This window comes from Bos indicus, chromosome 3, assembly GCF_029378745.1.
Source record: "Bos indicus isolate NIAB-ARS_2022 breed Sahiwal x Tharparkar chromosome 3, NIAB-ARS_B.indTharparkar_mat_pri_1.0, whole genome shotgun sequence".
Lineage (NCBI taxonomy): Eukaryota > Metazoa > Chordata > Mammalia > Artiodactyla > Bovidae > Bos > Bos indicus.
Window position 1 is genome coordinate 6,151,290 of NC_091762.1, and position 72,089 is coordinate 6,223,378.

The 72,089-nt window shown below is 39.3% G+C and overlaps 1 protein-coding gene and 1 non-coding gene across 2 annotated transcripts; both read left to right on the forward strand.

The window, feature by feature from the left end:
* Positions 1-1,489: 1,489 nt before the first annotated feature.
* RGS5 (regulator of G protein signaling 5) lies at positions 1,490-58,788 on the forward strand. Its single transcript, XM_019986812.2, has 5 exons — positions 1,490-1,637; positions 31,018-31,128; positions 38,414-38,475; positions 49,571-49,737; positions 53,554-58,788. Exons 1-5 carry the CDS (start codon positions 1,594-1,596, stop codon positions 53,713-53,715), a joined length of 546 nt encoding a protein of 181 aa, XP_019842371.1. The 5' UTR covers positions 1,490-1,593; the 3' UTR covers positions 53,716-58,788.
* Positions 46,288-46,360, forward strand: TRNAY-AUA (transfer RNA tyrosine (anticodon AUA)). Its single transcript has one exon. It is a non-coding gene; the product is annotated as a tRNA-Tyr (tRNA).
* Positions 58,789-72,089: the final 13,301 nt, after the last annotated feature.

Genomic DNA, 72,089 nt, shown 5'->3' on the forward strand with positions numbered 1-72,089 from the left:
CTATTCACACATACATATGGTTAATTAAAGCAAAAATTTCAGAAAACAGTGTCTTTTCTTCACACAATGCAGTTGAATATTTGTGTATTATATTCTATTTATTTGCTTTAAAGCATCAGGGTATAATATACTATATTAACTTTACAGGTTCTGATCAACAGTTAAAACAGTTTAAAACAATTTCAGATAATGTGGAATGTTATGAGAATCACCTTTAATTCCAAGTTTAGAGCTTTTCTTACAGATTATATGATGCTGCTTATTTTTACCTTAGACTGTTGCCAACCCCTTAGGCATCTGCATTTACATGCTAATGATAAATATCATTACATTAATGATATAATATGATATAATAAATATCATTACATACTAATGATAAATTCAGGGCTTCCCAGGTGGCGTTAGTAGCAAAAAAAAAAAAATTGCCTGCAAATGCAGGAGACATAAGAGACACAGTTTCAATCCCTGGGTTGAAATCATGAGGAGGTCATGATAACCCACTCCAGTATTCTTGCCTGGAAAATCCCATGAACAGAGGAGCCTGGCAGGCAACAATCCACAGGGTAGTAAAGAGTTGGACACGACTGAAGCAACTTAGCAGGCATGCACTTATTAATGTATTAGCCCCTTGAATCCTAACAGGACAAAACACAAAGAAAGTAAATTTTGGTGAAAATAATCCTTGAGTGATAGGAAACAGGAAAATGTTGAAGGGGAAAGCATGATAAACCCAGCCAAGGGTGAGTGGGTCCATGGGGGTGTTGCTCCAGAGAATAACCTAACCTAGTCATCAAAGTAAAAGGACAATCAGAAGACAATTTACAGAATTAGAACAGAGGATAAAATATAGTAGATAGAATCATGTAAGGTATTTTATCTCTTTCATCACTCAGCTCAGGTGTTATTTCCTCCAAAAAAAAAATCTTCTTTTCTGGTGCTTAAAAGCTCACAGCATTCTGGGCCTGCCTCCATCACTCACTTATACCATATTTATATGACGTTTGGGATCTTGAGAGCATAGAGTACCTTTTCACTTGAATTTCCAGCATCCAGCTCAGTGCCTGGCACGTCGTAGGGATTCACATATATGTCCCCCAGAGTTCTCTAAAACTGTTTCCTGTACTGTGGAACAAAGCTGGGCTACATGATCTGCGAGGGCCCTTGTAGTCCTAACAATCTTGTGACTGACACATCCGAAGTAGCCCAAAGCACTCTGCTTCATAACAAAAACCACATCTTTGCTGTGATGGGTTCAAATTTATGAGTTAAAGCATGAACAACCTGTGCACAGTTTAGGGCCTACCCCTGCTCTGGCAGCAGTGTTCTGATAAGAGCAGTTGAAAACCTAATGTGGCAGTGCCTGCCGCAGAGGAAAGATTCCAGCCTCCACCTCCCACACAAGCGCTGTTGCTCTCCAGCTTGCAATTTCTTCTAAGGCTCTGGATTGGTCCACAGAGTGACAGAGGGCTGGAAGAGAGCCTCTATATATTCCCCGGAGAAAAAGGCAGTCTCAGACGGTTTTGAAGTTTTCAAAGACTTGCTCTGCTGATAAGGACTTGTGTTCAAAGCTGAGGAGCTAAGCCACTTGCCAAAATGTGCAAAGGACTTGCAGCCTTGCCCCACTCATGCCTGGAAAGGTGAGAATGAGTTATTTTGGTTTAAGAGATGGAGATAAGGAGAATCTTCACTCAGGGGTCACTGTGGTTTGTGGCAAAACAGGTGGTTGATTGTAGACTGGGAATTGTCTCCTCTGTTAAATGACAAAGTTTTGAAAGATCTGAGCTAGGAGACTGATACAATATGAGATATGGCATACATCGTTTGTATCCAGAACATCACTTCCTCCAATGATTTCCTCCTATTTTATAGGTGCTTGTGCAGACTCAAAAGTGTATGGTTAAGAGCATGGATTCCAACATCAAACTGCTTGAGTTTGAATCCTGGTTCCATTACTTACTATTTGTGTGGTCTTGGGCAACTTATTTGAACTCTCTGTATCTCAGGGTCCCTACTGGTAAAATGGGTCTGTGTGTCTATCTTACTAGCTGGTTACGAGGGCTGAATGAATTACTGTGTGTGAAACTCTCAGAACACTGTCTGGCACATATCAGAACTGCATAAATGTTAACCTTTATTAATGTACATGAACTCAGAGAGGAACACTCAGCTTTGCAATGAAGCAGAGAGGACTTCTCACTGCTCTTTTTCTTCTGGCTGGATACCATCAGAAGAAGCTGGGTTGCTGGACAGAAGACAGTCCTTGGGATGTAGAGATTATTTATCAGCTAACATTGTGCCTTTTTTTTTTTTTTTTTTTTAGACATAGAGGAATGCCTTTGAGGCTCTGTGATTATCCTTAGACTGGACAATATTCTAGAGGGAATCCTAAGTATCTAGACTAAGTAAACTTAAGGAGAAGAAGCATCTGACTTGTTAGAGAATTTAACCCAACAGTCCTACCTGATGTAAAGAAGTAGGGTTCTCCTTTCTTAAGAATGAATTTGATTACATTTTGTTTGATCCTACATTATTTAAAGGAAATAAAGATGATCCTTGTACAGCCTAACTTCATTCCTAAAGGCAGTGGCAATGTTTGCCTAAGAAGGTTGTGCTGTTCAGTAGATCTATACTCTGTCTCTAATGAGCTCAGGTTTTCTTTTTGATGACTTCAACCTTAGAAATAATATCAAAATGATTTTAAAGAGGTAACATCCTAACAAAGTAATTTGTCTCCAACAATACTGATAAGTGACTGGGAATAAAGCCTACTCTCACTTTGTACTGTCAAAAGCACAGATTTTTTTTTTAAAGATGTATGTATGTGTGTATATATATATATATATATATATATATATATATATATTAAAAAAGAGAAGTAGGACTTCAGTAATTAGTAGTGAGATGGTAAGTAGGTGGGTGATATTGGCCTTTGGACCAAACCTGGGGAGGAAGACAGGTTTCATTGCTGGATACCATTTACTGATCTCAGACTACCTCTCCCTCTATAGAAAGCCCAAAACACAACACCGGGGTGAAAGACTCGTTCTGGAACATGACATGATGCATAATTCTTTCTTTTTCCATTTTTTCAACTCTGAGATTGCATATCTGACTTTTACCACAATTTTAATATATATCTTTAGCCCATTTATTGTTTGAAATCATGTACTTTCCTGTAATGGATAAATCTTACCTTATTAATTGATGGACTCTCTACTCAGAATGATTAAATCATTGATCTGCTGGTCACTGTGTGATCGTACCATCTACTGCTTGGCATTTAGTGAATACTCAATAAATTGTATTGAAAGTTTGGCAGTGTTACTAATATTTCCCTATTTGTTCTTATACATATGCATAATGTTTACTGAGACACATGGATTGAACATTTTTTAAATTGATTCCTATAACTGTTTCATATCTGATTCATTAATTTACTACCTACATTGTTATTGATTCACTTTACAATTTTTTTAAGTCACAGTAAATTCTCATGCTTCAGGATATAACTAATGTTCACATTGAATATTAAAGAGCAACCAAGGAGCAAGCTTTTTTTGCATAGATTACCTGAAACTTTTAAGGTATATGGTAGAATCCTGCAATTATGGTGTCATATTATGTATATTTTTTCATGATCTGTTACCATTGCAGTCATATTTCCAATTAAGTGCTACCTGTAATGAGTGATTTGGAGAAGTGGAATTGTGGAGATATTTCTACAAATACATCAAAGTGGACTCTGGCTTAATGCTTTCCTAAACATTGAGAAAGAACTATTTTCTAAAGCTTCCCTTCCATGAAGTAAATGTTACTTTCTTGTAAGTCCGAGTCTCGCTGAGTAGATCACTTCTGCCACAGCCATGATTTGGAGCTGTTAGGAAATATTTATGGAAAGATTGTTTATTCTAAGGGGAAAATGATACTTGAATAAATCCTTCCAAATCTGCTTTCCTTGGCTCTACTCATGGTGGAAAGGTTAGGGAGTAAGGAACAGACTTAGTTTTGTCATTAACTAATTTGGGTCCATGAGCAATTTATTTCACTTTCCTGGAATTTCTATTTTCTTTCTTAGTAAATGAACTTCGGATTAGGTGTTCTATAACTTAAATAAAGTGAGATACACCTGGTTTCAGTGACTAATGAGAGTTGCAATTAAAGGGAAGGTTTTCTTAATTTATTTCTTTCTGGAAGCTTAGAAGTCAATTAGTGAAAATCATCAAGAATTCAACCCTGTGTTGAAATCATGGCTGTGGCAGAAGTAATCTACTCAGTGAGACTCTGACTTACAAAAAAAGCAACATTTACTTCATGTAAGGGAAGCTTTAGAAAACAGTTCTTTCTCAATGTTTAAGAAAGCATTAAGCCAGAGTCAACTTTGATGTATTTGTAGAAACTATTCTTCTACTATTTATTTAGATTTTTAAGACTATTACTCATTAAAACTCAAAGTTGGCCTCAGATATTTTTATATATTTAAAAAGACCTACAATAAACATTTGAGAAATGAATGACCACCACCCCACAACTTTTACCTTCTGTTATACTGAAACCTAATGCTGTATGTGTGGGAATATTAGAAAGTCAATGGAAAAGGAAAGAGCTGAATCAATTGAAAGACTTATTTTTACCAGTGATATTCAACTATGACTTTTAGGCTTCTTTTAAAAATTCATTCATTTTAAGTTTCTTGAATGTCTCTGAACAAGTTTAATTTTTAAATATTGCTCTTCGGAAAACCATGAAAGTCTTCTGAAATAAAAAGTATTATTATGATTCCCAGAAGTTATTACCATTATATAAAGCAACCAATGTGGTTATTATTATTTTTGTCTGGTGGTGTTGATTACCCCTGATACCAAATCTACAATCTCTACTAAATAAAGGGGAGTAAAAGAGTAACGAAGACAGCAACTACTGACCAAGAATTTTCCCGAACTGTCAATAAAGTGTCACAAACTCTCCTCTATAGAAGAGTTTGACGTATTTGACATACATCTGATTTTTGTGGGTTGCTAATGACGAGTGTGTTTAATCCATGGCTCACACAGGTGCTTCTGGTCATCTCAAGTATATGACAATGCTGGGAATTTCAGCACTATAGAAAGTAAATGGGGGAAGTGATGCTTCATCTAGTTGTTTATTATCATTTTGCTAAACATCCAGTTTTCCCCCATCTTCTTTAATTATGTGGATCTAAGTATTGACAATTTAGAGGAGAAAGGTGCCTACTCAAGTAACTTTTAAGGTTTTCAAGCCACACAGAAGCAACAAATAGAATGGATCAAGACTCCTGGGTTCACAGAATTAAGTAAATACAGCTTTTTCCAGAGGCATGAGCAAATCCTTGGGCAAATTATAGAGAAAAGATAAAAGTACATAAAGAATTGAAAAGCCATAGCAATGAACTTGAATAAATGATAAATGAGTCAGAATGGACACAGGATCATCAAGGAAGCCTAAAGAGACAGTAGAGTTTGAGATCATGCTCTTTGGAAACAAGTGTGAATTTGAAGCTTGCTGTTGCTGATAGAGAGTTGTGTGACTTACTGGCAAATATTTCAGAGAAACTCTGTAATCTTAAGGAAGTGAATAAAGTATATAATAAAGTAAGGAGGAGGTGTCCCTAAGAAAAACTTTGTTTCAATTCTTACTGATTTTGACTGTTTCTCTGGATTGCTTTTCAAACCTCCATACTTGCCATAGGCATAAGGATAAAATATCTCTCTGGGAAATTGCAATTCAGGTAGGGAGATAAATCTGGGCTTCTCTAGTGGCTCAGGGGTAAAGAATCTGTCTGCCACTGCAGATGTGGGTTTGATCCTGATTCAGAAAGATCCTTTGGAGAAGGAAATGGCAATCCACTCCAGTATTCTTGCCTGGGAAATCCCATGTATGGAACAGCCTGGCAGGCTACAGTCCATGGGATCACAGAAGAGTCAGACACAACTTAGTGACAAAATAATAACAAGGGAAATGAATAAGAATAAAGTAACTCTCTGCTAAGACCAACTATGGAGGAATAAATGAATTGAGTGCCAAGAAGCATAAAAGTGGAGAAAGTGGGCAGGGAGCTAATAGAGCTTTGGGTAGTCATGCAAAACTGTAAGAAGTCTCAGGGGACTGATGCCTAAGGTTTGAGAGCTAAGCCTGAAAGGACCAAGGAGTTGGTTAGGTCCAGAGAGGAAGAAGAGAGAGAAGAAAGACATTCCAGGCTAAGGAACAGGTCTGCATGTGCAAAGGCAGGGGGTGAGAAGGTCCAGAGAGTCTTACTGATGTTGTAACATCTTTGTGCAATCCGTACTGTCTCTCCCAGGCAAGTAAGGAGACAATTTTGAATTTCCAATCACAGTTAACCTCCTGCGCAGCTTGTCCTTCATACTGTCTCCTTGGGACTCACCTAGTGCCCATCCACTCCGAATCTGAAGATTGAAAAGATCTGTTCATGAAAAAGATTTTCCCTTCCTTTGCCTAAAGACTTCAATTACTAAAAAGATAATCTGTATTTGGAAAGTAGTAGGCACTTAATAAATATTTTGTCAAAAGAATCCACATATAAATATACAGCAAGTAGAGAAAAACCTGCTTGCAGGCCATCTTGGTGCTTTCTCTGTTTCCAAAAGGAATGAGAAGGACAGTAGCAGTGACTTTTAGGCTGAAATAGGATAAAGAGAGTATCTTGTAAAATAAAGAGGGATTCCTGCTAAGGGGCACTGGATGAGATTGGACGTGGTGGGGGGAAAGCTTTTCTATAATTTCATCAGGAAAAACCTTGTTAAACAGGTGAATCTTTTTTTTGCTTCTAATGATAGCTTTTAGCTACTGGTAAACCTCATGAAATTGTATCACTGTTGTTTCTCATGCAGTTCCTGTCCCAGCTTCTTTAAGGAATTATAATCTGTATTCCAACTGTTGCCTCTTCTTAATATTTCTTTCATTTGGCCTGGGCTATGTTGAAACACCAATACACAACACTTTTAGACTCCAGAATCTTAAATTTAGAAGGATCCCTGAAAGATAATCTAATTTGTTTCTCCTTCTTTAGCAAAGACTGTTAGGGGATAGATGATATCTAGGGAATGAGTTTATATTTCTGGGGCCAGTGTTAATAGCTTTTGTCTGTCCTGCTGGCCGGAAAGGAAAGGAACTAAACTTTACTTAGTTCAGTCAGGATCAATCATTAGTAACAGGAACCAGAATGTGGCTGGAGGCCAGAAGATAACAGGTTCCTATATCTTTCTTCCTTTAAGTTCATTAGATAACATTAAACCTGCACTCCGTTTTAAAGGCTGAGTCACCCAGAGGATAAAGACCATGAAAGCCTAATTGTTTTTGACTGAGAAAATAGCTCCTAAGTATACACATTTCAGGGATATTAAAGAAAATCCAGCATAAGAAAGGATGTAAATTCACAGTCTATATTCCCTGCCTTAACATCAGCAATGTAGTGGAGTACAAAAAATGGACGTGGTAACTCCACCTCTATTACTTCCTTAGTTGTATAAACTTGAAAATCTAAGCCTCTCTGAGCTTCATATCCTTATCCATAAATGAGGATATTTATCTTGTTAAGGAGAGATGCCATATATAATAAATGAAATAATACAAGGTAACTAGGTTTTTGTAGGTGGATGACTATTAACTATCAAATTTCCTTCCATCCTTCTTGCTCTCTGTGTGTGTGTATATGTATGTGTATTAGTCTCTCAGTCGTGTTCATCTCAGATCCTATGGACTTTAGCTGCCAGGCTCCTCTGTCTATGGAGTTCTCTTGGCAAGAATATTGGAATAGGTTGTCATGCCCTCCTCCAGGGGATCTTCCTTACCCAGGGATCAAACCCTGGTTTTCTGCATTGCAGGCAGATTCTTTATGGTCTGAACCACCAGGGAAGCCCTTCCTTCTTTATGTGTAGTCAGAAAAAAAATCATAATCTCATTTTTAAAAACAATAACAATGAGTTTGCATAATAGTATACTATTTTTACCATTTCACCTATAATTCTTTCAGCAGGTATCCCTTTGCAGAGCTCTTAACAAAGCATTAAAAACCATGATTATACTGACAAATTAACAATTCTTTAATATCCTTACATATTCAGTAAGTATCCCAATATCCTCAATGATCTTTTGGTAGTTGGATTGTTTGACCCCTCAGAGTCTAAATGAGGGTCACACATTTTGGAGGGCTGCTATTAAATTTTATTATTAGACTGATAAACACTAGTAATCAATTTCATTCACTGAAAGAATGGAGTCTTAACCACAGGACTGCCAGGGAAGTCTCAGGCTAGTGTTCTTTCTACAGTTAACTGGGCTCTAACTGCAGAAAGGCACTTCTTGCAAATGTCCTTTAAGGACCTCTAGAAACTGCGAGACAAATGTCTTCTACCTGATGGGTGTGGGTTGCCATTTCCTCCTCCAGGGATCTTCCTGACCCAGGGATTAAATTCACGTTTCTTATGTCTCCTGCATTGGCAGGTGGGTTCTTGACCACTAGCAGCACCTGGAAGTCAGGGACACATTAGCTGTCTTAGTCTGGAGTGGTTTGATAGAGTGGCGTGCAGTGAGGCACCCACGGTTCTTAAGCAAGCCGACTTGAGGGGTTTGTCTCAGGTGCCCTTACACCCACCTCTCACATTCCATTAGTCATTGCAGGAAGCTTCTCTCTGGGCTCCCCATTGACTCTTCTACATCAAATCATGTTTATTAAGCTCCTACTGTGTGTAGCACACCACACCCAGGGCTGCAAGCCTGCTGGGGCACAAATCCTTTCTCCATTCTACTCCTGAACAGTGAGGAAACTAGCCCATCTTCCCTGAGGTACTGTTGAACTGAGGTTGAATCCTGAGGTTCAGACACAAGTCACCCTCCCCTCAAGACTGAATGAACAACCCCAAGTCACCACCCAGGCACCAATACCACAGAGACCCCAGGGTCACACACCGAGATTGATTCAGAGCCTCTTCAATCTCTCCTGATCAACTGGTTTCCTGCTTTTATTTCTCTTTTTACTTTCAATTAAATATAAAAGGCTATGTAGCATGTGGAAATGATACTGGGTGGGGAATTCAGGGATTCTGAGCTGTAAACTTAGGTTCTACTAAATAGCAGAGGGCAAGTCATGAATCAGTCCCTCCCTTCCTCCTCCTCATTATTGTATTTGTAAAAGACTGAGAAATCCAATTATATAGTCCTCTGCACTCCTTCCAGCTCCACTACTTCATTGTTCTTGATTTGGACACTGTATATTCTGAAGAAAGATTGTATTTTTATTCTAATTTTCTACACTTCTCAGGTCCTACAGAAAGGCCTGGGAACTAACTTCTCAATGTATTATAGGTTGAAAGCACCAATTAAAATTATGCATTTTTGTTCTAGTCACTTGGATCTCAATGGCTAAGTTCAGTACCCTATGTTTCTTAAAAAATATTTGTACCAAATTCAGAATAAACTCCTAGTTTATGAAAAACATATAAGTAGTGAAAAGTTACTTGGTCTTTATTTTGGTGAATTCCACGAAAGAAACAAATGGTTTCGGTTTCTTACACAATTCAAGGGTGAATTAGGATCAGAGATCATGGATTCTAACAATCTAAAATTCTTGTGCAGTTGACCCCTGAACTACTCGAGGGTTATGGGTACCAACCTCCTTGGAATGAAAAATCCACTGGCTCCTCTGGATCCATGGTTCTGCCTCTTTGCTGACTCAACCAAGTGCTGATGGTGCGGTTCTGTAGTATTTACTACTGAAAAAAATCCACGTCTAAGTGGACCTGTGCAGTTCAAATCCTTGTCGTTCAAGGGTATTTTGCTTACAGTTAATTTAGTTCTCTCTTATCTCTGGAGTACAAGTTCCTCAAGATCGGGGAGGAAAGTGAAATAAAGACACAAACACACCTCACCTTTGGTGCATGGTGCTCCTGACTGCCTTCACACTGTGTCACGTGTTTCTCCAGGGAGTGGAATTGGTGGCCCACTCAGGCTCTTCTGAAAGCTGCCCAGAAAGAGACTCATCCTTTGACTTAACAGTGAGTTTCCATCCTGAGGCTGCCATCAAGTGAAATTCAAGTGTTAATCAAGTGTTAGTTGCTCAGTTGTGTCCAACTCTTCGCAAACTCGTGGACTGTAGTCCAACAGGTTCCTCTGTCCATGGGGTTTTCCAGGCAAGAATACTGGTGTGGGTAGCCATTCTCTTCTCCAGGGGAACTTCCTGACCAGGGAATTGAACCTGGGTCTTCTGCATTGTATGTAGATTCTTTACCATGTGAGCCACTAGGAAGGCTGCAATAAGAAGGGTGAATCGGGGTTTCTTGGCTTTTATATAACAAGCCAGTTCTCATCTACCAGTTGAGTAGATCATGGAGTACAGGCAGTTCTCAAAGTGGCATGAATACTGCTTCTGACGGCATGAATCCAGGTCAGGCACATGAATGCACAGGGACTGCAATTTCTGACTAGAATGAGGACATATACCTTGCCTGTAGGCCAGGCATTAGAAAGTGGGCCTTTCTTGGAAAATATATAGATGAGGCCAGCTGAATCATAGCATGCATGCATCACCAACACAGCTAAGGCACATGTGACTTTGGGCTTAATCACCCCGACCATCGTTCTCTTGGAAAGTCCAGATGAAGTATTTCCTTGCAAAGCATACTATTCAGTTGGCATGCTGAGATAAAATACCTTGTCCGAACATTTCTTCTCTTTCAAAAAGGAAATATTGCAAGATTGAAAAGATTCAGCTAATGCTTTGGTCATAGATACCTGATAATCAGCAGGCTTTATAAACAGCAAATAAGGCTAAGACCATTATTCTATATTCTGCATGCTTTCCTTTCTCTTTTCCAACTGCTCCTCCAGACACTTCTCAAAACAATACCTAACCCTTTAGATAAAATAGTGTTCAGATTCTTAAACTCTACATTCTAGAAAGATGTTAGAACTATCATATTAGACTCAGAAGAAGAGAAGAGACAAAATATGATACTTGAAAAACGTGAAGTGATAGACTGCGTAAGTGCTCAGCATTGCTAGTGAACTGAGTGGAGTTGTTTTGTCAAGCTACTACTGTTTGACAAATTTTGTGAAGACCATATATTTCTTGATGAGGCACTTGTCTGTGAGAATTCAGGAAGTTTAGAAAGAATCAAGATGTTTCATTAACAAAGTAGTTTGTTATATTTGGCAACTTATTTTAAGTAATAGTTTTCAAGAGATATCTGGGTCGACAGGAGCATGGGACTGAATGAACTATGCACTTTGGGACAAGGTCAACAATGCGTCCCAAGACTTGCAGACTTTCCCAGAAGAGCCCACTGTCTAAGGTCTGGTGCTTTCTGATTACAAGTTTCCAGAGTCTTGGCCTTTGTTTCTGAATCCCCCAAGACCAAATAGTATATCACTTGGACACACACACGCATGCTTGTGCACATGTGAACACCCACACACACCTGATTTTTTTATGACTTGGAGAAAAGATAACTTGGTTGAAATCAGAGATCCATGTAGACAGTTTGAAAGTGTCTATATTGTCTAGGAGGAAGCAATTTTTTCTTTCATATGGATTCATTGTAGATCAATGGGGATTTTTTCTTCTCTTCACAGGTTGAATTTTACACTTTTTCCTTTAGCTGGCAACAGTGAAGAAAAACACTTTCTGTAACTTGGGATTGTCTTAAAATTCAAATTTGACCATTTGAAAAGCCTTAAATTACTTTTTTTCCAATTGCCTTCTAGTTTTTATCTTCCAGATCCTCTAAAAATAGCTTAACCTTTGCCTCCCTTCCTGGTTCAGACAGGGTCTTGTTGTTTGCAATTATGCTGACATGTGAGTGCAGATGGCTGGACTGCAGCTGAAGGAAAGGAATATGTAGCTTTCATTAGCTACTTAAGGAATATATTTTGTCAGATGGATACCAGCTTAAGAGAATGAAAAAGACAAGATGAGCAAAGACAACCAACAATTGTGACAGTTGTAGAATTGAGAATCTAGCACAATTTTGATTATATGTATACACATAATAAAGTCTGAGTGATCCAGATTCATAGATTCTGCCCCTTGAGATGCGATGTGATGTCACCAGACTTTTTGGTGACTTGTCCAAGACCACATAGCTAGTTACAGTTGCAGATACTTCAAGGTCTCTGGATTTACCTATCATCTTCATTTCATTTGGTCTGATGAACTTTAATTTATGAATTTTGTTTCTACACTTTAAAAATATCTATTCTTACACAAGCCATCATCTTTCAAAAGGGTGTTGATTAGGAAACAAACTGTAGTCTTTAAGAAAAAAAATGATTTAACAAAACTATGCCTATAGCTGCCAATGACAACATCTGAACTCATAAGAGAGGTGATATTGCATAGTAATTAAGAGCTCAGGAGTTGAAGTGAGATGGGTTTGACTCATTTACTGGGTGATTTTGGGGCAGATCATTTAATTTCTCTGTGACTCCGTTTTGTCAGTGCAAGATGGAAACAATATTTATACTTCCCTCAGGATTGTTATAAACACTAAATAGGGTTATATATTATATGGATTCAGTAAAACATTTAGTTACCTGGGGAACATGTGCTTTCTCTAAGTGTGTGATTTCTCTTAGTTATTTTTATGTTGAGAGACCCTTGCAGCCAAATCAGAAGAGTCTGCATCCACAAACTACCTTCATCTCCCTACAGAGTTAAACAAGAAGTATGGAAAAGGGACACAAATGGAAAGACACATTGCAAAAAAAAAAAAAAAAATTGACAGCAAATGAGACAGCAGGTAAGAGGGAGCAGGAGAGAAGGAGGATCACAGGTAACACCTCTGAGCCTGGGGTTGATGGAGCAAATGGACTACGGACAGAATATGTTTGCCTAGGGTAGGTAATGAGGTTATTCCTCTTTATCTGGTCTTACCTGGTCTTCTCCTTTGGGAAATCTCAGATGATGTCAAGTCAGAACACCTTATCCTGACTTTCCTGATAGTTTTATAGTTACCAAATTAATTTGATTAAAAAAAAAACTAACTGTAAATGCTATATGCAAGACTCTAGAGAAAAAAAAAAAAAAGACCCTAGATAATAACTCCTAGAGAGTTACACCATAATAATGAAGCCAACAGGACCCTATGTCTAGTTTGAGCTTTGGGGTCTAGGAGAGAAGGAGCAAGATCAGAGAAGAATAACTTGTCCAGGGAGGAAATTTAGATAACTAAATGTTGACATATAGACTTCTAACTTAGTAACTCCTAACTCAATAAACACACAGTTGGAGGAATCCCTATTCACCAAGTCACGATGCATGAATACCTTAGATCAGAATTCATTGCTCATTGGGAGAAAAATGAGGGAATGCTCTAAGGATGCTGGAAAGAAGTTTCCAAGATTATGCCCCTGTGATATATGCATGGACCTCAAAAGTTTCTTTGGAACATTTAGAAAATATATGAGGAAGATGGAGACTTCCATATTAAACTTTGGGAAGGATCTCTGGGGGACCTGGGAGAAGGACAGGGGAAGAGCACCTGCTTTGGGGATCCAAACAAATAACCTCTTCTCCCTGGTCACACAGGAGTCCAGCTAAATCATATGTCCTCAAACCTCAACCCTCTGAGAAGCCTTCTCTTTTCTCCCTCAAAGAGAAACTGATTCTCCATCCACTGAACTCTCAGAGCTTTTTCATCTTCCTTGTATTTTATATCACTTCCTAAGCAGTTTTCCTCAGATTCAAATTTGGTTGGGTATTTGACATGACCTAAATTAATTCTTATTCGAACCCTGCAAGGTAGATATTATCAACACCACTATTTTGCCAACAAAGAAACACAGATGAATTAAATGTTTGGCCCAAGGTCAGATGATACACTCCATACACTGATACACTGAGTTCTGGTGTGCCAGTTTCAAACCTGGGACCATTCCACCATGTCATGCTGCTACTGCTAAGTCGCTTCAGTCATGTCTGACTCTGTGCGACCCCAGAGACAGCAGCCCACCAGGCTCCCCCGTCCCTGGGATTCTCCAGGCAAGAACACTGGAGTGGGTTGCCATTTCCTTCTCCAATGCATGAAAGTGAAAAGTGAAAGTGAAGTTGCTCAGTCGTGTCCGACTAGTAGCGACCCCGTGGACTGCAGCCCACCAGGCTCCTCCGTCCATGGGATTTTCCAGGCAAGAGTACTGGAGTGGCTTGCCCTTACCTTCTCCGCACCATGTCATAGCTGCACCCAAATAAATCCATGTATATAGTTGGCCCATAGTCCCTGGAGCTTCTACAGATTCAACCAATCAGGGAATCAGACAGAGAAAGTAAGTCAGACAGAGAAAGTAATAAGTAAGTCAGACAAAGAAGGATAAATATCATTCGATATCACTTATATGTGGAATCAAAAAAAAAAAGTACAGATGAACCTATCTACAAAACAGAAATAGAGTTGCAGATGTAAGAAACAAAGTCATGGTTACTATGGCGAGGGATAAATTGGGAGATTGAGATTGACATAGACACAGTTATATATATAAAAGAGATAACTAGTAAGGACCTACTGTATAGCACAGGGAATTCTACTCAATACTTTGTAATGGCCTATATGGGAAAAGAATATTAAAAAGAGTGGATATGTGTATACATATCGCTGATTCACTTTGCTGTACAGCTGAAACTAACCCAACATTTTAAATCAACTGTACTCCAATAATTTTTTTTTAAGTATTTGAAAAAAATCCAGGAAGCTCTAAAAAGCAAAACTTGGATCTACTGCATGCTGGCAAACTGTTTTCGTAGAATTTCTATTGTATTCACAACTATTTACATGACATGTATTTTGTATTGGGTAATATAAGTAATCTAGAGATGATTTAAAGTATATAGGAGATTATGTATAGGTTATATGTGAGTACTACACCATTTTATATGAAACTTGAGCATTTGCAGATTTTGATATCCATGGGAAGTGGGGGTGGCCCTGGAACCAGTCTTCCATGCATACCAGGGGCAGCCATACACACCTCTTTGTAAAATGGGAACTGCTTAAGGTCTGGAACAATCTCTTATTAATTTTTTTTTCTTTCTTAATTTTATTTTATTTTTAAACTTTACATAATTGTATTAGTTTTGCCAAATATCAAAATGAATCCACCACAGGTATACATGTGTTCCCCATCCTGAACCCTCCTCCCTCCTCCCTCCCCATACCATCCCTCTGGGTCGTCCCAGTGCACCAGCCCCAAGCATCCAGTATCGTGCATTGAACCTGGACTGGCATCTCGTTTCATACATGATATTTTACAGGTTTCAATGCCATTCTCCCAAATCTTCCCACCCTCTCCCTCTCCCACAGAGTCCATAAGACTGTTCTATACGTCAGTGTCTCTTTTGCTGTCTCGTATACAGGGTTATCATTACCATCTTTCTAAATTCCATATATATGCGTTAGTATACTGTATTGGTGTTTTTCCTTCTGGCTTACTTCACTCTGTATAATAGGCTCCAGTTTCATCCACCTCATTAGAACTGATTCCTTATTAATTTTGTAAAGCGTTCTCCTTACTGTCTGGTATGGTGCCTGACACACAGTGGTTACTCTATTAGAGTATGATAAGTGAATGGATAAATGAATTTGTGAAGCAATAAATAGATAACTCTTAAAAATAGAAATCTTGAGATAATAGGGTATTATTATAATATATTGAGGGAAGGAGAGAAGAAATGGTCTGAAATGTACTTCTATACTTCAGACAAGTAACAGTCCTCTTACTCCTCATGGTTATGTCATTGCTATGCTGCACACATAATAATTTGGCAAAGACAAATGACCAAGTGTTCTTATAATCTGAGCTAATGAATTTGTGTCTATTGTATAAATTCATTACCAGAGGACACATTAATTCTGAGAATCATAGTTTTACTAAATGATGTTATTTATATGTTTATGTTCATTAAGTTTTAAGTAAATTTTACTTACTCCTCTTTCTTTCCCTTCTTTTCCAGTACCCCTTTTTGCCACCTTTATTTCCTGCTTTTGTAAGATATAAAACCACTAGAGTCCATGGACAGCTAGAAAATTTCATTCTAGAAAGTCCTTCTTTATAATTTAAAGCAGAATGAGATGGAGATGTTCAAAAGCCACGGTCACACCAGTGTTCAGAGAGGCTCTCGTGGGAATGGCTTCTGACCCCTCCACCTTTGGAACTCAAAATAAACCACAAATTTCTGTCTTCCTCAACTTGAAGACCATTTTCCCACTGTTTATTATCTGGCTTCCAAAATGAATTACAGAAAGTCCAGAAATCCTGCCAACAATATTTCGAATAAGACAGAAAATTGAAGGTCAAAGAGGGGGAAAAAAAGCCCTCTACTCTGTCTGTCTTGTCTCTCCACTATCTCATTACCCTTAATAACCTACTCTGAGCGATGACTATGTCAGAGACAGGCCATAAAACCATGGGAATTTCCTCAATTTCCATGGGAATCCTTGGGTAGGGTGTAACCAGTTCTTGGGAAAAACAATACTATTATTTTTTTCATTTTAAAATAGCAGCACAAGGCTGGTGATATTCTAATATAACTCTGAGCTGTGGGAGGCAGCAGCAAAGGCCTTCCAATTTGCTTTCTTTGTCTCTCTGTGGGATCGTTGCCCAGAAATGTATATTCTCTGTGCTTTCAGAATGAGTTGCATTATTTCAAGGTGGAAACCTTCTGAAAGGAGCATATCTTGTATGTCAGTCAAAAGGATCTTTGTTGAATTCTATTCTAGTCTATTTATTTAATAAGCATTTGTTTTCCAAAAGCCAGGTGCAAGTTTCTGTGATAGGATAGTAGAACAAACATGGTAGAACAGTAATAGTAATAAGAAATATTTAAGGAATATTTAATATGTGGTAAGAGCTCTCCTAGGTGCTCCCCAGTTGGCCCTAATGGTAAAGAACCCTCCTGCTGATGCAGGAGACGTCGGGAAGATCCCCTGGAGGAGGGCATGGCAACCTGCTCTTGCCTGGGGCATTCCACGGACAGAGGCTGGCGGCCTACATGTCCATAGAGTCACAAAGAGTCAGACATGACTGAAGCAACTTAGCACACAAATTTCTTTCCTAAACATGTTAATGCCTTGACATATTTAGCTCCATTATATACACACACACACACACATATATATATGTCTGTGTGTGTGTGTGTGTGTGTCTCTCTCTCTCTTTCTATATATATATATATGTATATATATATGATGCTTGGGAATGATATATATGATTGAGGGCTAGAGGAGAAGGGGGGGACAGAGGATGACATGGTTGGATGGCATCACCGACTCAACCGAGAGGACTTTGAACAAACTTCAGGAGATAGTGTAAAATACAAGCCTGGCATGCTGGAGTCTATGGGGTTGCAAGGAATAGGACACGACTCAGCAAATGATCAACATATATAGACATACGTATATACACATAAATGAGGTAGGAACTATATTATCACTATATTATATTATCAATATATTAATCAACTATATTATCAACTATATTATCAATTTTATGTAGAAAATTGGAAGCTTAGAATTTAAGTAACTTGCCCAAAGTCACTTAGCTAGTAAGTAAGATAATATAAACAAACTAGTATATACTTGTACTTTTATCCTGTACACCATCCTAGGAGTTAAAGCAACTTTAAAGTACTTAATTATTTTCAAGATGCTTTGGGAAACCAAGGAAGTAAAAAATGGCCCCCACCATCAATGAGCTTATTATCTCACTGGGAGTACATATACATGGAACTCTTAGATATGCATTGATGAGAAACTAGAGTAATTGGGTGAAAATGTTCTGTCCATAAGTTCAGCCGAAGAAAAGCATTCTATCCTTTGCTCCATAACTTACTGGAGATCTAAGGATAAGATCTTATACAAACCTTAGTTTTTTACTTTTAAAACAAGGGAAGAGCAAATTAAAAGCTCTGTAAGCTCCATCAAATATGCCTCTGTTTTGTGATCTGATGTTAGAGAAGAGATAAATCATTACAGACTGGAGTAGTTACAGAGGTTTCAGGATTTAAAAAATGAGAACGTTTTGGTCTTTGAGCATTAAAAGAGTTTTAATCATCATATGAGTGGAAGAAGGCAGAGATTGTGTGCTTGGGGGTTAAAGAGTTGGCCATTGGGATTAGGTACACAAGTAGTTTTGGGGAACTAAGGGAAAGAAGCTTAGAAAGTGATGTTTGAAATTGATACAGTTGATCAGAGATACTCCAAAGTGTGGTCCTGGGAGCAGAGAATTTATATATTTGGCCCCACTTCAGACCTCTTGAATGAGAAATTCTGGGATGAGTCTGAGAAATCTGTGTTTTAACCAGACATGCTGGTGACTGGGGTGCATATTCAAGTTTGAGAACCATTGTAAATACTAGAAAGCCATTACAAACAAGGAGAAAATTGTACTCTGGTAGTGAGTGTAGGATACATTCAAGTAGAAAGATGGAAATGATGAGGTAGGAATCCTAGTTCAGGCCTGGAGAAAGGTGCTAAATTTAGATATGGAGAAGAAAAGGCACACGTAAAAGAATTTTCTAGGAAGATTGAACAACATTTGTGACAGATTAGCTATTGGAAATGAGGAAGACAGTCAAATGTGAATCACAGATTTTGTAAATTATGAGAAGGAGAACATTCTAATTATAGATAAACATGGGATGTTGGGATAATATTCATTGGAAGGACTTATGCTGAAGCTGAAACTCCAATACTTTGGCCACGCAAAGAACTGACTCATTTGAAAAGACTTTGATGCTGGGAAAGATTGAAGGCAGGAGGAGAAGGGGATGACAGAGGATCAGATGGTTGGATGGCATCAGTGACTTGGTGGACATGAGTCTGAGTAAACTCTGGGAGCTGGTGATGGACAGGGAGGCCTGGTGCGCTGCAGTCTGTGGGGTGTCAAAGAGTCGGACACGACTGAGTGACTGAACTGAACTGAACTGATGAGATGTTGGGAAGGAGGATGGAAGAGAAAAGGAATCCATGGTACCATTCACAAGTCATTTCACATCTCAAGTCCTGGCTTTCTCATTTGTATTCTCAAGATGTTGAGTATGATAACCTTGAAGTCTTAGTTTATAATAGCTAAAGAAGATATTACAGGTTTTCTCACTAAACTTGTTTCCTTCCTCTCTCCTTATTTTTGACTGAAGACAAGAGAACCCAAATTTCTTAAGCTCACTCAGCAAATTAGTGACAGAGTTGAAAACAGGGTTTAGTCAATGGCAAATGTTACTGTTCACTCTTTCCTAAGTTTCCTTCCTACTGTTATATGTTGACAGTTGTCTTTTTTGTGTGTAAATAAGCTAGACATGTTCCTTCATTAGCACAGGAGTTAGTAAATAATAATAATAGTCCCTGTCATTTATGGATTCCATTGTCTGTGCTAGGCAATACTATAAGCATCTCATATAAAATAACTAATTTCTTCACCATGAAAAACTTTTGAGGTAGGTATCATTAGTATCTCTAGTTTATAGATGAGAAAACTGAAGCAAGGTAAGGTTTAGAAATCTGCCAAAAGTCATACACATAGTAAGATAAATCTGGTCAGTTTGACTTCAGCCTTCATTCCCTTAACCACTGTGCTATACTGGCTAATGCCTTTTAGGAAAAAAATTGCTTAATTTTGGCATTAGCCAGATTCTCCTGGGAAGAGTTTCACTTCACTTTCTCTCTCATAACAGCCTCTTTGACCTGTAGCCTACTTGCTTGGCAAATTCTTTCAGTTATATAACTTGAGATGGGAGTTTTGCCACAGTTAGGAGTTGGGTATTTTCTCTGCCAAGGGCAGGGGAAAGATTGAACACAATCCAACATGTTGCTTGTGACTGCAATAAGGAACTCGAGATCTGGAAAGTATCTTATGAAATCATCTGGACTGATCCAGATGTCATATGACTTAGAGCTTATCCACAACAGCTGGTTTTGTCTTTTCTTGGTGAATTTTCTTCAGCAATGGAAAGTTGGCCACATTTAGCTCAGTTTCCATGGTTTCATCAACCATATGGTTAGTAAGTTCTCTTGAATGCTTCCTGTTTTTTTTAAGGGTTTTTTTTTTTTCACACTTATAGAAGGATGACTTTTGAACAATTTTCAAAAGGCAGATATCATTATTTATGACTCAATGGACATGAATTTGAGCAAACTCCAGGAGACAGTGGAGGACAGAGGAGTCTGTCTGGCATGCTACAGTCCATAGGGTTGAAAAGAGTCAGACACAATTTAGTGGCTGAACAACAACAACATCGTTATTTATATCTTTTTTTTTTAATTTTATTTTATTTTTAAACTTTACATAATTGTATTAGTTTTGCCAAATATCAAAATGAATCTGCCACAGGTATACATGTGTTCCCCATCCTGAACCCTCCTCCCTCCTCCCTCCCCATACCATCCCTCTGGGTCGTCCCAGTGCACTAGCCCCAAGCATCCAGTATCGTGCATCGAACCTGGGCTGGCAACTTGTTTCTTACATGATATTTTACATGTTTCAATGTTCTTTTTTGAAGCATCATAATGCCTTGAAGTCATTCCAAGAACCTTGTTTGTGTCTGGGTATTAGCTTGAGTGAAGCAGGGAGCTCCAGGACTAAAAAGGTCATCTCATTATGAGCACCATATAGCTGTCCCTGTCTGTGATCCTGGCATTTCCCTGGAGTCCCACAAATGTGTGTGTGTGGCAGGGGAGAGTGGGGGTGTTGATCAGCTAAAGAACCCTAAACCAGAGTCCTGTAAACTTGTCTCAAAGATTCCGTCTTTTCCCCTCTGTTTCTCTGCCTCTTTCTTTATCACTCATCAAAAGCAACATTTCTCTTGAGGATCAAGCCTGTGTATCTCCCCAGCGAGTTTAGGGTCTTGGAAAACAAAAGCTAGAAATGAGATATTATCTTCAATCAATACCTGCTTTGGGCCTTACAGCACAATTCCTTCAGAAGTAAGAAAGCACAAATCCTTTCAAGAAGCACCTACCTTCTTGAAAGTCAGAAGAAAAACTATTAGTATAGAAAAGCATGAACTGACACCTCAATTCATTAACATTTTATATGTTATCACGATTATCTTTAAGAGTTGCTGCAGACCACTTGTTCTCTGCCTGCGTACCATGAGGAGGGAACTCTTGCCCACAGCTAGAGTCCTTGCACCTAGATTCAGGGATCATGTGATTAGAATGAAAGTCCAGTGACACGTGGAAATATCAGGGGTGTGGAGAGACAGAATGTGTTTCTCCCTCAAGTGACCGAGGAAGAGAACGCATCATCAGGCTCTATGGATCTTCCCATGCCCAGCCTGCATTTGACTGACAGGGAACAAACAAAGGAAGACTTTCCCCAACTGCCTCTAAGTGAGTGAGGGCCTCACTTTCTGTTTTCATCATTGCTTTGCAGCCCAAATATCTTCCTGGCTTTCAACGTGGAGCTTTCCTTCTATCTTCCCCAGTATAGAGTCACCAGAAATTGCTTCTGACTTTTCCCAGTTCTCAGGCTTTAGTATCTTTGTGATTTCACCAGGAAAGTAGTGTTTAGGGCATATAATTCACTCATCCCATGAAGAGAAAAGGAGCTTAATGAAATCAAATACTAATATCCCAGAAGTTAAAAGTAACTGCTATAAACTGTAATACTAGGCGAAACAAGATGGGTGTTAAATAAGTAGAGATAATGATGATGGTTGCCATGCATTGCATGCCATGTATGTGCTAGGCACTGAGCTAACTTTTGCATGCATCATCTCATACATACCACATGGAAACTTTTCACAGCACATACGTAGTAATGTTTTCCTCATTTTGCAGATGATGTAACTGAGGCCAAGAGACATTATATAACTTGCCTAAGGTGCCATAGATTCTAAGTGGCTGTTGAAAACTAGCCTAAATCAACTTATTCCTGTCACTCTTAGGTTCTTCTTGTAGATAACTGTAGCTAGCTATTACTGGTTAGTGGTGGATGATGCTTAGTTCTTTCTGCACAGCTTCACTACCAGCTTATAAAAGCAAGATCACCATATGTATAATGAAACCCAACGTTCCATACTTACTTAGGCATATAATTGTTAACATTGGTGCAAAATATGTACACAACTTGTTCTGTACTTTTAATAAAGGCTTATTCTTTGTGCTCTGACTATAACTTGCAGGAAAATTTCACCCTGACAATAAAATTCTGAGCTGGGATCCTTTTTTTTTTTGGCTGTGCTGGGCCTTCATTGCTGCAGGCTTTTCTTTAGTTTGGCACGTAGGCTTCTCATCGCAGTGGTTTCTCCTACTGTGGAGCATGGGCTCTGGGGTGCGCAGGCTTCAGTACTTGGGGCACAGGGGCTCCACGTCTCTAGAGCACAGGCTCAGTATTTGTAGCACATGGGCTTAGTTGCTCCTCAGCATATGGGATCTCCCAGACCAGGGATAGAACCTCTGTCTCCTGCATTGGCTGGTGTATTTTTTATCCCTGAGCTCCCAGGGAGGCCCCTGAGGTGGGATTCTAATACCTTTGTAGCTGGTATCAGTCAACAAGAAACCTCTGAATCAAGGGGATATAGGACTACTTAGGAATGAAGTCACAGCTGCCATCTATAAAAGGGAAGAGCTATTTACATCCTTATAACCTTTCTATGGGAGAAGGCAACGGCACCCCACTCCAGTACTCTTGCCTGGAAAATCCCATGGATGGAGGAGCCTGGTAGGCTGCAGTCCATGGGGTTGCTAAGAGTCGGCCACAACTGAGCAACTTCACTTTCAGTTTCATGCATGGAGAAGGAAATGGCAACCCACTCCAGTGCTCTTGCCTGGAGAATCCCAGGGACGGGGGAGCCTGGTGAGCTGCCGTCTATGGGGTCGTACAGAGTTGGACATGACTGAAGCGACTTAGCAGCAGCAGCAGCAGCCTTTCTATGAGGTGGATGTGAGTTTCCACAATAGTATCACCAGTACAAATGACTTGACTATCGTTGTGACTGTAGAGAGCCCATTCTCTAATGAACAAATCTACGAGTAAAAACTCACTTCTAACGTGCTCTGGTAATTGACAAGGCATCTGATGGGGCCTGCCCTCTGTAAGGACAACTAAGGCACCTACAGCAGCCACCCCGTGGGCTTTTTCAAAAGCCTGCTGACCACTGTGATTAGGACAAATAGTTGAAGCTAATGCTTACACAGTGTCACACGGTAGCAATTACAAGCAGCTGAAAGTTTTCATTTCACTGTTTGGATTCCTGATTTTGTGTTTGTCTCACCCCACCGAAACGTAAACTCTGTGAGAAGATCTTGTCTTTATGTTTCACAAGAATTTCAAAACCTGTAATAGTCTATGGCACATGGCGAGGATTTAATAAACATACTTTTAATTTGTTGAATAAATAAGTGAGCAAAAGGAGAAGCTACTAAGGCCAGTCTTTTCTATCTCAATGTGAATCTATGAAATAAAGTCAGTCAGCTTGTAGACGAGGTCCATAGTCTGTTACTGCAGTTGCCTGTCTAGGGCCCTGATGCTGAGTTAATCTGGGGCAGTTAAGAACTTGAGCATTAGAATGAAAGTAGCTGTTATTACGAGAACTTACTGAAAGTATGTGCGTGTGTGTGTGCTCAGTCATGTCCGACTCTTTGTGACCCCATGGACTGTAGCCCGCCAGGCTCCTCTGTCCCTGGGATTTTCCAGGCAACAGTTACTGGAGTGGATTGCTATTTCCTTCTCCAGGGGATCTTCCCCACCCAGGGATCGAACCAATGTCTTGGGTCCCCTGCATTAGCAGGTGGATTCTTTACCGCTTGAGCCACTTGGGAAGCCCAATGAAGAGATCAGAAAACATTAAATGTTGAGAGGTTACTATAGACAAATGTATTATGCATCCATTGAGCACAACTGACGTTGTCAATTCAATTTTTTTTAGCCATCTTATAGTGTGACAGTGCTGGCTATTTAACTGATTTAATATAAGTGAGAACTTAAAGCGCTACCAAGGATGATTCAATTGTGTCTGGAAACGGAGCTGTCACTTTGGAGTTATATCCTAATGCATAAGTAATAATAATACTGTGTATGCTTTAGCATTTTCTTCATCATTCTATCATTTGGACCACTAAGGAGTATTTCATATTAAGTAACCCAGAGTCATTTTCCACAATGTATCATATTAATAATATATGTCAGGTAAAAAAAAATGCATATTTTAACATGGTATCTCAGTGCATTAGTAAATTACTCTTCCACTTTCTGATGAGCAACGAGTGGATTTTCTTTAGTTCAGATAGAAGAAGGTTATTTCAGGAAAATGGTAGATGCCAAAATTATACATTCTCTTTCCACCAAAATGACCCTGGAGGGCCTTCTCCCTGGACGTGAGAATCAATCTTGATTTTAAGGGGGATCCTGTGGAGTTTGAGAATTGACCTGATTTTCCAGTGATATTTCCTTATGTTCTTCTGAGGTTTTTCAAGATCACCCTTGTCTCTCATGAGAGACAAACTCTACTGATAACAAGTTTTCAATGAACAGCTTGTTCATTGAAACCAGGGCTTGTCCAGTCTTGAACCAAATGAATCTCTCTGGGTGGGTTCAGCACAGTGAACACACACCCTGGGCCCCCTTCTCTCCATCAGCCTCTGCTGGGGTTCTGTCTACATGACTCGGATCTCGGCAGCAAGAACTCAGAGAGCTCCTTTATTCCTCTGCTTTCAGATCCGGTTGCCAGTACTCTCCAGCTGTGGTCTTATTGCAAATCAGTGCTTTAGGAACTTTTATTTATCTTTCATGGGTATTTATTACATTTCTTTTTGGAGCCAAGAAAGGTCATGTCCTTTTTGCCCCTGTAGAAACAAGGTTTGTAGTGTTTCTTCAGGAGGCAGCAGCAGGGAACAGATGTGCTTCACTAATGAGCTCACCTTCCTGTGTCCGGCAACACAGATATAAGTCTGCAACACAGATCTAAGTTGGATTGGCTTAAAATTGGATTGTCCTTGATAGGGGACAGGTTAGAACACTTCTTTTGGAAATGTATTGTAAAATCCTGTCCTATACTTCCTGATTTTCTTCCATCCTGTCTTCTTTCCTGGCTGTTTAAAACATACATCCAACCTCAGAACTAGTCCGTGCCTCGCGGCTACTTCTGTTTAAGTAAAACCTGATAAACTGTGGCCTCATAATGGATTCTAGTCAGACTGTTAATGACTGTAATTACTCTGCCTGCCTTTTCTACCTGGTGTGAGGGACTGAAGAGCAGACTCAGTTTGAGCCCTCACTTGTCTGTTTCCAACTTCTCAGACAGAAATTGAATTCAGTGAGAGTCCTTCTAGTCATTTAATGACTCTAACCTCTCCCCAGTTAACCAAAGCAGAAACAGCTTAGTCCTTGATGACTTCTTCTGTGCTTCATCCCAGGATTTCACCCACCCACTCCAAAATGCAGTTTTACTATAACCTAGCAATTTATTCATTCATTTACTGATTTCATCGCTTTACATAGTAAATCCTTATTACAGGCCTGTTAAGTGCCTGGCCCTGAGCTAAGTACTGAACCTGAAGTTGTGAACAAAACAGATATTAACCCTCTTGGGACCTGACATTCTAGTGGGAGAGGGACAGATGGTACTCAAATAAATATGCAGAGATATAATGTAAATTGACAAAGACCACAAATGAACAATACAGAGGGCTCTAGAGAATACAGTAGGAGCAGCTGTTGGAGCACGTGCCTGCCATTATATGGTTTTCACGTTATCACATTGGAGCTCCTTGAGGCTAGGGCCTACTTTTTTTTTTTTTTTAATATATCCCCTCCACTTTTATCCATGATTAGCAAAGTATGTAGCAAATAATTAACACGTATGTGTCTTACACTCACCTGTCCCACGTATCTCTTAGACAAGGGACGTCTTTGTAACCCTTGAAACACCCAGCACAGGACTTTATATATAGTTGGTTATTGACAAAGTTTATTTGAACATAATTAAAATATGCATTTTTATTCTGCTACATTTTTGTTTTAGTGATTGCTTGTACTGTTTTCCACACTTACTCACCTTTTAAGGTAACAGCTTTCCCTCAATTCACCAATTAGTCGGAAGGACTGAAGCGGCCCAGGGCCTTCTGAAAACATACCCACACAAGGGACGGATTTAAAATTTCACAACCATACAGTTATTCAAACTCTTTTCAGTTTGAAATCAGTAATGTGAGTAATCTAGGGAAAAGATTATCTTCCTCTGAACCCTTAATTAAAATTTTCACCCAGGCATTTCCAATGATTTTATTTCAAAACAAGTTTTTCTTTGTAAAACCGAAGATAGCAAGGTTGGGGGTGAGACAAGAGGCGATATGACTTGATTCCTGTTAACAAGCCTTAATGTAATGAAGCTAGGAAAACTGCCTGGTGGGCGGTCAGATAGAGCCAAGGACTGAGGTGAAGTCACATTAGAAAGTTTCCTCCTCTGGATGGAGTTGTTTTGACATTAAATGAATGTCAGATACATTCAAGCTTGCCTTTAAAGTGAAGTGAAAGTTGCTCAGTCGTGTCTGAATCTTTGCAAACCCATGAACTATCCAGTCTATGAATTCTCCAGGCCAGAATACTGGAGTGGGTAGCCTTTCCCTTCTCTAGGGGATCTTCCCAACCCAGGGATCCAACCCAGGTCTCCCACATTGCAGGCAGATTCAGCTGAGCCACAGGGAAGCCTTGTGTTTTAAAGGGGAAAATAAATAGAAAGGTTTGAGCTTTTCTTCTGCTTGATTTTCCAGTTGTTGTTGTTTCATTCCCATATCTGTGTGTGTCATTATGGTGGGGAGGAAGGGGTGAAAGTAATCCAGGAATCTTGAGAAAAACAAATGTAGTAACGCTGTTTATTCTTCCAAAAAGAGTAAGGTATTTCAAGTGGTTTATACCTCAGCATCAGTCGAACTGTTCAGCTTTTAAACTTTTATTGTTTTATAAGAAAAACAGTAATATTATTCACTCTCTGTATTCTCTCAAAACCCTAATTCAATCAAACAGACTTCTCAAGTGCGCTGACATTTTAACATCATACATTGGAACCTACACTAAACATAGAAAGAAGTATTTTCTGAAGCACTGCATCTCCTTTCTCCCTTACATCCCCAGGGCAAGTATGAGGAAAAGAGGAATCGTATGTTCTCGTGTGTTTCTCTACTTTGAGGAAGTGAAATATGATTTTCTATAGGCAATATTATAAATTGCAGTTGATTTCCAGACTATCTTTCAAAAAGACAAGTTTAAATAATGATATAGATAAAATTGTACAAGGGTTCTGATTCACTCTGGTTTTAAAAGGCTTTTGTAGGATGTCTTGGAGAATTTAACCACTGTTTATAGACAGTATTTTTAAATGAGTAAATGCATCTGAAAGAGTTAGCAAAGAAAAATTTGAAACAGGTTTATAAGATAGGATGCCACCTCTTTGAAGGCAACTTTCAATAATTTTACCTCTTTTCGGTCTCTCATACAGAATTTGCTGAAGGCTGCATACTATACAGAGGTTCCTCTCTCATCCATCCTTCTATCAGGAAGGGGAGACAGAGTGAACAGACTTCATCAATATTGCTTTCTGCTCTCTCCAATTACTTTACACTCAGGCAATGGAGAAGCACTTTTGCATACCTTCAAATGGACTTCCCTAGTGGCTCGGTACAGAATCGGCCTGCAACGTGGGAGAGTCAGGCTCAGTCCCTGGGTCAGGAAGATCCCCTGGAGAAGGGAATGGCAACCCACTCCAGTATTCTTGCCTGGAGAATTCCATGGACAGAGCAGCCTGGAGGGCTACAGTTCATGGGGTCACAAAGAGTCGAACACGACTGAGCGACTAATGCTTTCAAATGATATGAACATTCTCTTCTTACCCCGGAAGTCCCAGCCTTTTCTCGCCCACCTTGCTGACTGCTATTCCACCCTTGCCTTTTCTGAGAAGCCCTCCTGGCTCCTCCTCCTGAGCGCTGGGCTCCTCCACCATGCTCTGCTGCCTTCTTCTTGAACAGCCACTGTTCTTGTTCACAAGCTTGAGACGTCAATAGGCTGTCAGCACCTTGCAGGTAAAGGCAAAACTCTCTGAGTGTTTGTTTTCTGCATACTGATGCCACAGTAAACACGATCAAGGAGCAAAGTAGGAATGAATAAACGAAATCTGAAAATGTTCAACACCTTCATTCTAATAACCTCTTTGTGTCCAGCTTACTCTTTCACTAGGCAATCAAACACAAATATCTCTCTGCCTTTTTACAAATGCAAGTGGAGCAAAAGAGAAAAAGATATAGAAGTTGAGAGGGGGGAGAAAGCAAAACATGAGAACCATTCCCTGGTGGTTCAGATGGCAACGAAGCTGCCTGCAATGCAGGAGACCTTGGTTCGATTGGGAAGATCCCCTGGAGGAGGGCATGGCAACCCACTCCAGCATTCTTGCCTGGAGAATTCCCATGGACAGAGAAGCCTGGTTGGGCTGTAGTCCATGAGGTTGCAGAGAGTCGGACACAAATAAGCACAGCACAGATAATCTTTATCTAAATATTGGTGAGTGAACTATTGGGTCAAGTGAAACAATTGCTTCATGCCTTCTCCTATGGTCAGGAAGTGAGGGGCTTATGGGACCAGGAGGAGAGGTATCCTGGATGGAACTCTTCAAGGTCTAAGTAGGTTATCCTGTTTTGATGAAAAGGTGAGCCTAGTGTTTCTGGTTGTAGTTCTACACACTGGCCAGCAGAGGGCAGCCACACACACGGCCAGCATTTTCACAGCCAAATACTGTTTTCTTCCTTCAGATAAATATAAAATTGGCAGTTCTTGTCTCTAGAGGTAGAATATGGGAGGAAGTGGATGTATTAATTCTTAGTAACATGTGGGAAGTTTTTGAATATTTTACTTTGGTACTCAAAGCTAGGGAACATGGCTTGAATTTGGCTGGAAAAGAATGATTGTGTAGTTAGAACTAACTTTGAAGCAGCAGTATTACATGCCAAATGCTGCTCTAAGGGATTCACATGCATTAGTGTATTAAATCATCACAAAATTCTATGAGTATGTACTATTTTATTAGTCCCAGTTTCTAGGCAAAAAACTAAACATTAGATAATTTAAGCAACTTATAAAGTCTGGAATCAAACTGATGCTTATTCTTCTTCTCATGTTTTATATAAGCTCGCTTAGCAGAACATTCTCAGTTCAGCCATAATGTTGTACAAAGCTGAGTTCAGGCTGCTATAGTGTGGTACCTGAGTTGGTTTATGCCAGACAGTGGGTCCCAGGGAAAGAAGAGAAGCAGGAAGAACTGAAAAGGAAAAGACACTGTGAGAGTGACCAATAATTCCAAAATCACATTTACTGTACTAAAGGAACCTATGATATGATTGATTATCTATGATTTTATAAAGTTATACAGTATATTTCCTTTTTCTCCCTAGTGGCCATAATTGCTAATCTCATGTATTTTATATTTTTTAATTGCCTCAGTACCATCTTCACGTGAATGGATGAAGAAAGTGTGTTTATAGTAACACAATTCTATCAGACCACAACATGACTTCACAATCCCATTACAGCTCTCTGAGACTTTGATTATGATCAGCATTGACTGGGAGATAAATGTTAGCAGATTTGTAAGGAACAAAAATCAAGATATGTTTAGTTCACTTTGGCAAATATTTTTGAAAGTTGACTATGCTGCCAAGCTTCATGCTATACACTGGAGTTAAAAGGTATTTAAGACTCAATTCCCTCCTGCAAAGAGGTCTTATATCCAGCTTGGGAAACAGACACATAAGTCAGTAACCATAATGCAATATGATAATTGTTCAGTCGCTAAGTCACGCCTATCTCTTTGCAATCTCGTGTACTGTAGCCTGCCATGCTCCTCTTGTCCGTAGGATTTTCCCAGACAAGAATACTGAAGTGGCTTGCCATTTCCTTCTCCAGGGGATCTTCCCAGACAGAGATCAAGTCTGCATTTCCTATACCCGCAGGTAGATTCTTCACCGATGAGCCACCAGGAAGTCCTGCAATATGATAAACCATATCTTAAAAGCATGAGTGAAGTGCTAAGGTGGCAGTGAGAGGACAGCTTTTTGGGTCTCTCTCAATATACAATGGCTTGTCATATGGATTCATTTTTAAGATCTGCTTGGTGCTTTATAAATTCAGACTTGTGAGAAAATAATGAGTAATTTAGGAAGTTAGTTGTGAAACTGGGCATAAAAAGAGTTGTATCCTAGGATGGAGAAGTACCCAGACTTCGGACCACATGTATTCACTAAAATGTTGAAGACAGAAAGGAGTAGTATAATGCTGTTACAGTCAGTCCATTGATAATTAATACTCATCTACTGAAGGCTTTCTGCATAGACGATGCTGCTACAAGAGCCACTGTGGAACAATGGGCAAGGGGGTGCAGAAAATCAAATGCATATAAAAGAACATTTTATAGAGAATTAATCATAAAGCAGAATAATTTAACTTTATAGCTGGAAATGGCTAAAGGAAACATCTAGGTTAACTGTTATTTTACAGATGAGGGAACTGAGGTCTGGCAATAAAAAAAAAAAAAAAAATGATTACCTTTTTCCAAATGTTACGTGTCTAATTAGTGGCAGAGGTAGGACCAGAGCCCGGACCAGAGCCCTGGTAGGCAATACAGTGAGTTGCACTTGTGAATTTAAAATCAGACAGCTTGGGGTGAGGTCCATTTCTATCACATACTGGCTGGGTTATCTTAAGTTATTTGAATTCTCTGTCATTAGTTTCTTCATCTGTAAAGTGGGAATACTATACTATCTGCTACATATGTGAAAAAATACATATGAAACAATTGAGATTAAAATGAGATAACACGTATTATCCAGGGATGTATTAAGAGCTTGATAAATGTTATTAGAATTTATGTAACCCAATTTCTATTTTAGTATTCTTTCCACCACCACAGTGAAATGGTTTTTTCTTCATTTTTGTTTCTCTGATATGCAAAGAAATCTTTTTTAGATCTCTATGCTGATGCAGCGTTCTTTTCCCCTCATATGTCTCATTTTTCAGGGCCAAGGAGATTAAGATCAAGTTGGGAATTCTCCTCCAAAAGCCGGAATCTGCCATTGACCTTGTCATTCCATATAATGAGAAGCCGGAGAAGCCAGCCAAGACCCAGAAGTGAGTCATGATTATGGATTCCACTCTCTACTTCTGGAGGATGGCTATTCTTCAAGTGGAGAGAACCATCCCTCTGTAGAACTACTCCCTTCAGTGACTCATCAAGAATTATAAGAGTCCTCAGAGAGTTGGTTTGTATTGATAAGCAGGATTTTTTTTTTTTTTACACTCTCCTGTATATGGAGCATAATATTGCTTACTGGCAGGATGCTTAAACAAAAACGATAAGACCTCATCTTGGGACATCGTAAGTATGTTTTAAAATACCTGTTCACTTGCTGTCCTTGGGTGAGGTAAGCATTCTTGATCCAATTAATTATGATGACCGGATGCTCACCTGCTCAGGAAAAATGCAAGACTGCTTCCTCAGCAGGGAGATACAAGTGGGAACAGTTCACTCAAGAAGAGGCTGGCATCAAGAGAAACAATTAAGTCTAATAGTTTCTTCTCCAACACATTGTCCCTTCAAGGTCCCACAGAGGAAACGAAGACTGTTGCTTGGTGCAGGAATGAATACTTGACCAGATGCTTCTATTTAAAGCACATCAAACAGCTTTTCCCTAGTCCATAAATTAATATTTCTATAGGACTTCTGCAGTCCTCCGCCACCACCCCCACATATTTAGGCATGGAGGGAAACTATAATTCCAAAGATTCAAGATGTTACAGCAGTGGACCTAATCCACAATTTCATTGATATTACTGTAACTTAACATCACTACTCCGGAGAAGGCAATGGCAACCCACTCCAGCACTCTTGCCTGGAAAATCCCATGGATGGAGGAGCCTGGTAGGCTGCAGTCCATGGGGTCGCTAAGAGTCGGGCACAACTGAGCGACTTCACTTTCACTTTTCCCTTTCATGCATTGGAGAAGGAAATGGCAACCCACTCCAGTGTTCTTGCCTGGAGAATCCCAGGGATGGGGGAGCCTGGTGGGCTGCTGTCTATGGGGTCGCACAGAGTCGGACACGACTGAAGTGACTTAGCAGCAGCAGCAGCAACATCACTACTCACAGAATTCTCGGTGTTTACTGTTGGCCCACTAAATACACAGCCGATGACTGACTAGACAAATGCACACCATCTTCTCTTTAAAACAATGACACCCCTAAAATCAAGAAAGGAAAGTGAGAAGAAGAGCTAAATGTATTCAAGACCATTCACTCTACTACCTAAAAGCTTTGCAGAGATCACAGAAGTGTGGTAAAAATAGAGGAATGCCTTTGAACCTCCATTTCTTTTAAAATTTAACATTTGTATAAATTGGACAATCTTTTCTCCAAATGACCTTTCCACTAATGTAGCTGGATTGGTTGGGAGCTAGAGAGATGGGTTATTCCTTTCAAAAAAAATTTTTTTTCATCAGTCTAAGTGGATATTTCCACTCTCCTCCTTTTATTACTTCAAAGTGATCCCAAACCGGAAGTGAGGCATAATTGAGTTTTTTGCATTTAGAAAAAGGGAAGTTAATTTAATGTAGAGAGCAGGAACCAAGCACCGGGAGAGAATAAGAACCATATTTCATTATAGCAGAAGATCAAAAAGTCTGTTTCAAAATAAACAGTGTGGAGGTTATTGATCTGTTGGAATTAACTTTTAAAAAATAAATATAGTGCTACATTTCCTGCTTTGATTCTCCGCTTTAATATCCCACATAGATACTTGAAATATTTGGCTGAACAGGGATTCAGGGAGAAGCAGTTTTGGAAGAAAACCTGAGGCTCACATTTACTGGATTATTTTCTTCTCTTGTCTTCCAGCCCCCTTTTTCTTCCAGAAGTTTGAATTGTTTTGGAAAAATCCTTCTTATCCTTAGAGAATATTTGTGTGTCTCTTACTGCATTTTTAACAGTGACCACTACAAAGCTTTCCCATCTTCTGCCAAACTCCTAAACCCCTTTCACCACCTTATATTTGGCACATTTCCATGCCTTTTTACTAGCAGGAGAAGACTGTGTTCTGCATGAGCTCAACTGATCTCTGTTCCCCTCACTTTCAAGATTCTCTGTATTTTTTTCCTTTTACCCACGTTGTTCTCAAGGAGAAGAAAATAAACCTCAGAGGAGAAAATAGACTTTCTCCGGATGGAAGGTATTTTTAACTCCTCTCATCTTTTAAAAAAAGCAATCCCTTTTAAAAAAGCATTTTCTCTATTTTAAATACAATTTCATTCCTCTCATTAGAAAAAAAAAATTGAACCATTGGAAAAAATAGAAAAAAAGTTGCCTATATCCCTCCTGCCCAAGGCCAGCTTCTGTTACCATTTTAGTGCTCTTGACTGCTTTTTTCCCCCTCTGGACTGTTTTCCAAAAAACAAACAAGTACCATGCTCCAGTCTGAAAAACGTGCACCCTGCCACCCCCAGCCACAAGCATGTCACCTCTTCTATTCTTATCCCTTCCTTTTGCTTTCATTGGATAACTCTAGGAATGGAAAATCACTGCTTTCCATTTCTTCTTTAACTCCCTTTATCAGGTCGAAACCTTACTACTTCACTGAAACTGTTATCATTAAGGGCTAACTCCTGACTTGTGGGCCGAATTTGACTCTGCTCACCAGTTGGCCGTCTTAAATCTCTCCTCCTTAACTTCTAACTTTAAATTCTCCCCCTGCCCTCTCTCTCTCTAAGGGCTCCCACTTTTGCCCTCCCTCTATATGTGAGCATTCCCTAAGACTCCACTACAGGTCCTCATAATGAACAATAAACATGTCATGAAACCATGAATATATAGCTTACAATAACTGTTATCATGGCTCATGAAATAATCAATTGCAAAATGCTCAGGAGATGATGTAGATATTTTTATAGTTTATTTTATATTCTAGATGTTCCTTTTCTCTCTGTCAAGGTCACTAATTTTTACCTACGTTTTTGTTATTGTTTTACCACTTTATAACTCTAGAATGACCTGTACATGTAAAAGTCCCTAGCCTGTGCATCAGTTCAGTTCAGTTCAGTGGCTCATTCGTGTCCGACTCTTTGCAACCCCATGAATCACAGCACACCAGGCCTCCCTGTCCATCACCAACTCCCGGAGTTCACTCAGACTCACGTCCATTGAGTCAGTGATGCCATCCAGCCATCTCATCCTCTGTTGTCCCCTTCTCCTCCTGCTCCCGATCCCTCCCAGCATCAGAGTCTTTTCCAATGAGTCAATGAGTCACCTCACCTTCGCATGAGGTAGCCAAAGTACTGGAGTTTCAGCTCTAGCATCATTCCTTCCAAAGAAATCCCAGGGCTGATCTTCTTCAGAATGGACTGATTGCATAGGACAGAACAATTAGAAAGTGGTGTCCTACACATACTCCAGCCTGGTAAACTGCAGAGTGAGCTTTGTTGTGAGGATTAAACATGGATGCACAATGTCTGACAAGAGAATAGACATCAAAAAGTGGCAGGTGTGTTTATATGTATCCCCATCCACGGTGCTCAGGTCACTGTTGGTCTTGGGGTGAAACCTCAATAAATGTCTATGAACTTGAGGCTGGACATGAGCAGACATATTGCAGGAAAGAAGGGAGAGCTGAACAGGCACTTAAATGCCAATAAATAACCTGGATTTCATTTTTCTTGTCAAGAGCGAGAACACCATAAAGCAACTTTAAATATGTGCCAGAGACTATGTAGTTTTTTTTTTTTTTTTTCTATGAAGAAAATAAAAAAGAAAACCACCAGTGCTTAGAGAGAATAAAATATTCTCCCATGGTTCTAGTTAAGGAAGTGCCAGAGTTGCTTATAACTATAGTCACAGTTCATGGGGCTAAAATATTTGTACTCTAAGTTTTTGGGTAATTTGTAGCTTTCATCAATTAGACTAAACTTGGGCAAACTGAACCATTATTAATTTATGCATTAATCTGACATGCATATTGCAGGGTAGATTAATACTGCAGGGAATGCACCATCAGCAAGTAGAATGGAAAAATCTCTCTGTGACTGACAGGCTATGGCATCTAGGCAGTGAGTATGCTCATCTAGGCAGTGAGTATCATTGCCTTGTAGAAGATTCAAAAAGTAAACGTGATAAGAGTTCAGTAGAGGAAGAGAGCTCTTCCAGTTGAGATCATCACTTCCTGGACCAAGTGGTATTTACACTGGCTATTATAAAACAGTTAAGCATCTCTATAAATGTTTATCTTGCCTTTCATTTGGACTGGTTTCCTCCTCTCCTCCAAATCCACAGACAGAAACTCCGTGCCCACTCTCTGTGGTCAGCAATGACCTTGTAAACCAGGATACTTACTGGTCATTTAGATCTGCACCTATCTCGTTTCAAAGAAGTCAGACTTAATGGCAAATTCTGAGAATCAGGACAGGATGAACCTGTGGCACCTCCTAGGCTGATAATCAGAGTACTGGGCTTCATGCTGTGGGGGATGTGTTCTGCTTGACTGTGTCCTTGAATCAATTTGGACTAATATTACCCCCAAGCAAGTTCTGCACACATCGTTTTCAGGAATTTAATCTTGGCTGTGATGTGCTGTTGATAGTGACCATTAGCCTCATTCTAGCAAGACCATTTGAGACAAATTGGATGTGGTAACGTGCCTGAGTTTGGTGCGCCTGCTCTTGCCATTTCTTCTCCCTGTGCCCCTCCACACTAGCCTGAGGAGACGGAGGACAGGAAGGCGACTTCATTTTACAAAGGTATTTATAAAATCAGAAGCCAGTTCAGTCTTTCCTTTGCTCTGTTTCTTTTGTTCAATTATTTAATGTCTTCTTGTTTCTGTCAGCAATCAATAAACACTTGGTGGGTGTCATATGCATAATACTAAACCCACTGTAGTGAAAAAATTAAGATGGATAAGGCCATTTGTGAAAAAGATGTAGGTACAAACTAGTATATGCAAAGGAAAAATTCTCAGTATGAGGTAATATAGAAGAGCCCAGAGGAGTTATTGACTTGTAGAAAATAGCTCCTTTTCTGGTTAGAAATAAAATGAGGCAGAAAAATATAGGGGCATGCTTGTAATTCCTTCCTCATGTCATTTCTCCTCTCTCCTCCCTGTGTTCCTTTATACTAATCAGAAGAAAAAGGGAGGTGAGAAGGTAGTTTCTTGTTAAATATAAATTTCCAAGGAATTCTTGTTGAGTTTTTGATTCATTACATCTGTGTTTCTAGTCAGGAAAATTAAACCACTAAAGATTACTTAATCAGATCTGTTACTCCCATTTTTGGCTTATTTTAACCGACCTCTTGAGAAACCTATATGCAGGTCAGGAAGCAACAGTTAGAACTGGACATGAAACAACAGACTGGTTCCAAATAGGAAAAGGAGTACTTCAAGGCTGTATATTGTCACCTTGCTTATTTAACTTATATGCAGAGGACATCTTGAGAAACGCTGGGCTGGAAGAAGCACAAGCTGGAATCAAGATTGCCAGGAGAAATATCAATAACCTCAGATATGCAGATTACACCAGCCTTATGGCAAAAAGTGAAGAGGAACTAACAAGCCTCTTGATGAAAGTGAAAGAGGAGAGTGAAAAAGTTGGCTTAAAGCTCAACATTCAGAAAACAAAGATCATGGCATCTGGTCCCATCACTTTTGGGGAAATAGATGGGGAAACAGTGGAAACAGTGTCAGACTTTATTTTTTGGGGCTCCGAAATCACTGCAAATGGTGACTGAACCCATGAAATTAAATGACGCTTACTCCTTGGAAGGAAAGTTACGACCAACCTAGATAGCATATTGAAAAGCAGAGACATTACTTTGCCAACAAAGGTCCGTCTAGTCAAGGCTATGGTTTTTCCTGTGGTCATGTATGGATGTGAGAGTTGGACTGTGAAGAAAGCTGAGCACTGAAGAATTGATGCTTTTGAACTGTGGTGTTGGAGAAGACTCTTGAGAGTCCCTTGGACTGCAAGGAGATCCAACCAGTCAATCCTAAAGGAAATCAATCCTCAACATTCACTGGAAGGACTGATACTGAAGCTGAAACTCCAGTACTTTGGCCACCTGATGCGAAGAGTTGACTCATTGGAAAAGACTCTGATGCTGGGAGGGATTGAGGGCAGGAGGAGAAGGGGACGACAGAGGATGAGATGGCTGGATGGCATCACCGATTCAATGGACATGAGTTTGGGTGGACTCTGGGAGTTATGATGGACAGGGAAGCCTGGTGTGCTGTGGTTCATGGGGTCACAAAGAGTTGGACACGACTGAGCAACTGAACTGAACTGATTCACAGTCTCACCACTTTTCAGAAAGAGTAAATCTTAAAAAAAAAAAAAAAATTATCCTGTTCTGTTTGGGCAGGAAAATGCACCTGCATTAAAAAAAAAAACTTTTTGGCCATGATATGCAGCATATGAGACCTTAGTAGGGATCGAACCACATCCCCGGGCTAGGGATCTAACCGCATTCCCTGCACTGGAAGCACGGGGTCTTAACCACTGGACCACCAGAGAAGTACCCCCCACATTTTTTTTTTGATTCCAGATTTTTTTCAGTGTAGACCTGCTATGGTAATATTTCCACCAGGAGGCAGCTTCACACCTTGCATCTTCCATCAGCCCCAGTGAGATGGCAATTGGCTGTCAATGTGAAAGAAATGCTCTTTGAGTGACCTCAGGCTAGGGCTGAGCCTCATGGGCCCCTGGTTATAAATGTGCAGTACAAACTTCTTCTTAAATGCATGCTTTAGTTTGTACCGATGATTTGTTTGTATTATTTGAGATTCAGTTTTATCTATTTTTTATTGGATTCTAAAATCTTGGTTGTCAGCATATAATCTCCCACTGGGAGTTCTGTAGCTTTAATAAGCAGATTTCCTTGTAAGCTAGGGAGAAAAGGCATGTTTAAAATGAATAAATCCTGCAAAGATCAGAAAAAAAATGCTCTCTGTGGATTAAATTGGTGTTTAAAGTGTAGCCCTGATGAAGCAGGGAACATGAGTTCAAGACCCATAGTAGGAAAATTGGATTTTACTCAGTTACATTTGGAAAGAAAAGACCACAATTGGAGACCCTGTCATGGGATACCCAAGAATATCAAGACACAGCTTCATGACAAATACACTCTGATTCTGAAAAGGGACAGCCCTAACCACATTGTTCAACAAAGATGAAAATATGCAACATAGATGTAGGAAATCAAACCCAGCTCATCAAACTCACTTGATCAGAATAAAACAACTGTAACTCTCTTTTTCTGAGAATGTCATTAACTATAACATTTCAAAGAAAAGCGGGTCCAAGTCATTGTTGGTGTATGTGGTTAACTTTCTTCTAATGCAGCTTTTTCTGTCTCCTTTTTTCTTTCCTAATGCTTAATTTAGACCCTCGCTGGACGAGGCCCTGCAGTGGCGTGATTCCCTGGACAAGCTCCTGCAGAACAATTGTAAGTTTGGGGAAAAAAGAACAACCGTAAATTTGAATTATTTTTATAAAGGTCAGGGGAAAGAGGCCAAAAAAATGGGCAGCTTTAGGTTGCCACTGCCTTCTTCTCAAATTATGATATTTCTTCAACTTTGGAAGGATGCCAAGGGAGTATGATTATCTAGCTCACCTTGGGAGAATGTGAAAATGAGTTGTCTGGAGGGCTCCTGAGTACAAGTTGTATTCCCATCTGTCCTGCTTACTTGAATGAGCAGAGCCAGTAGTTTGACCTCTGTTCGTCTTAAAATTTTCATCAGTAAAATAGAGACACTTCATCTTCCAGCTTGGGCTCAGAATGGCTTGATATGGATTGGGTGTATCAGTGTACATATCACTAAACTCTGAGGCATGGGTTGGGTGGTATTTCAAATTGCTATTAATTGCTTTTGGAACCAGCCACAGGTTGTTAACCTTTCTGAACCTTATTTTCCTCTTCTGGCAGCATGCCTTTTGTATCTTCATTCAAGACATGACAAAAGCGAAAGCAAGATCTCCTCTCCAAGCTAATACCAACACACCTGAGCACTATTTGCCTTTTCTCAATGCAAAATCCTTACTGACTCCCAAGGTCGGAAGTATCGAGTTTAAATTTCTAGTTCTTAGAATTCTCCATAGTAACTATTATTGCTGGTCTGCAGTCAAACTGCTCTGTTCTCCCCTCCATTTCTATGTGTCATCCCTTTGACGAGAAGATTTTGTATTCGTATCTCTATCAGTTGAAATTCTCCTCTCCCACTAGAGCGAATCTAAGTACTAAATGCCTAGTTTTCCTTGACCATCCAGAATGATTTATGCTCCCTCTGAGTTTGCAGCACAGTTAGTTTGCACATTTTTCCACTACTTGTTATTCACTGCATCGTGCTCTGATCACAGCATCTTCCTCCTATAACAGATTATAAACTCATTGACATCCAGGAGTTAGTCTTTTTCATCTGGATAATTTCACAACAGGAAGTGCACGGTAATACAAAAATCTTGAATCATTCTCCCTAAAACTAGTATTTATGTAAATTATCTAACTCACATTTTTCCATTCTCACTATAAAAATTGAATATGAAACTTTGTTCAATGCTTTGCGAAAATAAGGATTTAAAAAATATTTCCCACGGGACCATCAAGATTCATAGACATAGAATAGGTGGCAAAGAATGTATGAGGAAATGTACACAAACAACATTTTTTGTCTTGTTTTTGGCGAGGTCATCTTCTGCTTACCTGTGATAGAATCAATATCTAATATCTGGAGGCAGAGCACCAAAGTCATTAATTTGAAACTTTCTCAATATTATCAACTTCTGACTTTTAAAAAAATTTACATTATTGAAGTATAGTTCATTTATAATGTTGTGTTACTGCTGTACTACAAAGTGATTCAGTTCAGTTCAGTTCAGTCGCTCAGTCGTGTCCGACTCTTTGCAACCCCATGAATCGCAGCATGCCAGGCCTTCCTGTCAGTCACCAACTCCCGGAGTTCACTCAGACTCATGTCCATCGAGTCAGTGATGCCATCCAGTCATCAAATCCTCTGTCATCCCCTTCTCCTCCTGCCCCCAATCCCTCCCAGCATCAGAGTCTTTTCCAATGAGTCAACTCTTCGCATGAGGTGGACAAAGTACTGGAGTTTCAGCTTTAGCATCATTCCTTCCAAAGAAATCCTAGGGGTGATCTCCTTCAGAATGGACTGGTTGTATCTCCTTGCAGTCCAAGGGACTCTCAGGAGTCTTCTCCAACACCACAGTTCAAAAGCATCAATTCTTTGGTGCTCAGCCTTCTTCACAGTCCAACTCTCACATCCATACATGACCACAGGAAAAACCATAGCCTTGACTAGATGGACTTTTGTTGGCAAAGTACTGTCTCTGCTTTTCAATATGCTATCTAGGTTGGTCATAACTTTTCTTCCAAGGAGTAAGCATCTTTTAATTTCATGGCTGCAGTCACCAACTGTAGTGATTTTGGAGCCCCCAAAAATAAAGTCTGACACTGTTTCCACTGTTTCCCCATCTATTTCCCATGAAGTGATAGGACGGGATGCCATGATCTTAGTTTTCTGAATGTTGAGCTTTAAGCCAACTTTTTCACTCTCCTCTTTCACTTTCATCAAGAGGTTTTTGAGTTCCTCTTCTCTTTCTGCCATAAGGGTGGCGTCATCTGCATATCTGAGGTTATTGACATTTCTCCTGGCAATCTTGATTCCAGCTTGTGCTTCTTCCAGCCCAGCGTTTCTCATGATGTACTCTGCATATGAGTTAAATAAGCAGAGTGACAATATACAGTCTTGACATACTCCTTTTCCTATTTGGAACCAGTCTGTTGTTCCATGTTCAGTTCTAACTTTTGCCTCCTGACCTGCATATAGGTTTCTCAAGAGGCAAGTCAGGTGGTCTGGGATTCCCATCTCTTTCAGAATTTTCCACAGTTTATTGTGATCCACACAGTCAAAGGCTTTGACATAGTCAATAAAGCAGAAATAGATGTTTTTCTGGAACTCTCTTGCTTTTTCCATGATCCAGCAGATGTTGGCTATTTGATCTCTGGTTCCTCTGGCTTTTCTAAAACCAGCCTGAACATCTGGAAGTTCATGCTTCCTGCACTGCTGAAGCCTGGCTTGGAGAATTTTGAGCATTACTTTACTAGCGTGTGAGATGAGTGCAATTGTGCGGTAGTTTGAGCATTCTTTGGCATTGCCTTTCTTTGGGATTGGAATGAAAACTGACCTTTTCCAGTCCTATGGCCATTGCTGCATTTTCCAAATTTGCTGGCATATTGAGTGCAGCACTTTCACAGCATCATCTTTCAGGATTTGAAATAGCTCAACTGAAGTTCTATCACCTCCACTAGATTTGTTTGTAGTGATGCTTTCTAAGGCCCACTTGACTTCACATTCCATGATGTCTGGCTCTGGGTGAGTGATCACACCATCATGATTATCTGGGTCATTAAGCTATTTTTTGTACAGGTCTATGTATTCTTGCCACCTCTTCTTAATATCGTCTGCTTCTGTTAGATCCATACCATTTCTGTCCTTTATCGAGCCCATCTTTGCATGAAATGTTCCCTTGGTATCTCTAATTTTATTGAAGAGGTCTCTAGTCTTTCCCAATCTGTTGTTTTCCTCTATTTCTTTGCATTGATTGCTGGGGAAGGCTTTCTCATCTTCTTGCTATTCTTTGGAATCTGCATTCAGATGCTTATATCTTTCCTTTTCTCCTTTGTGCATATAAAGTGTTCAACAAACATTTATTGAATAACTGGGTTAATGTTGACTTCATTATCCTTCTGGCACACAGAAATTTCATGAAGTCAACTAGGAAAAAAATATTTATGTTTATCAGTTGACTTATTGTGTTACCTGTGGCTTTGGGCCAATACCTGACAAATGAATTATGCATACCCTGGGTACAGATATTTATTGCTACTATCAATAAACAAAATTAGAAGAACTGTTGTCATGTTTTTAAAGCTATTAAGGAGAAAGATATAAATTTATATGCCCATTCACAATCCTTTCAGCCACACTAATCCTTAGGGCCACATGTTTATATATTTCAGGCTTTTAGGAGATAGAGAACTAATAGAATAAGTTAAGCCAGAGGCACTTAGTGTTAACACCTAGCATTTTGGGACTGAAGTTTTTCAGCTTGCAAATAGTTGATTTCCATGGTGTGAGCTTGAGATCCGACATTCTTGCAGTAATGTTTTTTGCCTCTAAAGGGGAAATATGTATATGCATATATATGTGTGTGCAAATGTATATGTAATATTCACATTTTATTTAATTTGATATAATATTTTAAAATTATATATACTATGTATGTGTCTTGAGTATATATGTGTGTGTGTATAATCTTAAGTTCCACATCATTATCTTCTTAAGTAACTAATACTTTTAAGATTTGGACAATTTCCCCAAGTAATAATTGGGAAAACATCTGATAACTGTTCCAGTCGAAAGTCTTTCCTTGAAAGGGTATTTATTCATTCAAACCAGCACAAATAATAAAAAGTGTTTCTGGTGTGGATACAGAGGTCTCAGAGAAATGAAAAAGAGCCAGACCCTACAGGAGGTGGTGCCCTGGGCACGCAGGACAGCCTCTCCCTCCCTGCCTCCGTTTCTCTGTTACACGTTTCTGTCTCCCTCTTCCTTTCTGTCTTTCCCTTTTCCCATCGATCTCTGCTTCTATGACACTATCTCTCTTGCCCCTTTGTCTCTGCTTCTCTCTGTCTATTTCTAAAGAAGGACCAGTGAAATGATAGGCGTGCCCAAGTAATTCTACCCCAACACCATTAGACTAAAAGAGACAGTTTTTGACATATTTCCCCAGACACTAACTTTCATGCATTGTGAATAACTAAGCCAAACTTTGGCAATTCAGTTCTTATGAGATATTCTTTGCATCTGCAAAAACCAATGGTCTATAACCAGAACTATTATGGTTCTGACATTAGCTATGATTGATTCAGAGTAGGTAATAAAGAAAGATACATTTGAAAAACATGCACTAGAAACATGATTCTTTTTGCATGTTTGATAAATTAAATCATTTAACCTCAGAGAGTGTCATGTTTGTTGACTTATGAGGAACATTTGACATTCTCTTGTGCTGATATAGGATATTGATTCTCATCATTGATACAGTCCCTCAAGCCTTCCTTAAATCCATGTTTTACTAAAATTTTTTTGAGTGAAAATGAAATCAATTGGTACCAAACCTTTAAAAAAAGTAAGACCGTTAAGCTGCTACTCAATCTGTTCCACAAGATTATTTTTTTATTTAAGAAAATATTCTTTACTGATATATAATTGATTTACAATACTGTGTTGTGTACAGAATAATTATTTATTTTTTACTGATTATATTAAGCCTATTAAAACCTAATAGGCCTTACCTAATAACCTATTCAAAATCTTTTTTAATTGCCAAGTGTATTTGACTCTGTTCTGAGAAAACACCAATTTCTTATGTTTTCGTCTTCAGTTTTATATACAGAACCATCTGTTTTCTTTTTGAAGGTCCATGGGGCACATAACTGATGCACTGCTTTTTAAATACAAAAACAGATTGCATGTGGGAGTTTAAATGAGACAGTGACATTAAACTCTTCCATGTGACTATTTTTAAGAGCAGAGAAAGAATGAAACATAGCCCAGTAGCCACATAACTTTTATGTGAATCTCTTTGCCCCAGGAATTCCAAAAGGTCAGAACATTTTCTTGAAACATCTTTGAGATTTGGACTCTTGCATGGGGAATGGAATAGCCTGGATTTGGCTCCTCTTTTTGTTTCTGTCTTTGCATTCTCCTCTACTTCTCTTCTTTGATTTCCAATTTTCTCCCTTCTTTTGTCTGGCTGTTCTTTATCATCATCTTACTCACTAGTAGTCACAACTTTCTTTAAAGCAATAGTTATAAAAAAGCAATAGCTTACATTCATTATTCAGTCACTGTTCTATACATTGTGCATATACTAGGTTATCTAATGATTTCAATAATTTTAGCACTTAGATATGCAAACAATTTGTATTTTTCAGAAAAAGCAACCAAGACAGAAAGAGTTTAGGTAACTTGCCCATGAAATAAAATACTGCAGCAATAGCATAATCAGTAAATTTATTTTTCCTTAATGTTTGTGCTCTTCAGTTTTGAGACATAGGAGGAAATTTTTATCTCAGTGAGTCTTATTTTATTCAGTTTGAACCTTTATTAAATATTAGATCCACAGATTTACACTAAGAGGTGGGATACTTTTGAAAGAGGGGCAAAGATAAGTGAAACTCGAATCTTGAACTCAGATAATCAACAGCATTCTGGGAGAAAGAGTCATAGTAGCAAATAATCCCATGGGAAAACAAACAAAAAAAAGTGATCACTTCTCTTACGTGAATCCAGGAAATGTTATTTTCTGAGCTCATTCCCTGTCTAGGATGTCTTGGTAATGTGGTAAATGTTACTGTTGTGGCATCCTGGAATGTATCCTCAGGTCATAAATAACAATGTTTTGGAGGACTAGAATTTTAGCCCTACCTTTTTCAAAGATGTGGAAAGGGTGATTCAGAACGCCTGAATCACTATGTTATGGGGACATGAGGCTAATGAGAGTTAATTTGCCCTACACTTATTCTGTGAAGTTATTGCTTCCTCTGCAGTCTTAGACCTGATAGTGTGGGAGCTCATAAGACTTCATTCATATTGTCATTTCCCAGCAGCTGGAAAGTGCCTGGGAGTTTTCTCATTTAGGCAGAGACTAACTGACACCTTTTGTTCAAGGAACAATAAAAACTTTAAGGATGACAGAGAGAAAACTCAGTCTTTATTTCTTCTTTCAGCATGTACTATTGATTCCTGTGTCACTAAATGATAACACATCAGTTCAGTTCATTCAGTTCAGTCACTCAGTTGTGTCCGACTCTTTGTGACCCCATAGACTGCAGCACAACAGGCTTCCCTGCTCATCACCAACTCCTGGAGCTTGCTCAAACTCATGTCCATCGAGTTGGTGATGACATCCAACTATCTCATCCTCTGTTGTCCCCTCCTCATCCTGCCTTCAATCTTTCCCAGAATCAGGGTCTTTTCCAATGAGTTAGTTCTTTGTATCAGGTGGGCAAAGTATTGGAGTTTCAGCTTCAGCATCAATTCTTCCAGTGAATATTCAGGACTGATTTCCTTTAGTATGAACTGGTTGGATATCCTTGCAGTCCAAGGGACTCTCAAGAGTCTTCTCCAACACCACAGTTCAAGAGCATCAATTCTTCAGTGCTCAGCTTTCTTTAAGGTCCAACTTTCACATCCATACATGACCACTGGAAGAACCATAGCTTTGACTAGACGGACCTTTGCTGGAAAAGTAATGTCACTGCTTTTTAACATGCTGTCTAGGTTGGTCATAACTTTTCTTCCAAGGAGCAAACGTCTTTTAATTTCATGGCTGCAGTCACCATCTGCAGTGATTTTGGAGCCGCCAAAATAAAGTCTGTCACTATTTCCATTTCTTCCCCATCTATTTGCCATGAAGTGATGGGACCAGAAGCCATGATCTAGTTTTCTGATGTTGAGTTTTAAGCCAACTTTTTCACTCTCCTCTTTCACTTTCATCAAGAGGCTCTTTAGTTCTTCTTCACTTTCTGCCATAAGGTTGGTGTCATCTGCATATCTGAGGTTATTGATATTTCTCCCGGCAATCTTGATTCCAGCTTGTGCTTCATCCAGCCCAACGTTTCTCATGATGTACTCTGCATATAAGTTAAATAAGCAATAAACATACTCCTTTCCCGATTTGGAACCAGTCTGTTTTTCCATGTCCAGTTCTAACTGTTGCTTCTTGACCTGCACACAGATTTCTCAGGAGGCAGGTCAGGTGGTCTGGTATTCCCATCGCTTTCAGAATTTTCCACAGTTTGTTATTATCCACACAGTGAAAGGCTTTAATGTAGTCAATGAAGCAGAAGTAGATATATTTCTGAAACTCTCTTGCATTTTTGATGATCCAATGGATGTTGGCAATTGGATCACTGGTTCCTCTGCCTTTTCTAAATCTGAACATCTGGAAGTTCATGGTTCATGTACTGTTGAAGCCTGGTTTGGAGAATTTTGAGCATTACTTTCCTAGTGTGTGAGATGAGTGCAATTGTGTGGTAGTTTGAATATTCTTTGGCACTGCCTTTCTTTGGGATTAGAATGAAAACTGACTGTTTCCAGTCCTGTGGCCACTGCTGAGTTTTCCAAATTTGCTGGCATATTGAGTGCAGCAAATTATTGAGTGCATATGGACTTCCCTGGTGGCTCAGATGGTAAAGCATCTGCCTATAATGCAGGAGACCCAGGTTCGATCCCTGGGTCAGAAAGAAACCCTGGAGAAGGAAATGGCAACCCACTCCAGTATTCTTGCCTGGAAAATCCAATGGATGGAGGAGACTGGTGAGCTACAGTCCATGGGGTCGCAAAGAGTTGGACATGACTGAGCGACATCACTTTCACTTTCACTTTGAGTGCAGCACTTTCACAGCATCATCTTTTAGGATTTGAAATAGCTCAACTGGAATCCAGCACTTCCACTAGCTTTGTTCACAGTGATGCTTCCTAAGGCCCACTTGACTTCACATTCCAGGATGTCTGGCTCTAGGTGAGTGATCACACCATCGTGGTTATCTGGGTCATGAAGATCTTTTTTGTATAGGTTTTCTGTGTATTCTTGCCACCTTTTCTCAATATCTTCTGCTTCTGTTAGGTCCATACCATTTCTGTACTTTATTGAGCCCATCTTTGCATGAAATATTCCCTTGGTATTTCTAATTTTCTTGAGGATATCTCTACTCTTTCCCATTCTGTTGTTTTCTTCTATTTCTTTGCACTGATCACTGAGAAAAGCTTTCTTATCTCTCCTTGCTATTCTTTGGAACTCTGCATTCAAATGGGTATATCTTTCCTTTTCTCCTTTGCCTTTCCTTTCTTGTCTTTTCTCAGCTATTTGTAAGGCCTCCTTGGACAACCATTTTGCCTTTTTGCATTTCTTTTTCTTGGAGATGGTCTTGATCATTGCCTCCTGTACAATGTCACGAACCTCTGTCCATAGTTCTTCAGGCACTCTGTGTATCAGATCTGGTCCCTTGAATCTATTTGTCACTTCCACTGTATAGTTATAAGGGATTTGATTTAAGTCATACCTGAAAGGCTTATGAAATCACATAGTGCTGGAAATATGGGCAGGAGTGAGGGAAAATATATCTGATCTTATTCTGGTGAACATTATTAAGTGGTTTTAAAGCAATTCTTCTAGGTCAGTTATTAGAGAAAATTGTTTATCATACCTACCATCACTCCCCAGTGTATTTTTAGGTGTTGCTCAATTTAAAAAGAAATGTTTTTATATTAACTACAGGGAGAAGGGATTAAAATGCAAAGTTTCTTGTTTGGATCCAGAATTGTCAGTGACTCTAATCCAAGTTAATTATAATTCAGCAATTCTGTTTCTTTAAAACTGAGTGCAATTGCTGGGAACTGTGAGGGATATAAAGACAAAATGTATAGAAGGAAAATTGAAAACTGACAATGCTATATTTCTGGCTTAATCATGATATTTTTTGCATATTGTTTGAAATTGATGTATTGGGCAATGACTAATGAATGAAAGTTAGAATCTATAAAAAGAAGTAGGGAGAAATATTCAAGAAGAATGGAAATAGAAATTAGGTCAAAGGAAGTGAATTCAGTACATGACTATGTTCTCCAAGTAAAACTAATGAATTGTAGAAGTGTTTTCTGATGAGGGACAAGTTAGAGGAAATGTAGACCTTGAGGTTCCAGTCAGTCCAGCCTTCAGCCTGGGAGGCAAACGCCAGGCCAGGCGTGCCTGTAACTCTGATATAGTCTGTGGGGAGCTAAAATTTTCTCTCCTTCCTTTAGAAGTCCACTTACCTTACATAATAAATGTGTGTGGATTCTCTCTCAGTACATACAGATTTGTTAGAATTGGGGTTAAAAAAAGTATCTATCTATTTATCAATTACCTATTTATCTATATCTCTCTATCTAGCTACATATATATCTAACTATCTATCTATATGTCACCTTTAAAAGGAGGAAAATATTGAAGATATAAAATGATTTTTCCTTTGTTCATTTTCATTGCCTTCCTAATTCCTGACCTTGCCTTCAACTTATCTACCACTTTGGAGCTTAGAGCTGCAGAACAAGGTTGCTGCTGCTAAGTCGCTTCAGTCGTGTCCGACTCTGTGCGATCCCATAGATGGAAGCCCACCAGGCTCCCCCGCCCCTGGGATTCTCCAGGCAAGAACACTGGAGTGGGTTGCCATTTCCTTCTCCAATGCATGAAAGTGAAAAGTGAAAAGGAAGTTGCTCAGTTGTGTCCAACTCTTAGCGACCCCATGGACTACAGCCTACCAGGCTCCTCCATCCATAGGATTTTCCAGGCAAAAGTACTGGAGTGGGGTGCCATTGCCTTCTCCGGCAGAACAAGGTTAGAATAAAGAAAAAGAAAACAAAAGGATCAGACCCAAGAATCTCTAATATACATATTTGTATAATATATATATATATATATATATATATATATATATATATAGGCTTCCTTGGTGGCTCAGACAGTAAAGAATCTGCCCTCAATGCAGAGAGACCTGGGTTTACAAGCTGAAATATATTCTACATGAGCAACGGTACTCTGAAAACAGAACCACAACAGTCATACTTACACTTAATTTAATATGTGTTAAAGACTGATGTTTCACTGATGGGTGTAGTAACTGCTCTACATGTGGGCCCCCTTCATCAGGGCCCTACCACTCCTCCTTCAGGTCTCCTGTCTCACTTTCTCATATAGGCCTTCTCTAAATGTAAAATCAGGTTAGGACCCTTTTACTACTCTTACTATCTTTCATATTGCTTTCTTTTGTTGTGCACACATTTTTTGTATGTGTTTCATCATTTTCTTTTCTACCTCCCCAGAATCTTTCACTGGGGCAAGTAGCATGTCTATTTTACTTACCATAATTCCTGGAACATAGTATTTGTTCCAAAAATCAATTTTAGAAAGAAAAAAACTGAGTAGTTGATACATGAGAGTAAACATTAATATTCCTTACACTACCAAATCAAGTTTTCAGTGTATTTTTTTCTTTTTGGTAACTGGTTAGTATCCAGAATGGCATTAGTGCTCACAATGTTCCTCAATGCTATGTACAGTTAAACTTTCATCACCCAAATACAGACTGTCTGTATTTGAATCCCAGCTCTGCCACTTACCAGCTGGTTAACTAATAGAAAGTTACTTGATCTGTCTGACCTCATTTGTAAAATAGGATATAGCAGTCTCTGCCTCTTAGGTTTGTAATGGTTAACAAATGAGTTAACTTTAGTAAGGTTCTTACGCAAATAACAGAAATGTGTTACAAATAAACCTAGGCTACAACATTGCATATAGTGATAGACAGATGATAGATACAGATATACATATAGATATATACAGATATACAGATAGATACAGATATAGATACAGATCAGATAGAATACATTTCCTCAAATAACCTTTTTCCTTGCTAGATGGACTGGCCAGCTTCAAAAGTTTCCTGAAGTCTGAATTCAGTGAGGAGAATCTTGAGTTCTGGATGGCCTGTGAAGATTACAAGAAGATCAAGTCCCCTGTCAAGATGGCTGAGACAGCAAAGAAAATTTATGAAGAATTCATCCAAGTGGAGGCTCCTAAAGAGGTTGGTCCTGACTGGAAGGTGGGTGAGAGTGGTCAATGGGGGTCAGCTCAACCACTTCCCAGGAAGGATTTCCATCTACAATACATTGGGCAACTAAAGGTAATTCCTATTTGAAAGTGGGCCACCTTTCTTAAACACCTACTGAATGCAAAGGGAGAGCAATACAATCAAGCAGATGTGAACTTGAACTCTGTTTAGACCACTTTCTAAGCAGTATGGGTCTCTCTTAGTAGCATGTAATCACAAATGAGGATAATACAGGTTGTATGATCTTGGGTGAAGTACTCAGTCTCTCTGAACTTAGTTTCTTTCTTTGGGAGAATGAGGATAATGAAGACTATTTTGCAGGATTGTTGTGAGGATGAAATCAAACAGTGGATGTGAAAATACATATCTCAGCATTTGAACAAATTAATGTCTGATAAATGTTTCTATTACTTCACCTTTTCCCCTTTCTCCTTTTCTCCTTCCTTTTCTTTTTTGGTGAAAATTCTCTCTTTTCCATCCCCTTCTCCACCACCCCCTGGTCTCCCCTAGGGCTTTTTCATTTACTCTCTGATCTGGACAAGGTTTCTACTCATGAAAACCAAATGATCACATGGTAACAGTGCTACAGATGTTGGAGGACAATACAATATTAATTAACTCTTAAAGATGTGTGTTGATTTCAAAGAGGTTTTAGGGCAGTTTATCTGCCCTTTCCTATTTGTAAAACTGAATTGAAAAGATTTTTTGTGGAATTCAGGATGGCCTCAGCAAGACCCATTCATCGTGTTTTGGTCAGGTCACTGATTTCACATTGCACACTGTAATCCAATCTGGACATCAAACATTTCATCAAAATTTGGGGTCAGGTACAGAGGTAATCTGAGCAAACCCTTTAGGCAGGCAGTAATTAACTTAAGATGATTTGAGAGAGGGAAACCCTAATATCTTTTTTCTCTCACAGGTGTTCTAGACTCTTGAGGTTCTATCATTTGAGACGTATTCCTTTGGTAATGCATTACTCATCACTGATCCTTTTTAAAGGGCAACTTTATCTGAATGGATTATTATAATCTAATAATCAAATTAGATTATATACCTAATGCCAACAGATGAGCCACCTCCATGACATAGGAGGTGGAGGTGAGGAGCAGAGTATAGAGTACTACTGGTCAAGTTGAGAAAGTGAGAATCCTAGCATGCACCTGGGTTTAGTCTTACTGAGGGAATTTTGGAATCCTCCCTAGATCCCCTCTTCTACCCCTCAGTCTCACACCCCATGCATATGTATTGGCTTTCCCCTACTTCTAATGGCCTTTCTGCTGGCCTGTTCTGTCAGCATGGAACCTCTATTTGTGATGTTACCAAGGACATTAATGTACTGTTAGTATTAAATTTGACACAATTTCCTGACTTTGACTGATTTCCCATTTCCAACCTATCTTCTTACCACCTTCATTCCTCTTCACAGAAGTCTAGGATTTGAGTATATGCAAATGATGGAGATGCATCCAGGCTATTGCTAGCTGCTCTGAGCTCTAGGAAAACATTGTTCTCAAAGTTCCTTACTAGAACACTCATGGGTATCATGAGAATATGAGAAATTAAGAATGGAGTTTCAAAATAAATAAAACCCTTGCTGAGTTACTAGAACACACAAATGATGGCCTTCATTATAAGGACGTTGGGCTCTAATTAAAATAATTTTGGCCTCCATTCTCTGAGTTGAGCATCAGAGGGATGTAAATCCCACTCCTGTTACATAATAAATACTCTGTGAATGTTTGTGAGATGAATGGATGCAGATATACCAACTCCAGACCTTTCTTGACGTATGACTTTGGGCAAGTTTCTAACTAAAGCTTTTTAATTCTCAATTCTCTTTAATTGTAATAATTTCATGTATGTGTGTGGGATGTGTATATATACCTGCTGCTGCTGCTAAGTCGCTTCAGTCGTGTCCGACTCTGTGCGACCCCATAGACGGCAGCCCACCAGGCTCCGCCGTCCCTGAGATTCTCCAGGCAAGAACACTGGAGTGGGTTGCCATTTCCTTCTCCAATGCATGAAAGGGAAAAGTGAAAGTGAAGTCGCTCAGTCGTGTCCGACTCTTAGCGACCCCATGGACTACAGCCTACCAGGCTCCTCTATCCATAGGATTTTCCAGGCAAGAGTACTGGAGTGGGGTGCCATTGTCCTCTCCCATTTATGCATTAGAGAGGTTAAAATATGTATCACTTCTTTAAAAAACATATCAATTCTTTAAAAAATAGGATTAATAGATAGCTTTATAATTGTTAGAGATTTTATAATTTTTAGCTTTAAAATTTTCAACTATTTTGGCTGATGAGCAGTCTGGCTGCTCATCTAGTTCAGTATATATTAAAGAGAAGGAAGAAGCATTGCTTTAGTGTGGCAGGAAGAATAACAGACTGTTCCTCATTAGCTGTTTGTAGGCATATAAATTGACCTCTTTGGATCTTGGAGTCTTCACCTTTGAAGACAGACATCTGACTACCTCACCTTTGAGGCCGTTTCCAGCACAGTCTGTGAAGTCTTCCACCATTCCCGCATAAAACACACAGGTTGCTCTCACCTGTGGAAAGCACGTCATAGCCTCAACTCACTTCGTCCTGGACCTTCGATCACAGACACTCATGTCTGTTTTGGCCTGGCTGTCTCCAGTCACACCTTTGTCCCTGACTCTGACCTAAAGACACTCCATAATTCTTTGAGCCCAGATAGCTTTTCTCAGTATCAAGAAACTTTAGCAGCCCAGGAGAGACCCAAACACTTCCTAATGTTTCAGTTCAGAACCATTGGTTGATTTGGGTTTTGTTTCTTTCTTCTGTACACTCAGGTAAAAGAGTCATTGGAATAACAACATGATAAACAATGATTTCTCTCAAATCATACTCAGGCAAGCCCAGGCAGGCTGTACATTGCACAAGCCCAGGGGACCATTCACATGGACCCTAGCATGAATGATGTCCCTGGGAGTGATACAGTGTAGAATGGCCCTGCATTCAGGCCAAATAAGCCATGATGCCTCCCAACACTCCAGTCTCCTGGGCAAAAGCAACATTGTTGGGCTTTTGAATCTTCTAACTACCCCTTATGATCTTGGGCAAATCGCTTTAAGTCTTCTGCTCCTCAATTGTAAGATGTGGATGTCAGTATTGCCTCTCAGAGTTGTAAGACTCAAGGAGTTCACAGCGCAGGGCTGGTGAAAGTAAAGTTCTCATACTCAATAAATATCAGTTGCTGTTGTTATGAATGTTGTGCTAAAACCACGTGTCTTTGTTTGTTTCAGGAAAAAACCACGTTTCCTTATTCTTCTAGAGACACGCATAAAGTCTTGGATCCCTGATTTCTCTCTCTTCATTCTCCCCATTAGGGGTCAAACCAAATGCTGTGGTAGGAAGACTATGGGATTAGGCAGCAGGATACCTAGATTCAAATTCTGAGTCTCTGCCTTCAAATACATTTATTAGCTCTGTGATCTTGAAGTCCCTATCTATCTGTCTTTCGCCTAGAAAAGGAAAGACTCATTTTTTAGGGTTATTGAGAAGCTTATATGAGGTCTGCCTGAATGAGTTGTTTATTTCTAACACTGGGTGCCTAATACTGGTTAGATCGTAATCTGAGTCATGCATTTGTTGAAGCACCAGCTGCCTTACCCTACTGTATATAAAATAGAAGTGATAAGCTATTCTAATTTCCTATGCCTCTCTTCCCCTCATGCGTTATGTGAGAAACACTTTTCTCCCTACCCCTCCTCAAATCCCACAACCTGGGCTGACTCAGTGATCCCTGTTTTCTGGCTCACAGGTGAATATTGATCACTTCACGAAGGAAATCACAGTGAAGAATTTGGTGGAGCCTTCCCCAAGTAGCTTTGACGTGGCCCAGAAAAGAATCCATGCTCTGATGGAGAAGGATTCGCTGCCTCGCTTTGTGCGCTCTGAATTTTATCAGGAGTTCATCAAGTAGCAATGCAGTCAGGCTGTGAGAATCATCCTGAGAGTTATTTCACCCATAATCACCCTGCACTTTCCAGCAACCCACATATCTTCCTATAGCAGCTTGCTCAAAGAGTCTTAGATGGAAAGCCCCAGGGAGGGTTGCTTACTCTTTTGCCCACATTGTTTTGGATAATTATCTATTGCCCCAATGTCTTCCTTTTCCAGTTTCCCCTTCCTGCCCCTGTTCTCAGTTAAGCTCTACTCTTGTAGGCTGTTGTGAAACTCAGTCCGAACAACAGAAAAACTCTACTTAGGGAAACATAAAGCAGAAATATGATATCATTGAATGTGGTTCCACTTGGTAATGGATTGCCATCTAAATTGGGATGAAAAAGAATATGGACGTGGAAAAACCAATTTCAAGTGAGATTAATTGATCTCATTTGTTGTCTTAATTCTGATCCAGGAAGGCCGCTCATTATTTTCTGAATTTGGTTAGTAAAATGTGGTAGGCATTTTATGAGGCAACCACTATTTGATTTTTTTAAGCAAATACATCATTCAAAACATTGGTCTTCCTTTGAGACCATCTTTGTGTTAACTAGAGATTATAAACAAGAGATACAGCCAAGAATATATTGTGTTTATATAAAATCAATCTGAACACAATCCATGGGGCTTCTTATAATTCCCTCAGACCTTCCCACACATAAAGTTACCAAATTCTGTACTAAATCAGTGACCTGAGATTGCCAATGGACTGCTTTATAAACGTATCTATGCCTCTAAAAGTAGGCCCAAGGTTTCCATTTTCAAATTAGTTAAAATTTGTGTGAGTGCAAAATTCCAAAATTGCTTACTCCAATCATGTAAAACACAAACGTGCTGCTCATTGCAGTGGTCTTCCTCCTCAATATCAAGAGGGCTGTATACTACAAGGGAGAAATCTTGTCAAACCTAAAAGGGGTAGTTGTCCGATGGTGCCATCGGTTTGTTAAGTACATGATGATTATCTTCAAAATAGCTAATTATCTTCAGAAAACTTAATTTGACTAAATGCAGAGACTTTCTAAGTGAGATAGAGTTTTACAGTACCCTGCATTTTGCAAAATGATCTGATCTTCTAGCAACTGCTCATTCCCCTCCTTATTTTGCTCACCATAGTAGTGAATTGTATTATAGTCAAAACACACATTTATACCCCTAACATGCCTTCAGTTCAGTTCAGTCACTCAGTCGTGTCCGACTCTTTGCAACCCCATGAATTGCAGCACGCCAGGCCTCCCTGTCCATCACCAGTACATGCCTTACATATAGCCAATTTTTAGTAGGTTTAAACTTTTAATGCTGTATTTCATTATTATAAGTCTTACTAGCATTTTTTATTATCTTTAGTAGATTTGACTAAGCAATACATAATCTAGTAATAAAGAGACCAACTGTGTATGAGGGTAACTAAGTGAGGATAGTGAGTTAATTAAAAAAGTGATTTTTAAGGGATTAATAAACATCTTAAATGTTTAAGTAGAAGATTACATTGTTTAGTCTTGTATTTCCTCCTTTTGTTTCTTTCTTTCATTTACAAAACTCCTAGTTTCACACATCTGTAACCTATTAATTCAGTTATTCACTAAGAATATTGAAAGTAAAGCAACTATATGACTGTATTCTTGGAGTAAACACTGACTACATTTGTTGGGTTTTTCTTATTTTTGTTATTTCAAAGACTAATGTGCCCTTTCTGAATACTTGCCATTTCAAACTCTGAAAATGGGTTGGAGTGACTGGGTCTAGTGCCAACAGTTGCTAGTCTGGTATGAGTTCATTCATATGTGTCAATATTGCTCACTTCAAAGAAACTCCGTTGTCAAGAGGTTGACAGGCCCAGTCAACATTGAGAGCATGAAAGATAAGTTCTCACCATGTCTATTTGTGTGGGAGTGACAAGCAATTCACAAGAATTCCCAGCATGACCTTTTTCAGCATCTGTCTATGCTGCCCCAAAGGGGTATAAAACCACCAATCCTATACTTGCTCAAGCAGCTAGAAAATGTAAGAACCAAAGAATCTAGGTTTTTTCTGAAATGCTTAAACAGTTTTTTAAATTTTATTTTACTTTTAAACTTGACAGTATTGTGTTAGTTTTGCCAAATATTGAAATGAATCCGCCACAGGTATACATGTGTTCCCCATCCTGAACCCTCCTCCCTCCTCCCTCCCCATACCATCCCTCTGGGTCATCCCAGTGCACCAGCCCCAAGCATCCAGTATCGTGCATCGAACTTTGATGTCATTAAAATTTCAAATCTTTTATTCATATTATTTGAAGTAACCAAATGTTTACAAACACCCAGAGAACTGACTAGAGACTAGAAAGTTCACCAAGATGGTTGATGTTACAAAGACTCAAGCTTACCGTATTCACAAATTGACTGCACATCCTATGTAAGTGGGTAGACTTGTCAGTGGAGGATAAAAAGGGCCTTGCCTTTTCATAAGCTGAAAACACAGGAGGCAGAAAAAGCAGGAAAAGCACCAGGAGCGCAGAGCTGTGAAGGCTACAAGAAGCACGAATGCCTTGCAGTCAACTGGTGACATGTAATATAAATGTAAACATGATTTTAAATTTAAAGCAGGATAAACACACACATCAGACACTCTTCTAAGTAAAAAATTAAAAGGAATATAAATATCACAGCCCCAAATGAAAGAGCAAGCATGTAAACGTCGCCCTAGAAAGTTCTTTGACATATTTTGAGAGTGTTTTTAAACTTAGAAGAGAAAAAACTGAACTACCAAAAATTTCCATGGTAAAACAAACAAAATAGCATTCTTTTAAATTTTGGGAAGTTGGGAAAACTGGGGTGATCTTTCCAGGAAAAGAATGTGTAATGTCTGTTTATCACTTCCTTTCCCTCCTCCCCCTCCTCTGCAATCTCCCTAGAGTAAATTGCCCAGTTAAGTATGAAGCTCAGTGGAGGAGCCCTTGGTGCTGATATGTTCCTCCCTGGAGAAAATGTAACACAGTCCTGTGTAGATCTGGGATGTAGAGAGGTGGTCGATGGGAACAGGAGTACATGCTTCTCATCTTTGAGAGAAACCCAAGGTTAGGGAGGCCGGGTAACCCCCACGCCCTGTCTCTCTGCTTGTGTTTGATATAGTTTGAGCTTGGCATCAGATTAGTATCCAAATTTGACCAGAACAAAGAGGAAGACTATCTATTCTGGAATAAGTTAGGAGACTGTGTTCCATGTTTATCTGCTAACTCAGTGCTTGTTCATATGAGCAACCACCAACACACACACAGACACCTTCTGAAATGTAGAACTGATGTGTTTCAGTAATTTTGCTTTCAAATCAGTAGAAGCAAATTTATAAACACATTTTGTGCCCCACTCCCAAAACCACCCATGTGCTCATTCTCTACTGTACAAATTACGCTTTAAGCATATTTCAGGTTTTACTGCATAAAGAGAAGAATTTGTTAAAGAAATTGTTTTTATTTTTGCCTTCTATAGAGCCATTAATTTTGCTTGGTTGTTGTTCTCTGTATACACCCCCTTTCAACAGAGTGGAGTTATTATTATTTCACAAGGTATAACAAATCAATTGGTAAACTAATAAACATTCTTTGTCAGGGATTTTTCAATCTATCTGTCCCATCACAAATTTGATAATTTGAGAATCATTTCAAAGGCTATTTATATTTCAGGGAAATGATTTTTACCCTTGAAATCATTCCTTCTAGTAGTCATTTTCTTTGTTTCCCAGTAATTTAGCAAGTTTGGTACAAATAGGGTCATGAGAAAAGAAAGGGGGGAAAGGAGGAGTGAGAAGTGGTGAAGAAGTAAGTGCCTAAACTTACCTACAAGGTGAGTCCATTCACTAGGAAACATTTAAGAGCAACTCCACTTGATTGAAAATCAAATAACTTTTTGGTGTCACCACCAAGATTTGCAGGAAGGCATTTCTTGAGTAACAATGAAGCTAGATGTGAAACTCCATTTTAAAATCCTAGGGAGTTTGGATTAGATAAAAGAAGAAACACGGAAGCCATCCTTTCCCCAGTGGGTTTGCATGTGCCAGAGAGCAGAGCATGGAGAACTCAGTTTCTAATATCTGAATGTCCAAACCCAAGGGCCAGACAACTCTCTGTAGGTTCTGGACATGAGGTCTTATTAAATCTCGGTTTATGGGTTTTCCAGTCTCTCCATTCTATTAGACAAGTGTGTGTTTAATAGTTGCTTTGGACAAGGCTCCTTAACAATTTAGCAGCCACTCCCTGTGTTAAATGTATTTTCACCCAAACAGGTCATGTGGCAGATCAGAGCAATAAATATTAAAAGAAAGGCTTCCCCCAACATCCTGTAACTGAAAAGATCAAGTCTTCCAACTAAGACACTATTAGCTTTGAATGGAAACTCACAGCAGACAGTAAAGGGAAAAAGACAGATAACCAAACTTTGGAATATTATCCTCACCTCACAGTTTAACAATAATTTTATCTTCTAGTAGAGAAGATAAAAATTCACTCAACATTTACATCTAGTTTGATAAGTCTCTTGTTTTCTCACCTGAGAAAATTTTCCTTTCTCTTTCACACCTATGTCTCCATTTCTCTTCTCCTCTGGCATAAGGATACATTTAAAATAATTGAGTCTAACCACATTTATCTAATAATGAATACAATTAAAGCATTTAACTCCCTATCTAGAAACATGTATAAACTAAGGCATAAACAAAACAGTGGGAAATGTTGCAAATTTTTCCAATGGAGAGGAGTAATCTGGATAATTTTTGCCAAAAGTTCTTTTCATATTACATGTTATTAGAATTTGGGGGACTGAGTTTTTTTTAAGACTGCTACAACTTGCAACTCATCTTCAGGAGACCAGCCTGGAGAAAAGAGTGGAAATGAAAGTTTGGAAATCCATTCATCAGCATGTATCCCATGTTTTTCATTTAGGAACAATTGTGTTTATCTTCAAATTTTGTATCCAACGTGTTGTGTACTCTGTAACTCATACTACTTGATAAAGCACCAAATATGTATCTGTAACCACAATCACATTTATTATATTAAATATGTATCTATATAACAGTCTCTGATTCCTTCTTGACTCCTGAACATTCTGGATGTGAAACTCTCCCTTAAGATGGGCTGCTTTATTCACTATGCTCCTTACAACAACAGGTGGGAATATCCCTCTCCTAATAAACATCAACTGTAATACAGCTTGACATGCAAAACTCAGAAAGAGAGATAGCAAAGTGTCTGATATTCATTAACTGTTCACTACATTCCCTTGGATTCAGATGGCAACAACTTACTGATGTAAGTATTCTCTGTTAGCACTGACTCAGCTCATTATATCATTTGGATCCTGAAATAGTGAGTATATTTATTCCTTTCTCTTCCTGAACTTGTGAAAGATCTAAAATCCATGAGCCACTGCAAACAGCTCAATTCTATGACCTTAGATTTGGTGCTCAGATAGTTTAGGTAATGGGTTCAGATTATACAACTAGCGGGACTGGACTGGGTGAAAGGGGAAATTTGTATGCAGAAAAGGGGCATAAATAAAATGAGTTTACAGAAAGAAACTGATGAGAATTCATGTGAAGGGAGAGTGGGAGAGAGGAGTTGAGAGGTTAGAGAATGCCTGCTTGGTAAGTTCTCATTAACAATTCCAATATAGCAGGTATATTTAATGTAGATGCTTGAATGTAAATATTATCACTCTGAATCATTTCAGTACCATCTATTCTCCGTTTTTTATTGTCATTATCTTGGATGATTTTCTGAGAAGCATTATTAGAGCAAAGATCACTAATACTTTAGTCTCCCCCACAAAGATTAAGTGATGTCTCAGGTCAGTATGTGAATCAGTGGCAGAATAAAGTTTAGAGGTCAGATTGCCTCTCAGATACCTGTCAGTTCACTAGACCAAAGGACCCACATGTCACCCCTCAGAACATTAAGATCGCTGATTCTAATTTGAATAAAACTGGATAAATTCACCCCTGCCCTAGTGGTAGTCCATTCTATCACCTATTAGTGATGTAAGCCATATTCCCCAAGCTATGTGGTCTCCAAAATCTTTTGCTAAGTTTACATTTTCTGAATCAGGAGTATCTTGAAAATTATTTTGCTCACAAACCACTTTCCAAACACCTTTAACTCTTCAGATGGCTCCCCAGTGCCTCAGTGCATTCTACACTTAAATTAGTTTTTATTTGGCAAATTCCTAGTTCAAATTCCATGCTTTTCCACTTTTCAGTCAATTTCTACTTTCTCAAGTGTTTAAATGTATTGAAACAATTAAAAACATGGATTGAAATTGTATTAAACCATCAAGCTTCTGAGGAGGCAGTCTTTGCTCAGTTCTTGGCAGCCAGCCCCACATGGCCAGGCTGCCAGGTCTCTTATTTAACGAGGTCACATTTTCAAAGTACTCTCAGCTTGAGAGAATCCTAGGTGTGAGACAGATAGGCAGGGGTGAGACAGGCAGTCACCTCCTGCAGGTGACTTTGGAAGACTTCATTATATTTTGAAGAAGTGGTGCCTTGTCTGCCACAGGAAGGACCTGTCTGTGACCTATGAGAAATAGATTCCTACCTCAGATTGTACCATTGAAAACATCACAGACACTTAAAGAGGAATTAGAGCCTAGGGGATTCAATGCATAAAGATGAACAGAGGTTGATATTTGCTTATTTCTTTTAACTGAATATATTTTTATTACTTTTTAATTTAGCAGTGAAAGCCATAGTATCTACTTGAGCTTCATTCACAATTCTACTGACCACAAGAACAGGGATTGTTACCCAACTAGTTCTCTTTATCAAACACTCTGCAAGCCAAACATTGGATTCCAAAGTTTGTGGCCAAGGAGTTTATTCTCAAGGCAACTAAGCAATGAAATGAGAAAAGAAGTTGCAGATCTATCTCCTTGAAAGGGAGAGAGTTGGGATATTTATGGGATAAGCAGGGTGATCTTAGGCATGGGGAAAGGTGGCTGGACCTATGGAAAAGATGAAGTAATCAGTGTTCTGCACAGCATATCTTATTTATGTACTTCTGCATATTCAAGATGGAGGTGCTTCTCATGATCTGAGGCTGGAGTTTTCCAGCCCTCTGATGTCACAATGACATTCATCAGACAACTGCACAGGCCCAGTTTTAGGGTCAGTGGCCCCCAACTACCCTTAACTGAGTTGCACTGGACAAGAGCTGACTCCAAATTCCCGAGGCTATATGAAGTTGTGAAAGCATACAATTTAAAGGCTGTGGTGACTGGGGTGGGATGGTGGGACTTCCACTCCCTGGTAGTCCAATGGTTAAGACTTGGCCCTTCCACTGCAGGGGGCATGGGTTCCATCCTTGGTTGCAGAACTAAGATCCCACATGCTTCTTGGTGTGGCTAAAAATAAACTTAAAAAAAAAAAAAAGACAAGGGGCAGGGGAAGCAAAAGAAGGAAAAAATAACCTAAGGTGAGCTTAAAGGCAGTTTACAAGCAGAAGGATTTTTTTAATTTACTTTTTAATTGGAGGAAAATTGGTTTACAATATTGTGTTGGTTTCTGCAATACAACAGCGTGAATCAGTCATCATTATACATACATCCCCTCCCTCGTGGGTCTCCCTCCCCTCTCCCAGTCCCGTCCCTCTAGGTCCTCACAGAACACTAGGCTGGGCTCCCTGGGTTATAAAGCAGCTTCCCACCAGTCACCTGTTTTACACTCGATAGTGTACATACGTCAGTGCTACTCTCTCCATTTATCACTCCCTCTCCTTCCCCCACTGGGTCCACAAGTTCATTCTGCATTTTCATTCCTTCCCTGCAAGTGGATTCATCAGTATTATTTTTCTAGATTTCTATATGTGAGTTTTGGACTCTTTTCAACCCCATGGACTATAGCCCACCAGGCTCCTCTGTCCTTGGAATTTTCCAGGTAAGAAAACTGGAGCGGGTTGCCATTTCCTCCTCTAGGGATCTTCCTGACGTAGGGAGCAAATTTGCCTCTTTTGTATCTCCTGAACTGGCAGGCAAATTCTTTACCTGCTGAGCCATTTGGGAAGCTGGTATATAAACATTAATACACAATATTTGTCTTTTTCTTTCTTAACTTCACTCTGTATAACAGGCTCTAGATTCATCCACCTCACACAGAGGAATTTTAACAAGTATCAGTTGCTCTGCAAGACCAGCTCAAGAATGCCTGTTAACCATCAGATTCTGTCATGTCTATGAGGCATGGTTTCAGGGTGACAAGAAAAATTCAGGTTCAGAAAATGTCAGAACTGGAACAGACATTACAAATCTTCTCTTATGCTCAGGATGAAAGTCCAGTCCCCATAAAAAGGAACACATTTGAGTCAGTTCTAAGGAGGTGGATGAACCTAGAGCCTATTATCCAGAATAAAGTAAGTCAGAGAGAAGAAGACAAATACCATATATTAATATATATATATATATATATGGAATCTAGAAGGATAGTGCCAACAGTCCTATGTGCAGGGCAGCAAAGGAGACACAGATGTAAAGAACAGATTTTGGACTCAGTGGGAGAAGAGGGTGGGATGATTTGAGAGAGTAACATTGAAACATGTGCATTACCATATGTAAAATAGAGAGCCAGTGTGAGTTCCATGTATGATGCAGTGCACACACAGCTGGTGCTCTGTGACAACCTGGAGGAATAGGGTGGGCTGGGAGATGGGAGGGGTGTTCAGGATGGAGGGGACACCTTATACCTATGGCTGACTCATGGTGATGCATGGCAAACACCATCATAATATTGTAAGGCAATTATCCTCCAATTAAAATAAATTAATTTATAAATGTCCAGTCCTCCTCTCTCCACAAAGCTTCCTTTCAGCAGAGATACCAGCAGCTAGGGGGCTGGGAGCAAAAGCACTTGAAGCTCTGGGAGCAGAGGGGGCATCCTCTTGCCTCGTCAGTCAGATCGATGAACTGCCTGGGATAACCAGTCCAGTAACATAGGTCACACACACTAAAAGCCACTCTGCTGTCCTCAGAAATTATTCTTCTCCATCTTTGTGTTAAAGATGAGAAAACTGAGGCCCATTAAGCTGAAATGATTAGTCCAAAGTTATGTGTCTGGATAACGACATACTACTTACAGAGGATCTGGTTCGCATCCTGCGGTGTTTTTCCTTTGAAACAATATTCATGTTATGCCTTATTCACATGTCTATAATAATAGGTGTTCTTAAAGTTACTATCAAAGAACTGCAAGATACTAGAGAAATGGTAGGGTAGGGTTAGTCCAGAAAAACTTCTCAAAATTATAAAGAGTGAAAATGTTAATTGCTCTGTCATATCTGACTCTTGTGACCCTATGGGCCTATAGACTGTCGGGCTCCTTTGTCCATGGGATTCTCCAGACAAGAATACTGGAGTTGTAGCCATTCCCTTCTCTAGGGGATCTTCCCAATCCAGGGACTGAACCTGGGTCTCATGCATTGCAGGCGGATTCTTTATCATATGAGCCACTATACTCCTTTCCATTATCCCTATAATAATTTTCCCAAACAGATATCCTTCATGCTTAACAACTACTCCTTTAACATCTGAATGCAGAGCTCCAAAGAATAGCAAGGAGAGATAAGAAAGCCTTCCTAAGTAATCAATGCAAAGAAATAGAGGAAAACAACAGAATGGGAAAGACTAAAGAACTCTTCAAGAAAATGAGAGATACGAAGAGAATATTTCATGCAAAGATGGGCACAATAAAGGACAGAAATGGTATGGACCTAAGAGAAGCAGAAGATATTAAGAAGAGATTGCAAGAATACACAGAAAAACTATGCAAAAAATATCTTCATGACCCAGATAATCACGATGGGGTGATCACTCACCTAGAGACAGACATCCTGTAGTGCGATGTTAACTGGGCCTTAGGAGACATCACTCTGAACAAAACTAGTGGAAGTGGTGGAATTACAGCTGAGGTATTTCAAATCCTAAAGATGATGCTATTAAACTGCTGTACTCAATATGCCAGCAAATGTGGAAAACTCAGCACTGGAAAAGGTCAGTTTTCATTCCAATCCCAAAGAAAAGCAATGCCAAAGAATGTTCAAGCTACCACACAATTGCAGTCATTTCACACACTAACAAAGTAATGCTCAAAATTCTCCACGTTAGGCTTCAACAGTATGTGAACTGAAAACTTCCAGATGTTTCATTTTGATTTAGAAAAGAGAGAAGAACCAAATTGCCAACATCTGTTGGATCATAGAAAATGCAAGAGAGTTCCAGAAAAACATCTACATCTGCTTCATTGACTACGCTAAAGACTTTGACTGTGTGGACCACAACAAACTGTGGAAAATTATTCAAGAGATGGGACTACCAGACCACCTGACCTGCCTCCTGAGAAACCTGCATGCAGGTCAAGAAGCAACAGTTAGAACTGGACATGGAACAACAGACTGGTTCCAAAATGAGAAAGGAGTGCATCAAGGCTATATGTTGTCACCTGCTTATTTAACTTATATGCAGAGCACATCATGTGAAATGCCAGGCTGAATGAAGCACAAGCTGGAGTCAAGATTGCTGGGAGAGAAATACCAGTAATCTCAGAAATGCAGATGACACTACCCTTAAGGGAGTCCGCCAGACTCCTCTGTCTATGAGATTTTTCAGGCAAGAATACTGGAGTAGATTATCATTTCCTCTTCTAGGGGAATCTTCCTAGCCCAAGGATTGAACCCATGTTTCCTATGTGTCTTGTATTATAGTCAGATTCTTTATCTGCTGAGCTGTTTCAAATACTCAAGTTTTAAAAGCAAATACAAGTTCACTTAGAAACACACCTGAGTTTCCTAGCTTGTCATTTCAAATATTTTAAATTAATAGGTAATGGTATTACATCCTCTCATATGGATGCCTTACACATTGCTTTTACTCTTAAAAATGTGTTGTAACTCTAAAATTTGGCTTGCCACTGCCTTAGAGAAGAGTATCCTGAATCCTTAGCCTAATACACAAAATTCTCCAGACTAGTCAATCTTGGGTGACATCTTGCAGAACTCCAGTTCATCATGCTTCCATATGCTGTAGGCTTATGGGACAGTACGTTCCTCAGATTCTCTCTGTATCACCTAGTTAACTCCTACATGTTTTTAAAGAATTAGAGTAGAGATATCATCTTCCCTGGGAAACTTCCTTTACACCCATCAAAGACATGTCCCTAAAGACTGGATAGGATAATTATGTGGAACAGTTAGGAGGTTCTCTTCTTTGACAAGTGTTGGAAAAGCAAAGGTCTCGTATTTTAACTTCTGAAAAAGTATGGACATGAAAACTTCTGATGCCCCTTTCTCCCCAAATTCCTTGGACAATCCATGAAAGGAAATGATTTGGCTTTTAATTATGCCCTCCAGAAACAGTATTCCTCCCACAACCCATCACATTTGGTGTCCAATGTGATAAACACCAAGTCTGAGAGGAAGGGAGGCTGGCACCAAGACAGACAGGAAGTCTCTGGGACCTGTTGCCTTAGACCCTTCCAGATAGGTGGCCGCCTACTCATCTCTTTCAAGGCAGCTATGCACTGAATTTCCTTGGCTCTCTGGCTTTGCTCATTTTCCGTGTAAGCAGGTCAGACATCTCTTAGGTTCTTTATTCCTGCACAATCCCAGACAATTTGCTAACAGTTAAAAAAAAAAATAAAAACAGAGAAAAGAAATGGGTAATTATTGAGTTTTTAATGGTGGATAGCTATTGCGACTTTTCATTCTAATAACATTTCTGTTTCACTTTAAGAGAGAAACTGGAAGAGCAGGCTAATCTCACCCTTTTGGCATTTGAGGGTTGCATGTGTCTTATCTTGACAAATATTCTCAACTGAGTCCTTTGAGAATGAACAAAAATAGGTAGAAGACGCAAAAGAGTATATATTTTTAGCTTGTGTGAGGGACCTTCTGTTTTATTTATTGGCTACCTCTTGAGTGTCTGCATGGTGAAGATAAAGGCATCTGAAATTCAAATGAAAGTGTTTACTCTGATCTTAGCTCCTCAAGATAGGCAATAGACTTCAAGAGGTTTTTAAAGATACAGATGGCATATTTTGGTAAAAACTAAATCAATGCCTTTTTTGAACTATGAGTGCAAACTTCAGAAAATTTTGTGTAGATAGTATTAGGTTTTAGAAATGAAAAAAAATGGCTTTTCTAGTTACAACCATCATTTCTTTCTTGTTGGCTCAATATATATGGTTTAGAATCAGGAAATTTGAGCTGTAGGCTAGGTTCTTCCTTTATACCATCTTGGGCAGCAGAAGTAACTCCCTGAGGCTCTTGTGTGCAAAAGCAGGACTACCTAGATTTTCTATAACACAAAGAGGTGGTGAGGAGTAAATAAAATATTATGCATGAAAAGATTTTGAAATCTGTAAACTAAGGCTCTTTTCTCCTGGTCTCATTCAGGTTAGTTGGCTCCTTGATATGTCTCGCTAATGCCAATCATCAGAGGCATGAGCAGAGAAAGTAAGCAGTTCTGTAGGATAGCCAGAAGAAAAATCAAGAATATGTCCTTATCTCAGCCGCATTACTCCCTTCTTCCAGCCAATCCCTGGGACCTGAATAAAGGCTGGGGCCATATCTTATTCCTTAGCATCTGTGTGTCTTGAGAGTCTAGAATATAATTTAATCAGGCCCACCAAATACATGAGATACTTTAGCCTCTTCAGTACTATATTCTACTCAATATTCTACTCAACGACCTAATAATAAATGCTGTTGTACAGATTTTCTCAACCTTATTTCACTGGATTGTCATCATAACTCTATGAAGTGGTTAAAGTAGGTAAAATTTAAATGGTCACATTACATATGAGATATCTGAGGCTCATAAAATCTAAAGGGCTTAGCAAGGTCACACAGTTAGCATCAGCATAGCTGAGCCTAGAGTAGGAATCTTCTGGTTCTATTTTGGAGCTCATTTTTTATGCCAGACTCCATAGGGTGGAGTTAACAAACTCAGCATTAAAGCATATTTTGGGGTTTGGTAATAGAATGAAAATCTTGAATAATGTCTTTGTGATCTTTATTGAAGATTCATGGGTGAATGTGTATGCATGTAAAAAATACAATTTTTCGTTTTCAATCTTCCTCTTTGGAGGTTAACATTAATAAAGTCATAGTTTGTGTAAGTGGATAAGAAAAAGAGAAGGATACAGGAGTGAATATTTTTCTGTAGTCTGTGGTCAGGTTTATTTATAATGCCTCTGCCTGGTCCCTTTTTTTAAAAAGGTGTTCTTAGATTTCAGCCAGCTGGGCCATCTGTCAAATTTCCCTAAACCTGGACCTCTAGACTGATATCTGATATTATACTTTTATGACCATTTGCGTAAACCTGATATTGAGTGATGGGTTATATTGCTTTAGTGTGTAGTCACTGCTCACATCTGGATGTATTCTTTAACTTCTCAAATCATTTCTACATATGAGATTACATAGCTTCCTACTTCCAATTTCTCCTTCCTTAGAGTCTTTGTAGGTATCTCTGGCATGAGCAATTCTGTTTTGAGGTCAGATTATATCATTTGAGATCAGATTACATCATTCTTGGGATTAATTTCTTCTTGTCTTTTTTGACCTTGCTCTTTTTTCCCTCTTCTTTGACTCCTTTCTACTTTTTAATTTCTATCACGCAGCTTTCCAAACTAAATGTCCATCAACAGATGAATGTATACAGAGCATATGATATATATGTTAATATACATATTTCATTGTGTGTGATATATATATATACACACACATAATGGAATATTACTCAGCCATGAAACAAATGAAAGAATGCCATTTGCAGCTACATGGATGGACCTAGAGATTATCATACTATGTGAAGTAAGCCAGACAGAGAAAGACAAATATCATATGATATCACTTATATGTGGAATTGTTAAAAAAAAATGATACAACTGAACTTATTTACAAAGCATAAATAGACCCATAGACATAGAAACCAAACTTATGGTTCCCAAAGGGGAAAGGGGTGGGCAAGGAGAAATTAGAAGGTTGCACGCTACTATGTATAAGGTAGATCACCAACAGGAATTATTGTATAGCACAAGGAACTATACTCAGTATTTTGTAATATCCCATAAGGGAAAAGAATATAATAAATCATTTTGCTATACACCTAAAACTAACACACCTTTGTAAATAAACTATATTTAAATAAAATGTTTGAAAAATACAATAGAATACAACTTTCATCTTACTTCAAATTTAATTTGCTTATATTCTTGGTGATTATATATATGATTTTATGATATCAGAACTTTTACTCTAATTTTTTCTCTGAGGAACTAGTAATACTCAAGGCGAGTCAGTGATAAGTTTGTGGTCACACAGCTAGAAAGGGACCACACTGGGATAGATGATAGCTGTCAATACCAAGCTTGGTGTTTCCCTTTTCCTTTCTTCTTTAGTTTTAGTCTCCCTCCTTTTAACTTCAAATCAGGTTGATTTATCCTGAAGAATGCCTAGATTTTCTCTTTGCCTTCTTCAGTTTAGTTGCTCAGTCATGTCCAACTCTTTGCGACCCCATGAACTACAGCATGCCAGGCCTCCCTGTCCATCACCAACTCCCAGAGTTTACTCAAACTCATGTCCATTGAGTTGGTGATGCCATCCAACAACCTCACCCTCTGTTGTCCCCTTCTCCTCCCCCCTTCAATCTTTATCAGCATAAGGGTCTTTTCAAATGAGTCAGCTCTTCGCATCAGGTGGCCAAATTATTGGAGTTTCAGCTTCAACATCAGTCCTTCCAATGAACAGTCAGGACTGATTTCCTTTAGGATGGACTGGTTGGATCTCCTTGCAGGCCAAGAGACTCTCAAGTCTTCTCCAACACCACAGTTCAAAAGCATCAATTCTTCGGCGCTCAACTTTCTTTATAGTCCAACTCTCGCATCCGTACATGACTACTGGAAAAACCATAGCCTTAACTAGATGGACTTTTGTTGGCAAAATAATTTCTATGCTTTTTAATATGCTGTCTAGGTTGGTCATAACTTTTCTTCCATGGAGTAAGTGTCTTTTAATTTCATGGCTGCAGTCACCATCTCCAGTGATTTTGGAGCCCCCCCAAATAAAGTCTGTCACTGTTTCCACTGTTTCCCCATCATCACGAATGATGAAGTCACAGACCTTGAACATCAAAATTTGCTTGAGCTTTTTCGCTAGTAAAAAATGTTCTTCCACCCCTGCTTGAAGAGTTTGATCTCTCTAACTTAAGGAAGCAGTAATCAATTATTACTTATTAAAAGTCTATTAAAAGTGGTAAAAACTTATTTTCTAAAGAATCCTTTAGTGATGACCTATCAAGAACTGAAAAACCCAAAACGAGTTTTTTTACACTGAAATGGAGTTGATGTATAATATATTACAGGTGTACAATACAGTGATTCACAATTTTTAAAGGAAATACTCCAATTATAGTTATTATAAAATACTTGTTACATTCCCTATGGTGTACAATATATCCTTGTAGCTTATTTTACACCAAATAGCTTGTACCTTCTAAATCCTCTGTTCTTATATTACTCCTCCCCCTACCTCTCTCCCCCTCCCCCTACCCCTCTCCCCCCTGGTGACAACTAGTTTGCTCTCTATATCTGTGACTCTGCTTCTTTTTTGTTATACTCACTAGTTTACAGTATTTTTAGTGTTTATCAACAGGTACAGGAATAAAGATGTGTTATAGACAATGGAATACTATTCAGCCATAAAAATCAATGAAACTTTGCCATTTTCAGCAACACGAACAGACTTGATGGACCTTGCATTAAGAGAAATAAGTCAAACAAAGACAAATGCTGTATGATATCATTTATATGTAGAATCTAAAAAATACAACTAGTGAATATAACGAAAAAGAAGCAGACTCACACATATAGGGACCAAAAGGAGTTTTGGTCAGATGCCATTTGCTCTACACCAGGGAAATCTTTTTCAGCCAGGACTATTTCTTAATAGCCCAAAACTGAGAGCAGTGAGTGACTGATGAATATTTGTGATTAATTAATATAGCATTCAATATTCTGGGGGTAGGAGATCACAGATAATGAAACCCTGGAACTCAGCTTGATTTTTTAGTGTTGGCATAACTTTATTCTGCTTTTTGACATGTGAAGACATAATGAAAAGGCATCTGCTGCTTTAACAGGATGAAGGAATGGTGGGATACAGGTCTTGGGCTAGGAGTCCTGAGATGGATGTCTGGCCTTTTCTGCTTGTGGGACTTGGGCAGATTACTTAATCTCCCTCAACTGTAAAGTGGGGATAATGGCATGTGCTTTCCCTACTGCACTGCTGATCCTGCTCACAGGACCAATTGTCTCCCTGTTCTTGCTGTCTGCACTCTTCCCTGAACCCAGGGTAAGCAAGGCATGAGCTAAGAGACTGGAAGGAGACTCAAGGAACAATAGGAACTGCAGACACATTTATTCTCTCCTGGCTGGCATGGCAGCCATAACACAGTATCTCTCCTGGCTGACTCAGCAACCATAGGAGCAGTCACAACATAATCATGATGGAGCCATAACATAACTTCATATAACATAAACATGATGTCACTCCAATGTAGCCCCAAAGCAGCAGCAGCCAGGGCTTTCATGGTGAAGCTCACACGGGTGAACTGCACACAGCAGTCCACGGCCAAGCGAGTACCTTGTGATGCACATGCCCAGGGCTACAGATGATCTCAGTCGTTACATCATTGTGCAAAATCACTGTTTACAGACCATGGGGCAAGAGGACATGAGAGCATGGGGTGAGAGAACCTGACTGGCACCATCCTGTCAATTTCCCCACACCCACCTCACAAAGTTACCATGAAGGTGAATTGAGCTTCACTTTTGTCTAGCATCCAATCATTAATTTCTTTCCACAAAAATCTGTTACGATTATAATTTATCATAGGCACAGTCCTATTCTACGTTCCTTGGGCTACACAATTAAATAAGTCATAGAGTTCATAGTTTATATGAATATAAGAAACACTACACTCTTGGGCAAGTTACTAAGTCTCTTGTCTCATTTTCAAAACTGGAATGCTAACAGATATCTCTTGTTTATTTCTTGAGGCTATTATGATAATGGACAGAAAGAGCTGGGCAAAATGCCTATCAAAAATTATTTTATTATCAATATCAATGTTTTAGAAAGAAAATATTAAGCAAAGAGAATTAGTCTTATTTTGTAGAAGGTGTGGTCAGAATAACACCACTCGTAAGTGGCCCTCAAGCTGAGTCTTTTAAAAATGGCTCAGTTGGGTAAAGCTGGGGAGAAGGCATTAGGAATGAAGAGGATGGATGTGGTTGTGTGCAGTGTAGACCTCTTTGATGAGCTCATTCACGTAGAAGATAAAAGGTAGTGACCATGTGGTATGGATACATGATCAAATTCACCCACTGTGCTCTACCATACCAAGCTGCGGACTCCTTCTTCTAGGATTCTACATTCATGATCTCTACCATGTCACTTGTTACCTTTGGGAACTCTATTAATGCATATACCCCCCGTCTAGATCCCAGGCCCTTAGGAGAACAGGGGCTAGGTTTAACCCATATCTGTATTCCTAACTAGCATAGGACCTGGCACATAGAATTCAGTAAATAAGTGTATATTAAACAACTGCAGCTCTGGGAGTTGGTGATGGACAGGGAAGCCTGGTGTGTTATGGTCCATGGGGCTGCAAAGAGTTGGACACAACTGAGCAACTGAACTGAGCTAAAACATCTGCAGTAAGTGCTATAATCTCATTCAGAACAATGTTAACGTGCAGAGAAGCAGGGAGCCACAGTCACTGCTGGGAGTGCTGTCAAAGGCTTCATAAGCTGAAATGTCCATAAGGATCAGACCAGGATTTTTGTTTTTATCCTACTAGGCCACCGTTTTCAGAGAAGTTTTCTTAGGCAGTATGTGATTTGATCCATGATGCCTCCGGATCAGCAGTTTGTCCTCTGAAGCTTAGGAATGAAAGGTTCTACAGCTGCTGATTTGTTAACATTACCAAGGTTATACAAACCTGGTCTGTCTGGGCTGAATTACATCTTAGCTGGACTAAATGTACTTTCTAACCCCTAAACCAGAACACGTAGTCTGACAAGTGTACTTTGGGAAATAGAATAGGATACTTGAAATGGCAACTGTCTTGGAAAATCTCTGTAACCTCTGGTTGCCTAATACGCATAGCCTATGACTTCTTTGTGTTTATGAAACTAGGGAGCTCGGCTTGCTGCTCTGTGATGACCTAGAGGGGTGGGATACTGGGGTACAAGGGACGTTCAAGAGGAAGGGGATATATGTATACGTATAGCTGATTCACATTGCTCTACAGCAGAAACCAACACAACACT

What these genes read in the sequence shown, in the direction of transcription:
- RGS5 (XM_019986812.2), top strand. Translation starts at nt 1,594, where the DNA reads ATGTGCAAAGGACTTGCAGCCTTGCCCCACTCATGCCTGGAAAG. An exon ending in CCCCACTCATGCCTGGAAAG is followed by an intron (nt 1,638 to 31,017) that starts GTGAGAATGAGT and finishes CTCATTTTTCAG; the next exon opens with GGCCAAGGAGATTAAGATCA. An exon ending in CAAGCTCCTGCAGAACAATT is followed by an intron (nt 38,476 to 49,570) that starts GTAAGTTTGGGG and finishes TTTCCTTGCTAG; the next exon opens with ATGGACTGGCCAGCTTCAAA.